The sequence below is a fragment of the Ischnura elegans genome, chromosome 11 (genome assembly GCF_921293095.1).
Source record: "Ischnura elegans chromosome 11, ioIscEleg1.1, whole genome shotgun sequence".
Taxonomy (NCBI): Eukaryota; Metazoa; Arthropoda; class Insecta; order Odonata; family Coenagrionidae; genus Ischnura; species Ischnura elegans.
The window spans coordinates 95,074,910-95,146,998 of NC_060256.1; the positions used below are offsets into that span (position 1 = coordinate 95,074,910).

Below are 72,089 nucleotides of genomic sequence, written 5' to 3' on the forward strand. Positions count from 1 at the left end.
AGAACATCTATATATATAAAAGAAAGTCGAAAATCGTGTTAGTTAGAACACTTATAACTCGAGAACGGCTGCACCGATTTCAATGAGATTTGGTTCTTTGGATTCGTCTCAGGCGGGGTTAACATATAGGCCATTAAAAAAGATAATTTCACAAAAAAAATTCATCTCATTCCTATGGACATGCTTTTAGGAGTTATAGTAACACAACAATTGATAAGTCGGTCAAAACTACAAATTAAATACTTTGTTTTGTTTTTACCACTTTAATAACTGAATTTAGTAATAATATAACATTTTAATTACTAAATATATTCAAAATATTAATTAAATTGAAATTACATTTTTTAAATTTAATTCGAGCTGATTGTAAGCCCAGCCGTGGCCCAGCTCGAGTTGACACTTCACTACCGTGTTTGTAAACAAATCTCCAAGCAATTGTTGACAAACGGTAATGTCCGTGTTCCGAATCAAAGATGGTTGATTTAGCGAGCAAGAACGAAGATGTGGATGACTAAAACGAGGTAAATTCAAATAGTTCGTACTCTGCATGGATTCGAATCTTTTAAATGTGTAACAAACGAAGACGAAATCACCAACTATCTATCTGAATATTTTAAGTCCTTGGACGTACCTGGCTTACCAAGGCACGATTTACAGAAAAATGTAGGGTAAATTTTTACAAGAGGTACAATCCGGATTTCGCCTTCAAACCTTCGGCCATATTGGAATGGCGGTAAATGAGTTTCACGGAACATGTTTGAAATTGTAAACAAGAGAAAAATATCCCTAGTGATGGTCCAATACATAACAAAGTGGGAGGTAGAAGTGGATAAATCACTTTCTGGGCACATGTACGGGCTGGTCAACTAGAAAAAAATATCCTTCGAGCTGGTCCAGTTGGTAAAGTGGGTAAATCACTTTCTGGGCATATGTACGGGCTGGTCAACTAGAAAAAAATATCCTTCGAGCTGGTCCAGTTGGTAAAGTGGGTAAATCACTTTCCGGGCACATGTACAAGTTGGTCAACTAGAAAAAAATATCCTTCGAGCTGGTCCAGTTGGTAAAGTGGGTAAATCAATTTCCCACGACTCTTCTTTTATTATGATGGTAATGTTTGCGCATGCGCAGAAGGTGAAGTGCGTAAAGTAAAGGGTGAGTAAGTGAAGATCGTAAATGGCGGCGCATGCGCAGAACCCGAAAATCGCTATCCATATAAGTTAAAATATCTCGAAAACTATTAATTTCCGCCAGGAATGAATGTCACCACGTTAATCAGGAGGCAAAAATACTACAGTAAAGTGAAGGTTTGAAGGCGAAATCCGGATTGTACCTCTTGTAAAATAATACCAAATGTAGTTTCTGTGCTCATGATCTTTCGAAGCCTAAACCAACCATAACTATACAACGGAACGCGTGTGATCATTAAAAAATTGGTGATGAATGTGATTCACGCAACTTTACTCAAAGGAAAATTCAAAGGTTAGGAAGTCCTCATTCCGTAGATTCCATGATCTCAACTCATCTACATCTACATAATACCCTGCGAGCCACCTCTAGGGTGTTTGGCAGGGGGTGATCAATCACCAGCATGCAGCATGCATTTGGACTCCCACATGCACACCACACCGTCCAAAAAACGTCCCGTATAATAACAAACTATACTACTATATGCTGTTAGAAATAGAATATAGAATAGAAATTCAGAAACCTCATATTTTCGGGGGGGTTTCCTCATATGCCCTTTTGAGCTTAAACGTATCCAATTTCAAATTCGTTATGCATTCGTGATAACGATTAAAAAATCGCATGGTCATTCTTTCAGTTTTTGTGTTGTTTGTGATCATGTGCTAATGAAAACCCATGATTTTCTCATGGTCAATTTAGCGTGCTATGTTCACGAGTCGATAAACCATCCACTGTATTTCATCCTTCGCTTCAAGTGCGTAGCTAGGATAGGGGGTTTTGGGCGCAGCTAATACCACGGGTCTGTAGGGTATAGAAAACTCGCTAAGGTAAGCGGGAAGTGTGGAGGCACTTCCCCCAGACATTTTTTAAGATAAATGGTTCAAAATAGTGGGTTTTATGGCTGTGTGAATAGTTAAATATGTTTTGTTTGTTAGTCATCCGTCCCCCTAATATTAATAACAAAATCTTTCATTAAAAAATTCTCTAAGCTCTTGGGGGGAGGGTTTATCCCCCAAAGCCTCCCCTCGCTGTGTCACTGCTTTGCTTCGCTATATTTATTTAGCTTCATCCGCTTCATCTAGCGCCTGATACAAAACAAAAACTGTTGTTTATCAGAAGGTGGTTGACGCAAGACATTAAACCCGAATGTGTAGGGCTCACCGTGGTGCGTTTACGCATGCAGTACGTTTACGCAGTGCATTTTTTCCAAATAGAGATACTAAAACTGGCGCGCCTTAAGTCATTTAATGCGAATGCTGCTTCATAGGGGCTTTTCTTGCACGATTTTGAGCAACAGTCAAGCGTCGGTCTGGGGTTGTGTCAACCTGCCCTCTGAAAGGGCCAAGTGTATGCAACAGACTTGGACCTAAAAACATTTTTTTACAGCTAATAACGCAAATAGCCAACAACTGAATGCGTATAATTTTTATTTCATAAACTGCTTTATTAAACCACAATGCCCAAAATTTCTTAAGCCAAAACGTAAGAAAATTTGTTGAAAAAAATCCGCGTAAACGTGCTCCGATTCACCCTATGTAGATTCAATAAAGAAAATGTCTTTCTGACAAGCAATTTTGGTACTCATTTACGTAGTTTTATTGAATTTGTATCCTTATTTTATTATAATAAATTAAACATGATTAAAAACGATACAGCCGCTCTTGATTTATAAATGGTGTAAGTAAACTGTAAGTTCATTGATTGTTAGGCGGTACGAAGTTCGCCGGGTCAGCTAGTAATAGCATAAAAGAAAAGCATACCAAAAAAGGGATTCAAAAAGCGCAGTACTTCAAATTTTTATTAATTCAAGCTAATTCTACATACTTACAAAAAAACAATATGCACAAGGGTAATTGAAAAATTATTGCCAAATTTAGAATGTAGAGAAAGTTGAATCATGCATTTTACAAAAAATCCCCAATACCAACGAAAAAGGAGGAACAAAAATGTATTTTACAAAAAATATGCTTAAATGGGAATATAAGTTAATATTTAATTTTATAGAATAAACCATTACACAACACAACATTATCAAGAGCAGTGACAATGAATAAACACAGTAAATGCATTTTAAATTACTTTAATTCCTTAAAAAAAACAGAGTAATATTTATACAGCAAATAATAGTAATGAGAAAATATAAAAAAAAATCACCAAAAATTGGTGGATAAAATCAGCTAAGATAATAATAAAGTGAATGAAATATAAATCAGTAATGTCACCATGAAGCATATTTCAAACAAAAGAATAAAAATAACAAAAAATGAAAACATTATAAATAGAACAAAATTATACGAGCCAAAACTTTGATAACATTCTATCACTTCAAACCTCCTAAGCACAAAGAACAAATACAGAATTTGAAATTGCCCTAGGATACCATACTGCTTTAGCCAGAGGAAAGTCCAACGCTATAATTCAAGCAGGAGATAACAGAAATGATTCATTAAAATCAACAATTGATTGGTATAGACTTTCCTCTGTTTATCCCCCTCCCCACGTAGAGGGAGCAGTTTGGATTTTGAGGGGGAGGGAGGGTGGGGAGGGATTTTTAGTGAAAGGAAGGGACAGTTAGTGTCAGTATTGCTACTAATACTACTATTAGTACTACTACTACTACAAGCACACACTCATTCATAAAATCACATTCCATTCACTCATTCATCAAATCACATTCCACTCTTTCATTCATAAAATCACATTCCATTCACTCATTCATAAAATCACATTCATCCATTCATACAGCCCTGCCTACCTAAATACTGCTTTATACGCCTGAATTAATTAAACGCCTAAATACGGAATCGTGGCCACGATATACGAAGACCTGCCTAATCTGAGTTATTTCTACTCGACGGTATGATGCAATATAAAATCCCTACTCTCCTGCCACAAATCCTAACTATAGCTGGAAAAAATACATGCAATAATAAAAAATATACAAACACCCTGTACAATAATTGCAATAAAAAATGCAAAAAAAAAACAACTATCTTCAGGCTCGGTGTCTTCTTTCTTTCGATCTTCATTCTTCCTTTCTTCATGATAAAATCCTCAAGTCTCTAGTTGTCGGCGCAGTAACCCTCAGGTGTCCATTTCATGGACCTGAACAGTTGTCTCCAGAAGCAATCGCTGTCGTTGTCCACAAGCTTGACCTTTGGTAATATAGGTAACAAAAAAATTCTCATAATCCAGCAAAGGGGAGACCTAAAAAGTTAACATTCAGCTCAGAAATATCATTTCGAGGAAGACGTTTAGAAAATATTAACTTTTTAAGTGTCCAGAGATTTTTTAAATTGAAAAATGCAAGAGTGGGTAATTCCAAATTATTTGACGCTTATCTCATCGTCGATATTTCAATGTATTTTCATTATTATTTAAACATTTTAAAGATATGAATGGGCAATATTAAAAAGTTTCCCGGAAATCATAACAGTGAGCTGAGTGTGTTATTTATATAACTTTTTTTACGACTTACTTGGACTTCAAGGATTATACTAAAAATTAATAGCAAAAATATACCAATCTATCTACCAATAAACCAATATATTTAATGTGTGTACTATTTTATGAAATGGAAAACAATAATGAAATTATAAAAATCAATACGATGGAAATATTTAAAAAGACGAAAACAGAAGTTACAAATATGGAATCAATCCATGAAATATGGAGCCAGAGGTCTAAGTAATCACTTCAGAAACAAAGCAACCGAAAATAATGAAAAATATATACTGATTTTTCCGACACCATTGGCGTAATAAATATTTAATAGCAAGGAAAAAAGGGTCAACGGAAATAATTACCAAAAATTAAACAAAAAAAAGTATCGATCCTTGTGACATTATTGTGGCGACTTTTTTTAAAATATGTCAATTATACTCGGAATATACAATTCACGGAAAAATTCAGAAAGGTAGAAAATATGACCGGAATCTCACGTTTCCCTCAGGTAGGGTTTCCGAGGAAGTTATTACTTGAGCGCGCATGAGGGATGCTGAGTTACCTACCAAATGCAAGGCCAATATGGAAACCTCGACCACCACATTACATTGAGAAAATTAAACAGCAAAGTAAATACTTATGATGCATTCACGAAAATCCCCATAACTGTCCTTCATTCGAATTATCAAATTCAATGGAAATGAAGATTCAGCGCGGGATCCACACGATGTAAGTTTTGTGAGTGTTACAAAAAAAAACAAGAGATCTTAATTTTGGGTGCGGTTTAATTAAATATTTTTGCGTTGGAAAAGTGAAAATATTAATTTATTTTCTCACGCAATCATTACCTTTATCATCGAGGTTCCTGAATGTAAAAATTATGGTGTACCTATGTGATCACTAAATAATGGCTCTGAACTGAACTCAAAACCTGGAAGAAGAATGAATGAAAACTTACCGTCTGCCTGCGCCAACGAGCTGTATTCGTTCGATCTCTTTGCACGTGCTTTCATCGAGGCCTCCAGCAGTCAACTCACACAATACTATCCAACGAACTCTGCAATTGAAAAAAAACGAACACTCATAAAGAGACAAAGCAATGTCCTCGAAAATCGGAATCAATCAATTAATTTTCTTGTGGCGCGTGGACGTTACACAGTGAATAGGCTCACCTTTTAATTAGATTTAAAAAACTTCGAGTGAAAAATAAACTTTCCCGTAATGCAGAGGGAATTAAAATAATATTCAATTAATTAACAATACTTGTGATAATAAAATATTTCCAATTTAATGGAATTATATCTTTGTTTAATTAGGAAAATTAAGGATTGATTTTGAAAAGGGTAAACTTTCACAGGACAAAAAATAGTTAAATAATTCTGTTTCAGAATACAAAAACATGATGAAGAATAAAATTTGTAATGATTAAAGAGATAATTAGAAACTAATTATAAATAAAAGTAATTCGGACTGCTTAACAGTGTGAACATATTTTGCGGACACTGTTAAGGGAGGTGATATTTTGACTCAAAAACATTAGTAAAGAAAATACGTTGATGCGTGATTATGAGTCATCCAGAAAAATGTTGGCACAAAAAAATTTTTGCAATATTTTTTCACAACTTTTCAATTCAATTCAAAGTTAATAGATTAATGTAATATCGCTTCTAGTTACTTTGTACCAAGTACAATTTTCAAACTAAGTAGTCAATGACTAAATTCAGGAGGATATTAAGTTTATTTGTTAATTTTGATGGCATTATGGGAAAATTAGAAGTTCAGTATAAGCATGAGCACAATTGAGTTCCGTTAAGGAATGCAAAATTGAGCATTCTCAAGCAGCTCGTTAACTTAAAAATTTATATGGGAAAAATGTACCAAATTTGAATGAATATTATGAGATCATACCGCTCCTAATCTGCTGCAACTCATGTAGAGCCGCAAGAACTGGCTCGGTTAGGTGCACCATCCCATCTCCTTCCAAGTGTCTTCTTTCTCCTTATCATCATGACCAGCGATGGCTTGCGGACCTAGGGAGAGAGCGGGTTAGTGCATACACAAATAAGGAACACTTCCGAGGATTTGCACCACTCCAAAGTAGCACACAAGAACGTGACAATGGCATCAATAGGAAATCAAAAATTACCTACCTAGCCACAGCCACATTCCTGCATGACGCAATGGAATACGTAATGCAAAACCACGGCACAAAAAACTAAAACTAACGCAGGGAAAAACGCCTAGCCTTACGCAAATTTATGTTTTTTGGCCAGAAGGGCCCAAAGCTAAGATGTCGTCTTCTTCTGGTCCCGCGATGCCATCCATCTTCTGTCTCCTCTTCTTCCGATGAATCTTCATTCTTCTCTTCGCATCCAGCGATGGATTGCGGACCTAGGGAGAGAGCGGGTTAGTGCATACACAAATAAATAACCCTTCCGAGGATTTGCACCACTCCAAAGCAGCACACAAGAACGTGACAATGGCATCAATAGGAAATCAAAAATTTCCTACCTAGCCACAGCCACATTCCTGTACGACGCAATGGAATATATAATGCAAAACCACGGCACAAAAAAAAACTAAAACTAACGCACGTAAAAAACGCCTAGCCTTACGCAAATTTTTATTTATTTGCCAGAAGGGCCCAAAACTAAGCCGCAAATATCGCACGCGTCTTCTAACGATGCTCCTCCTCTGTCTTCAGTGAACACTTGCGTCTTCAATCTCCTCTTCTTTGTGCAGTCTTCACTCTTCCTTCCTTGAAGTCCAGCGATGGCTTGAATCTGTGAAGAGGTAAGATTAGTGCATGCACAAACAAATAAATGAATAACACTGACATGCAAGCCCTAACGCGACGCAACGCACAAATACTCGCAGCACACGCAAATATAAATAATCACACGCAGAAAAATATCACACGAAATCACACGATAGATAAAAAAAACACACGCAATCGGATTCTTGCCGTTCTTCGAGCTCAATTTGATGTCTTCAATCTTCATGGCTGTAAGGGAAAGAGTTACAGACATGTTACAATTAAGTACAAAAAAAAACACTCTCACGGTAAGATGAGGGATTATCAATATCCACTCATTCCCAATACGCACACGCATTATCTTCTCTTCATTCTTCGAGGCCCCCTGCGATGTCTTCGATCTTCGGGGCCTCAGCTAAGTCTTCTTTCTTCATTCTTCACTCCTGTAATAAATGGTGTTAGTACAAAACCCACCCAAATACCTTAAAAAACTACAAACACAAAAATACCCACATGGATTTCCTGCCTAAGAATGCATTCTTTGTCTCCTAGGACCGGTCTCATTCGTAGTAAATAACTTTAAAGTGCACTTTCTGGTATCTTTGTTTCAGCGCTGTTTCCAAACCTTTCTAAACTTGCTCCTTCGAGCCGTTACCTTTCGTGTACCATTGTTACCTAGTGCTCGTGTTTTGATAACCGAGGGTGAATTCACTTTCCACCAGGAGTCTCTCATAACTCCAGTTGTGTGGTTCAGGTCGGCCCTAATTTACCATTACACGTTGAAGATAACCTGATGTAAACCTGATGAAAATATACGGCAATGCACAGCGTCCGAGGAAAACTGCTCTCTTCCCAGCTTTAAAGTCAAGTTGATGAATGGTGTTCTAATTCTTCAATATTCATTCTGAAAATGAAAAGGCAAAAATTTGGATTAAAATTCGAGTCAAATCTCATCGAATATCATAAAAGGAGTAAGCATTTGATGTCCCGCGAGGCCATCGTCTTCTTCTCTTCTTCATTCTTCCTGCTCCACCCTTCATCCTTCCCCTCACGTCCGGGGATGGCTTGCACCTAAGGAGAGAGCAAAAAATTAAATTAAATTCGGGGGTCAGATTATTAAATATGGGTCACTCCACCTTAATTCAACAAGCGTTTGTCCCCGAGAGACTCAGATAATGATATATGTATGGGTCTACATCAACCTCAAACTAAATACCCTGAGATATTTTTTAAATGTGGTTTTAATATGTTATCGAATTCCTCCAAAAAATTGCCTTAAATCATATAAATCCCACAATTTACATATCAAATAGTCTTAGAGCCGTTATTTATTGCTTATTCAAGAGCTTAGTCCTTTCGGAAGACACTCTTAGTAAGATATTTATAAAGTGCACTTCCCTATTATTGTTATATTTAAATGTTTAAAACATTGTTATACAACTTTTCTCGAATAATCCATCTCAGAATTGGCCAAAGCTTTTATTCTTTAGAGTGTAGGCTCATTCATTACCTTAGAATTACAAAAATTAAATATAAATCAACTCCTGAATATATTTTTTTGAAAATATTTAAACATTTACTTTTTCTCCCGTGCGGCTCTCTGATTATTTCTAATACCTGTCTATGGACGTTTACTCATTGACTGGTAGTCTATATCATAGTAGTATGACCTACAGCGTCAACTATAAACTATCAACCATGAATTCATCAAAATCTGAGACACAACGGGACAAGCTTTTTTGGAATTGAGGTGGAATGACTCAAACTGTTATACCCGTCAGTCTTTAAAAATCGAGGAAATGGATACTAAAACAAAGGCTGTTTATTTAAAAAGAAGGACAACCAAAAACTTCTCTAGAAATTCACATATTTGTTCAATGACCTTTAAACAACAGGCTATTTTTAGGAAGCTTGCTAAAGTGATATTGAATAGGGTAGGTATATTAAAATCTCTCGTAAACAAATTAAATTATTATACTTTAATGTGGATTTCTTTGTATCCACTTGATTTTTGCAGTGAAAAGTGTGTATAAAGATGTAAACTAACTTAGAAATATATAACTTTTATTATAATATTAGCAATACTAGTGAATTCGTAGAATAAGCAGTAACAAAGATATACATAGCAAACAAACATTTTCGGCAGTATAATACAACGTATCAACTATTTCTTATAAATAGGGAGACAAAAAATTTAAATACATAAATAAAAAATTGGAGTTATTGACCACACGATGTTAGTATATTACAAGTTGAGCAAGATTATTCAACTATTTAGGATTTGCACAAATTGGAATTCAAAGTTGCTTTGTTCTACCGAGATCACGATTTGACTTTATCTAGTTTATTTTGGATAAATTAGTAAGGAAGCATCAATAATCAGAGTCAATATTTATGTAAAAAAAATTTTCGCTTTTTACATAAATCGTTGAAATTGATACTGGAAACAAAAGAGACAGTAAAGTGAACCTTATTTCTATGCTTTACGGGTTATCTTAGTGGTAAAATGAAAACTCAATAACTTATAACCATGACCCATAACCATGCGTTATTATCGCGACATAATTGAATGCGTATTTTTAGTGTAAATACGTTTTTTAACCTTCATTCGTTAGATTTATTTTTAAAAAGTGTTTAATCATTTTTAATGAAAAAATACGTGATACTTGCAATGTTCCCCCCCTGAGATTGGGTGACAATCGGCTTGACCCCCTCGCCCCTCCTATGCGCCACATCTAATTAACCCTTTCGCTACTAACAAAGTAAATATTCTCCCGGAAGGTTTTTGACACGGAAGACGAAAGCAGCAAATTTTCGTCTCATATTTTCCTACGCAAATAAACGAATGACGCAAATATCCGTTTCGTTGCCCTTTTATGCCGGTCGCAGCTACGCGAAGTCTTATCGGGACCCAACAAAGCGGGGACATAGGCCGTACCCTCGAAATCCGGGAGCAGGTACCTGGACACATCGTCCGCGCTTCATCCGCGTCCGACCTCGTCGGCGACGTAAAGGCATAGGAAGCAGCTTTCATTGAGTGCCAACCCTGTAAGTGGTCACCGACACGGCCCCATCAATAAAATGGGACTGGTGGGTGTCTGCATATTATTAAAAAGGATAATAATTGTTCATTAATAAGACCCTTTGTGCTGGTAGAAAGGTGGGGTGGCGCAGAATGATAAGCACTGTAAGTATCTTTGGATTCGTGGAGGTAAAATGTATATGCGAAATATAGAAAAGGAGCCAACAATTGTAGTTACCATCGTGGATGATGTAAAACATCTTTTATCATTGCTGTTATGATTCATACTTCAATGGTATAGAAGGTATACCTAGACTATCAGCCAGACTTATGGATTTAAATATTTCTGTATATGCCTTTAATGGAATGAATTCCATATTGATCTTCCATCAAAATATCCGAAGTGCTAGACGCAATTTTAATTTACTATTTTCACCTTTAAATAGCATGTCACAATTACCCGATATTATAGCTTTGAATGAAATATAATCTGATTAAATTATACACAGTGAGTGGGTAGGTACTATTCTTATGGAAATTATAAAACCTTTGAAAGAGCAAGAGGTGTTTTACCGTTTATAAGACATGACATAACAACCGTACTGAGGCCTTGTCACATAAGCCCTACTGTTGATCAATGTTTCATGCAAGTTTTGTATATTTGATCTCTTTGTCGTCTACAGGGATAAAAAATTTCTATTGATCAATTTGTTTTACATTTTGAACCCTAATCAGGGGTCATATCTCAAAAATTAGTAATGGTCGGTGATATGAATGTTCAGTTACTAATGCCCAGCTGCGATTCCAAGCAGTTTACAAACATCATGAGTTCATGTGGCTTGACTACCTTAATCAATGAAGCAACCAGAATTACTAGACAATGAGCTACTTGTTCAGATCATCTAATCACTTGGTTCTTCAACACATTTAATGAGACCTCCAAGCCAAGGTTATACATTTAGGAACAACGCATCACTCTCCAGTCCAACCCAATCTCCAATCTTTCTGCTCGCGAAGAAAACGAAAGTATACCATCTTATGTCACTATGCTAGAGTATTGCTGCCGTAAATAATTAAATGAAAATGTTCGACAGTATTCTTGGGAAGTAATGTATGAAGAACATGAAATTTCCTAAACTTTTACTACTTTTTCAAACATACTGTTAACATGGGTAAATGAGTCTTAAGTATTGTCAGGAATGAACGTGCCGTAAAAAAAAGCCCTGGATCACTGACTCCTCGATGAGCAAAGTTGCGAGTAAAAAAATCTTTTTCCAAAACTACGTCATCACCCGCACAATAAATCATCTAAGCTTGAACTCATTTTTGGAACCAGTCACCACGACTGATGTATTAAAAATTGCCAATAGCCAATCTTTAAAAAAGCTGCCCGTCCAGATCAAATAATGCTGGTATGACAAAATTATCATATAAGACATTGCAGATGTAACCTGCCATTTCTTCAATCAAAGCTTGCCAAATGTAAGGTTCCCTGCATCCTTAAAGCAAGAAATTATTGTTTCCGTTCACAAAAAAATCGATCGAAAACGTGTATTCACATTTACCGTCCGATTTCTTTGGTCTAAATTTATTTTAGCGTACTTGAAAAACTTGTAAAAAGAATACTGATAAATTTTACGGAAAATGAAGTAGTTCTGTGACACTCAATATTGTACGAGGGTCGTTCAATAAGTCTTTAGAAAAAGATATAAAAACAAATTGCATATGCACCAATACGTTCGATTTTAGTATCCTCTTAGCTCTATAATTTTTTGTAAGCAAAAGTTGTTCCCTACAATCGGTAACAAAAAAGAAACTATGAGATGGATACAGCTCAAACTTCAACTGCCCACGAGCCACAAGTGCTAATTTATGACTAACATTAATCTTGGAAACTGGAAACTAGGAGAGCGATTTTTCGAAAATTTTAAGGACTTACAGAATGAACTTCGTATTAGGATAGGTACAAGTACACATAACGCTTGCAACACTTTATCACCCCGATATCCCTGTCTATTAAATGTAATAAATAAACCGCTGCTGTATGCATAGTTATAAAAAAGCCTTTGATACAATAAAAATACAAGATGTTTTTGGATATACCACATCTGGCAGAAATTCGTAGCATTTCTATAAACTCACTTCGAAAGTTTCCTGACTTCGCGCTTAAAGTTTTAAAGGTACTACAATAGCCATAGAATTTCCGATAATACTGTTCTGGAGTGGCTCAAGGATCAGCGTTAGGTCCAGCATGATTTTTATTATAAATCAATCATCTGTGTAATCTAAATTTTCAGTGGGAAACTAACCGCCTTTGCGGATAACCTAGTCCTGTCATACGGAAGTGTGAACTGGATTGATGCACAGCAATGCATAAAATGTAATATAAACGATATCAACCAATGGTTTTCATCGAACAAACTTAAATTAAGCGAGAAAACACTAATTATGTTTAATTTATACAACAGCTTCCCCGTTGACTAATGTCGTGTACCGTTCTTCCAAGCGAACTAAAATAACATCCTTACAGTTTCACACTGCTTCGAGTTGAGGAGTACAAATACCATGGTTTAGCAATTGATGAGCATCTAAAATGGAAGCATTATACAAATAATATTGCAAATAGTTGGAAAAATTATGGAATGAAACACTACTTGATTCGTAATAAGTGTTCTTTAACTGTAATTTACAATATTTATTATGCTTTCGTGTATTCTAGGGTAAATTGTGGTATCTTGAGCTGGGCTAGTGCATTTAAAAATTCGCTCAAACGTACATATACGGCTCTAAGCGCAATCGCACTTGCTCCTGCAGCCGGAGCAGATGGCCTTTCACTCTCTTTTCCTATAATTGTTAAACTGCAGGTACCCAAATGTAATTTTTTTAAAGGCAGCTTTCTTTTCTTGGGACCAAAAATTTACACTAGTTTGTGAAAAACAATCAAAGAGAGTGACAACATGTATACGACTGCGAGAGTAACAACATATATACCATCCTTAAACAAAATGAACCTGGCTGTATACTAAAAAATATATAATTCCTGACAGTCCCGCTAGGGGTAGTACCGATCGTTGAAGTTTCCTGATGATTCCAGTGATTTCCCTATGAGCCGCTTAGGAGAACCCCCAGAAGCTGTGTGACTTGTGAAACCACGTGCAATTTTATTCTCCCTAACTTCGTTGTGCAACAGCCGCTTATCTTCCTGAAGGAGCAATATAATTAAACATTTTTGAACACCTTTTAATGCTTTCTGCCGTTCTGTAGTTAAATTCTTAGAGACATAATGTGCCTCATCATTTTCATATATATTTAAATAAGTTCCGGTAAACTATAAAACACGACTTTCCTTGGCCCAGATATTTTGTGACAAAATAGGTCGTACTTTAGCGAGCCCATTCCCCTAAGGCCATAGGTTTCTAATTATAGCTTGCAAAATGTGTAATGGGGAAATTTCTATAGTATGTGTTTGTTTTTAGCTTAGTCAAGATGCCCTTAATCTACTAAAGTCTTCCTGGGAGCCGAAAAGATGCAGACTACAGTAGCAAACACCTTCAAAGGTGTTTAGAAACCATCATATTTGGTGAAATGACACATAGGTATGCTGCCGATTACTTCAAAATACCCCGAAGCACTATTAAATACAAGTTGAAGATTGCATTTTCAACTTCCCCAAGCCACCCTAAAGCTTTTTCGCAGGAAGGAGAATTAGCTTTTACTTATCATATCGAAAAAATTGCTATTATGATTTCCAGCTTGATTTGATATTGGCCGTTAATATTGTACCTCACCTGGCAAGAAAAGACTGTGCAATGTTTTTATAACACTGTTCCGTGCTGTGACTGAGTAAAGTCATTCCTAAAGAGGCACCCTCAGCTGACAGCAAAGATGTCGTCAAATTTTAAAGGAAATCGTGCTAAGAATAATGAAAAATTAATCACAGACTACATCGACAATCTTAGAGAGACAGGCAAATATGTATCGCCTGACTAAATTTACAACTTCAACGAACTTGCATGTCGGATGATCCTGGAAGGAAAAAAAAATAATTTGTTGGTGAGGGTGCCAGTTCCCTGAATATATCATGATTTCAACTAAATCTAACCCAGTACCATGTTCTATAGGAGTGCCAATGGAGACTCGCTGCCTCCTTACGATATATGTATAGAGGAGTGCATTTATGGACCACATGGACTGAAAATGGCTCTAAAGGGAAGCGATAATGTTGGACGAAGCAGGGGTGGATTGTTGGCGCAACGGTTGAAAAGCAAGTACAAGCTTCCCCACTGAAAATACTCAAGATGCAACAGATGGCATGGAGGAATTGAACAAATCTATAGAAAAGGGTGAATATGTGAGTGTTCATTGGAACGGACTCCGACATCTAGGTTTGGTGCTCTCTGGGACAGAGGAGAGAGCAATTATGGATTTCATGTCGCCGACCAAAAAATGTCGGAAGTGACCGAAAGATAAGGACTTGCTATTTCATAAGAGGAATGAGATTGTCAAATATATTCAGCCTCAAATCTTTAAAAAAGAGGGATTTTAAGGTTCATTCATAAGGCTCATTCATAATAATTCATTCTTGAAAGAACTTGAAGATATTATAAATATTTTTTTGCCTAATGTATATATGTTTATCTCAACCAAAAGTATAATATTTTCATTCAATAGCATGTGTTTTTAAATATCCAAGTACTCCCTTGCCCCAAGTCTTTTAACATGCCTTTCGTAGTGAAAAAATAGATCTTGGGCCAAAGTTACCACATCCAGAGTGTAACATTGGCACACAATAGAGAACTACGAAAATATTTAAGAAACAGAATTGAGCCAAATATAGCCGCCAGCTAAAGTGTATGATTTTATCGAAGTTTTAAAATGTTGCCATAGCTGAAATTTAGTAAAAACTATTTTCTTATAGAGAAACTTGTTTGAAATTGATGACATGTGGGCCACAGTAGCCCAGGTGTACGGTACTAGTACAAACACATGGCATGAACAAGGGAAAACAAAGGCACTGTGGTATTGTAGAATGGGATAACTCTACAGGCAAGATACAACTAAATGAAAGACATTGGCTTGCGGTGTCAATTTTACATGTGCTATCGAGATACCCGCCATGACGGCATGATGACGAGAGCTCCATTTGAAGACATTTTATCGAGGGCCAAGAAGAAATTGGAAATTGTTCACGCTTATAATGGAGGAAAAGTCATTCTGAGGAGCATGGTATTTAATTGCGACGAAGAATGACTATTCCAGAAAGGTATTTGAACATTTCCTTAAGAGTAAACAGGATGCATTGGATTCGTTCAAAGAAGACGTTTTATTTGTTGTGAATCGGATAATAGGAGAAACTATAAAATATCTCTTCGAGTTTTAATCCGTAGATATTTTTTCATTGAATAAAAGAGACATTTTTAACATCAACAAATTGGATACAGTTGACTCAAGAAAAAGTCATTAAAGGAATTTTTTCTGGCTTAATAAAAAAATAATGAATCTATGTACTTAAACACATGCACTTCTGTCTGAGCAGATGAATTTAGTGAGAGGAAATCAACAGGGGAAGTGGTAATGGTTGTCTTATCGTGTCCTTGCGGGTAATTACTGTCAAAATCTCTGCTGATTAAAATTCCTTTCGACAATACCCAAAAAATAACCGCACACATTCTAGGTCTTCATTTTAATTACCCTAGAGTATGAGAAGAGATTGTAATTCCGTCTATAATCATAGTAATCAAAAGCAGTTTGTCACGAAAAATTTTGGAAGTTGCGTGATTGAAAGTACCAATGCTTTCCTTCCAGTAGGTGTGCTAACCTCACTAAGCTCTGAGGACCAAGTAAATATAAAGTGGTAGATGTACTCTTTCACCCTTCATAATCAGATGGACATTAACTATTATAAATTTATGATCGAAAGGATATAATCCATTTCTTCATTACTTCAATAAATTAGTAGTAGTCATACTGAAATATTACTATTTGGAAAATTACGGTCTCACTCTCTGATTTTATCATCAACATGTTTCAAACGAAACTTAATAGAGAAGTTATTGGGAACTATGACAAAGGCATGACTACCAATGGACTCCAAATCAGTGCACGTGCTAGATGAACATGTCCAGAACTTATGGAAAGCATTTCGGCCTTACATATGTGAGCATTAGTTGCATCAATGCCAAAAAGTCTGCAAAAAGTAGCTGAGACTGCGAGTGATGAGACACAATATTAATTAACCGAAAAATACACAGTTTTACTCAATAAGCACTTTTTCCACCCCGAAAAATCTTAATGAGAGAAAGATCACATGTGAGCCTGATTAAAAGTTGGAAGACAATTGGCAAATGCATTTTGGTCACTTCGATTATAAATCATTGTGTTAACTTTGATGAAGTCAATATTTTAATAAACGTAGTCGTTTATAATTCAGCATTAACTTTTCTTTGATCCCACTGTATCTACTATATTGATGCTAAACCATCCTCTTAAAAAAAAGTAACAAAGTATGATTACTTCGAACTCAAACCTTCCCAGAAATTCTCCACAACTACAGCGCATAATAAGACACGTACTCTGCTGCAGGGCTAACCTATTGGTAATACACAAACGTTGAGTCCAAATATGAAAATAAATAGATAAAAAAGTTCGCCATTGGGCACGATAGAAAACGTTCCGAAGGCCCAACGTCTACGGGGACGTGAGTTTCCTCAGTGCATTCCATTCGCTAATATTAATTACGATAAGGCCTTCGGTCGTGGAGTTTGACTTCTTCTTTGGAAAATCTGTCCCGTCCGCGTTCGTCCCCGACGTCTCTAGGTGCAGTGCCGGCAAAGGATGCAGGTTGCTTCGTGTGCCAACCTTCCGAGTTTTCACCGACGATCAGTTAAATAGGGCTCTTGGGTATAAACACATAATTGAAAACCATAGTGCAAGCGTGGATCCTGAGTCGTTGTCTCAAGCTTTGTCTTCTAAGGTGCAAAAGAGGCATGAAGAGTAATTTCCTGAAGGCAAATGATACTTAGGTTATCGTATCAGTAAAGATACATTTAAAATATTAGGAATAATTTATGCTAAAATTTCATTTGGAATCCTAGGCATTGCAATATTAGTCCATCATATATTGAAAGTAAGAATATATGTAGATACAGGAGCGTACTAAGGAATAATAGTAATTGCTGTACCTACAGGAATTAAATTATTATTTATTATATACCCCTACGTAAGAATGCAGTGCAAAATAAATATGTACTTAGGATAAGGTGAAGTGATAGTGATGAAATGCGATTTGGAAAAAGGTTAGATAAGGGGCCAAAGGATTTACTTAAAAGCTACTAAACGTCCACAGTTTTCAGCCCTCTGTGAATAGGATATTGAGCATTGGGACATGAAGACGGTACTCCTAGGTGGAGGAAAACGAAAAAATCTGGTAAGGTACGCAATTAAAAATACCAACGCTTTCCTTCCAGTGGGCGTGCGAACCACAAACACCGCTAAATATCAGGATGAGATAAATTAGGGTATGAATTATTTCACCTTAAATAATACGACGACTATCGATTCATATAAATTTATGACTTCAATATTTCACTAACTATTGAGTAATCATAGCGAAATATTTCTATTTGGAAATATCATGGCCTCACCTCCTGATATCGTCACTAGCAAAGTAAGACGGACATCATGCCGGCTCATTCACCAAACCTAAACCCCATGCAAAAAAATTATTGGGAATTATGACAAATGGCAACCGGGGGTGCTAGCAATCAAACGCATATCTACGACTTGTATAATACATGTCGGCCTCATGCACAAGAGAAATTAGTTGGATCAATGGCTAGACGTCAACATAAAGTTGTAGAGACATCGAATGACTCTACTCAATATTATGTAATAGAATAAATTTTATGGCTTAACTAATTAAGCACCTATTCTACAGCAGAAAAATCCTCAAAGAAAAATCATTTTTGTATTCTAATGAAAAGTATGAAGAATGGGGTCATCCATTTTGGTTAACTTAGTTTAAAATCATTGTGAAAACGTTTGAAACCAATATTATAACAAATTTAACCTTAAAAAATCAGTATCAACCTTTTCTTGAGCTAGCATTATGTACTCATTGACGTCATGATTTCTTTTTAAAAGGAATAAAGGATGATTACTTCGATTATTAACTCGATCCCTCTCAGAACTCCATCGCCACTATCAGTATGGAACAACGTATTAGCTATACACAATCGGCGAATATAAATACGAACTTCAAGAGACGAAAAACTTCGACACGTAGCCCGAAAGAAAACACTCCCTTCTTCCTCAGTGCATTCCATCTGCTGGTATTAATTCCGATTTCTCAGCGAACCGGCTCCATCAGTTAAGTGGGGCTCGTGGGTGTCTACATTCAATTGAAAACTCAATAGTACAAGTGTGGAGCCAGAGTTATTGTCTCAGGCTTTGTCTTCTAGGGAAAGAGGAAAGTGGGTGCAAGATAGGCATGAATAGTGAAATTCCCTGAAGGTAAATTATAATTGGGTACTCGCAGGTAAGAAACTAGTGCAATATTAATTGTTACTTCAGATAAAAAGTGATAATGAGGGTAATGTGATTAGGTAATAGGCAAGATTAGTGGCCAAAGATTTTACACAAAAATATGGTCTTGATATATCGTTTTTGCGACTTTTATGCAAAGGTTAAGTACTCTGCGTTGATGGAAGTAATTGATCCATCAGCCCAATTTGGCTGGTACATGGGCCACTGGGACATTAAAACGGCATTCCTTAATGGAGCACTAATATAAGGCATTTATATGATGCAACCAGAGGATACGAAAATAACAGGAAAAGAGAAAGTATGCAAGCTAAAAAAAGGCTTCGTTTGGTCAAAAAAATCGTCTGAGGAATGGAATGAGGAGGTATATTCTGTTTACATCAATGAAATTAAAATCAGTGTGACTCCGAACCATGTGTTTAAGAAAGGGTGAGAGGGTTGCATTCTTGTTGTGCGATATTTGTATTTTTGTTTTTTGCAATGACCGTGTTGAAAATGCTTGTTGTGCACAAAAGTAAATTTATGATTATGTTTGAATTGAAAGACCTCAATGCAGTGATAACTGCTCTTGATAAAAGTGTTACAAATAGAAGTGATGGAATATTGGTAAATTAAAGCAAATTATTTAAAGAAGTGCAGACCGAATATCAAACGGGCGAATAGAGTGTTGCGGTTTTTAAAGGGGACTTATGATTACGGATTATGTTTAAAATAGGTAACTAATCACTGCGTCATGTAGACGCATCTCATGCTAATGAACTGTTAGATTGAAAATAATATACAAGGCTTGATTATGTCATATTAATGTGCTTAATACATGAAACAGCAGAAAGAAATAGAATGCAGCGACTTACAGCGCAGAAGCAAAACACTTGGCCCTCATTGAAGGTACCAAAGGTATATTTTCTATATTTCAGAATCTTAATGTAAATAGAAACTTCTCCATGAATTAACTGGAAAGATGAATTGTATACTCAATTCCTTCATTGGTAACCAGCCTGCTCAGAACTTGCGATGAATAAAGCTAGAACAAATCATATTGATGTAAGTCTTCGTTAACATTATTTGAACGGGATCAACGACCATATGAAGTTCACAATGGAGGAAGACGGAGAACTTCTATTATTGGACTTTCTCGTGGAAAAAGAGGGGATTGGAACATGGGCATATACTCATTACTCAACGCAAATAAATGTAGTGGTGAACACCTTGAGACACCGCTACAACACAATAATCGACCGAAACAACTCAGCCGAAGAAAGGCGGAAACTAGAGGCCTTCCTGCGGCCAAATGAATGCTACGACAGAATTATCTCGCCAGTATTTAATAGAGTCATGAAAAAGAATTACGAGGACAAAGAAAACACCGCAGAAGCAGCGAAGTCCACAACAAATAACCTCAGCGACCGAAAGAAAGCCTACTGCATATAAAGTTGACGACGGAAAAATTTGGAAATATCCAAAGAACATGTCAGATAAAATCTTCTCACCTCACGTGCAGATGAAAAAACCTCTTTAAACCCGTCAAGGACAGAGCTCCACTACAAGTCGAAGGGGTCTAACGGATCCTTTATCAAACCTGGGGGAAGAACTACATCGGCGAAACAGGTGGATGAGCTAGAACACGCCAGGAGGAACACGAGAGGGCGAGTCGACTGGGGTAGTCAACTAAGTCCACGGTAGCCGAACACGCAGAGCTAGGCCACGCAGTCGACATTAAAGGAACAGAAATTGTCGCCTATGCGAAAGGCTTTAAACAGAGAGTCTCAGAGAAGCCATTGAAATAAAAAACAGGGAGAAGAATAATCTTAACTGTGACATCGGAGTTAAAATAATTCGTACTTGGCAACGCGCAATTCGGAATAACATTCAACAACCGACTCCTCCAGCTCCCATCTCCGAATACCTATTTAAATATATGAACAAAAATTCCTACTTCAACTTATTCCCTTGAGAAAGCAACCAGCATTCGTCGTGCAAATGTTGGGGCCCCCGAAAATTGACGCAGCGACATGACATAGCCATAAAAGTTTTTTCACAAAAACAGTGATGATCGCTATCCCTTTGTTAGAGGGATTATAGTATTTTAAGGTTGAACCCCCAACTAAAGAAATGGTAGCCAGCATTTTAAAGAAACATTTGAAAGCATTTACAGTTGCAAAATTTAGATAATGGTTGATATTATCACAAAATGTGATCATATGAATATTGTTTCATTTTGGGTGAAAAGCGTGGTATAGTTATAGGAGATGCTGTGTTGTAAATATGTAACGTGTAACTACGAACCAACTTCGATATATTGGCAGCACTGTTTCGATGTGGTTGTGTGTGTTCTCTTTTGTGGTCACGTCACTGAGTCCGTTCCCACGACAGACAATTGTATCCATTGAATTTTTACGAAGCAATGAAGGTCTTAAAAACATTGAATGCAGGGTAAATTATTGAAGGCTGTAACCCGAGCAGGATGATTAATTTAAGGATGCTTTCTAAGGCAATGAGTAGCCATAGTGATGGAGCTATGAAACTTCCACCGTCAACGAAAGATACTCGCCCTAACCCAATGGATAAAATCCATCAGGAGATTAACCTTTCAAATAGGAGTATCTTTATGTTACCATTATGTAAAATAATGGAACCTGTGGGTGAAGAAAAGTAAAACCTTTGTTTAGGTTTACAGTGATTAAAAAATCGATACATCCCTCATTACAGGAGCAGTAATATCAATTACATGCCTATTGAGTGCGCTTCGAACTTGAAAACGGGCAGAAAACATGAAGGTGGAAATTCGAAGAATGCTCCTCGACGAATTAAGAGTCAGCGAAATAAAATTCCGGAAGTGGAAGACTTATGGAGTGGAAGCTACTGACTAATTCACGAAGGGTAAGTGCATTGAATGCCGGGTAAATTATTTAAGGCTGTGCTGGAATACGGTAACGAATGTTAATGCTGGAATAGGTATAATGCTTAGCAAAAGCGCCGATTAAAAAGCCACCTAATGCATGATGAAAGGTTGGTAATGGTTAAGGTTCAAAACAAAGCCAATAACTATTGCATCTCCGAATTTTTTTAAGCCTGCATACAAGTTGATAAATTGCAGAAGTGTAGCAAGTGTTATCAAGATATCACGGAAATATTCAAACAGGTTAGAGGTGAAGAAAATGTAATTATTCTCAATGAATGTAATGCTTTCACTGGCGAATTTCGAGACGGGAGAAAAACCGAGAAACAGAGATGATGTATCCAAAATGAAAGACTAACAAAGAACATTGCCAGTGGTTGCGAATAAAAAAAACATATCCGAAGACGATATACAAGGAAATTGCTAGTAGAGATGAGAGATTCTAAGTTGATGAAATGCTAGGAACTTGTTTGAGGTTAATTCATGAACTACAAAATAGACGTCAAACATTACCTTGTGATATAAAAGACCGAGGCTATGTCCCATTGCAATATTGTGTTCCCAAAAATAAAAAAAATAAGAAAGCGATGAAAAGCATTTGGCAAGTTGAAAATAAATAAAACTTGGTATCAAGTGTAATTGCAGGAGGCAGAGTAGAACAAAATAGCATCGGATGTGACCGAGAAAGCAGATGAAGAGAGTCGAGAGAAATTGAGGAGTGGCCTAATGGAAGCAGCTGAAGAAGTTCTTGGGAGATGGAAAATCATCAGAATGAATCACGCAAAAAGTCTTTAATCCCACTGAAGGCACCACTAAAGTAAGTAGTGTGCTAAAGCTGACGAATGCTAAATGAGAATAAGGAAAGATATTTGTCATAAATCTAGGGAGACCAGAGAAACGTGGTCGGGAATACAAAAACATCGTGCGCGTGGAAAAGTAGAGGCTCGCTGGGGGAACGACTTCAAACAATGAGCGTAAGATGAATACCATAAGTGACTAAAACGGAGAACTTATGACCGATGACTAATAAAAGTGAAGACATGGATTGAATATCTGAATGAGACGTGTATAGGAGGGTGACTAAGTACGAAATCAATTTAATGGACATCGAATATTAAATATTAGAGATTAGCAAAAGAATAGCGTTAAAATATGGAGACAAACATTGGAAGGAGTCGAGCAGTTTCTCACAAAATGCCTTTATTCTCCTTCTTCCGTGAATAATTTGACGCAGCAGTAGTGTGGATTGGAATTCAGTGCTTAGAATTTTGAATGAAGTTAATTAAACAATGTTGAACACTGATATGTGAATGATCCACAATTCAATTAAAAATACAAGCATGGGTGATACCTAATAGGGCTCAGCTATGAAAAATCAAGAATTACGAACCAAGTCAAGTGATCTGAGGTAGTGTTATTTCATATGAAATTTTCATAGTTTACAACTAAAAAGGCACCGATTACATCAAAGATAGTACTGGGAGTTTACACGGATGAATATCCACGAGGAGAAATCAGCACACGCTTATAATATTTGTAAAGTAGAAAAACATTCTAATAAAGATGGGCAGAACAACGACCAATGCCATCTGAAAATCATGCATCAAATACTAGAGTGTAGCAAACGACAGGAAGTTAAGAATAGAATAAAACTAGGGAAATAAACACGGGAAGAGGTCGGCCAGTTTAAATATTTCGGAAGCAGGATAACCAGGTGTAGAAACAAGAGAGATGTAATCAGTAGAATAGCCGAGGCGAAGAGAAGCTTTCAGAAAAAATATTGCATCAATTTGCTTAAAAAGCGGGAAATTTTTTCACGAAGTTCATAAACCTTCGATCAGAACTTAAAATTCGAGTATGGCAATATGGCAATGAATCATGAGCAACTACAGCAATGGAAAAAGCGATGGTTATTCGGCTGTATAAAAATTAAATGGATCGATCGAGTGAGGACTACGGGATTCCTCAGAAGAATGGGAGAGAATAGAAAGCCTAGTCAATACTTAAGGTAGAATACACACCGTTGTAATCGAACATAACTTGAGAAACTGATCTTTATAGATTGATGAAGGCAATTCTCGACGATGTTAAGAGCGGAAAAAAACACCTCTGATTTCGTATTAAAAAAACAGAAATGAAGGATATGAAAGCATTTGAGATAATCCATCGCTCTCACCGTGACATGATTATATATTAAAATGTAACCTCTCAAAATTCACGTGAAATAAATAAACTTATAGCAGTTTCAATTCCTTCTGGTTGTCTTTGTAGTCACGGAGATTCAAACCAGTTAAAAGCTGAGGATTCCTAGCATAAAACACTGTTATAAAATAGCAAATGATGAAATATCGTTAAAAAAACGATCACCGAATAAGTATATTTTTGCGCACCGCACACGATTTGTTATTTATTTGGCTACTAATACAGAAAAGAGAAGCAGAATATCTGTGTCTGGGAATATTCAAAGACTTATCAACTGAAGTGATAGCTATTGACTCACCATATTCCTTTAGCCTTCCTGTTCCTTGAAACCTTATTGGAATACCCCATTCAACCCCAACCGTTTCACGGCACTGATCCGCTAACCCAATATTAATCGAGGACCTGAAAAGAAAAAGTTCGCATTAATGGCTGGCAATATTCACGCAACAAAAGTTTACACTATACACTCAGCATAACTTAAGGATTATTGTGAAATTATAAGATATAACTAAGTATCTTACTAACGACGAAAAGGTGAAATAAGTGGAAAAAAGAAAGGGCCAAGTGAAGTGCTGTAAATCAAATTATGATCGCCAATGTTCTATTATTTTTCCTCTAAATCAAAATCACATGAACAATAAATGCGGAGCGGTTACAGAGTGGCAGATGCATGTCTTAACGAATTTAGTAGATTGCAAATTCGCAGGCTTAAATATCTAGGACTATTTAAAATGCCTCGTAGAAACTTTAATTGTGCGGAATTACTCGCCATTCAGGCACCAATTAGGGAAAATTTTAAAATGATCAATATGTTTTCCTTGCTTGCAACTGAAGAAATCGCGGATAGGAGCTTCATTTTGAAATTACAGGTTCTCTCACAATCAGCAACGAAGCAGCTTGGCTAGCATAAAATACACATTCCCACGTCTAATTTTAATACTTAATTTTTACAGTCACAGCGATAAAGTTCATCAGTTTGACCTTCGTCAAAAAAGGAACTAATCTGCTGAAGTAATAGAAGTAAGCTACCGGATTGCCGTTGGGATCATAATTCCTACAATCAAGTCGTTATCTTTGATCTTCTTATAAACACGATAAAGGTAAAGCTAAAACTGCTCACAGGTTACTTACTCATTTCAAAAGTTGGCACTTCATAAAGGAATGTAATTTTCACAATTTACACTCATTACATTCGAAAAAAATTCAATTCAGTCAAGGGTCCAACGCGTTCAATGATCGAATATTAGCTCTGGAAACAAATAAAGTACAGAACTAAGTCCATTGCCGACATACTTTTCACAAGATCAGGAAAACTTTCTTAGATCACAAAATTTTAAGAGAAAAACAGGACGGTATTTATCGATGAGGATATTTCCCTATCACTAGCGTACTATAAAAAAACCCTTGTGTCACTAATATTAACTTCGAGGCAATTTCACACGTGGTAATAAAAGTTGAAATGTGAAAGTAATTGGCGTAATACATATCGTCACTCAAAATATATGCCGCTATGATCACGATAAGTGAATGATTTTGAACAAATTGTATTTGCGAAGTATCCTACACTTCAGAGAATAAGTTTAAAATGCATTGTATATAATATGAAAAGGATTCACCAAAGAAGCAGATAAGGTACTCACCTCTTAACCCAAAGACAGCTTGCCGCGAACTGAAGCCCAGAAACAAAGGGAGGGGATGTTCCGAAACTCCGTCAGCCATGTCACGTGTGCCTGTGACGTCACGATAATTTCGAACCCATTTATTTATTTCGGCAACGATAAATCTATTTAAAAAAATCGCTGGATATCGTAAAGGTCATTTGAAAATTTATCCAATAAAATACATCAATAAATACGGTCATGTTCTATATTATAAATAATAAAATATATCCCGCTGTAAGTATCACGAAGATGGGACGTGACCTCCTTTTTCCACCTCTCGCCACCCACCGCCCATGGGCCGCTGCATTGGCGGTTTGCGTCTCGTCTTATCACCCTTCCTGTCACGTACCCCACTCCCCATCTCCTTAGGCGTGAGAACCGTGCAGCGTCAGCAGAAGGCAGCCTCTTGGGTGGCCGCGAATGGGAAATACAGATATCACGCGGAGAGGCGTGCTATGAGAACGGCCGTTGGAGTTGCGTCCACGAAGAGGACGAGAGTGTGTTTGGCGGCTGTAGAGTGCGGATGTGCCCAATAAACCTGCTTGAGTAATGGAGTTTTTCCTTTAAACTAATCCTGCCTTTCCCTGATGCTATCGATATACTGAACCTTACATCTGGTGTCAGAAGTGGGATCGATATGTATCAGGGGGCAGTACACGAGACGACCTAAGGCGAGATGGCGAGTCGGGTTAGTTTCGGCGGGCAAGAGGTGGACCTCCAACGGGTGATCGACGACTTTGCAGACAAACTTGAGCAGCTGGGTGCTGAGAACGAGCGTTTGAGAGCCGTCGTCGCCAGGGGAGAAGGGCAGGAGGTCGCTTCACCCGCGAGGGCAAAATTCACCCTCCTAAATTCCATAGAACCCTTCCATGGTCGCCCCGGCGATGACGTCGATGCCTACCTCGAGCGAGTCCAGCAGGTGGCGTCCCTGAGCGGATGGAGCGATGGGGAAACGCTCGCCGCCGCGCGGCTACGTCTGGGTGGGGAAGCCGCGGTGTACGAGCGCACGAGATCAGAATGTAAGACGGCGGCCACTTACTCGGCGTGGAAGAATATCATTCTCGACCGCTATCGCTCGAAGAAGACCGCTCGTTTCTACCGAGAGCTCCTAGCAGTCATTCACATGGAGCCGAAGGAGGACATCGAAGAGTTCGCGGATCGAGTCAGGCGGATCAACGCGCGGACGGCGGAAATCGGCGGAACTCCGGAGCGGATGGAGGCAATGAGATACGAGGCTGATCAGCGAGCCTTGGATGCCTTCTTGAGAGGCCTTTCGGGCGAATTGGGCAGGCTATGCCGACTCGCTATGCCCGAGAGTTTCGACGCCGCCGTCGCGACGGCAGTGAGAATCCGGGAGGCTGAGAGGACGCCGCGTAATCCATCGCCCAGTCGTCGAGCGTTCCAGGTGACGGCTCGTGAGTGCTACAATTGCGGGCGCACTGGCCATTTCGCCCGTGAGCGTCGCAGCCAACGCCGTGGGAAGTGCTACAGCTGCGGCGTGGAGGGCCATTTTGCTCGTGAGTGCAGGAAGGGGTCATCGAGCCGGGCGGCCAATTTAAACGGCAAAGGGGTCGACCGTCCCGCCGGCGCCGACCCCTGGTAAAGGAAGTGCTGATTCCAGCCGTCCAGGTGAGTGCGGGAGTGAAGGACTTAGTCGTGCGAGCGGTGGTTGAAGGGAAAATGTGCTCGTTTCTGTTAGACACTGGGGCCCAAGTGTCATTATTAGTGCGGGGATCGTGTAGAGGGAGCGGGATGAAGCCGTCACAATATCGCATCCGAGGCGTCGCGGGGCGGGTGCTGAAAAGTTATGGTGAGAAGTCGGTGTCTTTAGAAATAGGCGGTTATGTTTATCCAATCAATGTGCAAGTAGTTGAAACATTGGGCGGTTTTGAAGGGATTTTGGGGTTAGATTTTCTATGTAAATACGGATGTGTAATCAACCTTCCAGAAAGGGCAATGAAACTAGACGGGCGTGTTATTCCGCTGCACGGGGCTGATGGGGTAGAGAATGTTCATTCGGAAAAGACATTTAGTGCGTTCCGGATCACTACGGACCAGGACCATATGGTAATTCTTTCAGATGAGGAGTACATACCGCCGCGGTCTGAAAAAAGGTTTCGAGTGACTGTACCACGCGCGGCGGTAGGGGGCGCAGAAATGGTTGTGATAGAACCCAAATTGATTGAAGTGGAAGGATGTGCCGTTGCCCGGACTCTGAGTAGGGTGGATGAGGAAAACCGGGTAATAGTAATGATGTCTAATTGGAGTGACGAGGGAATTAGAATACGTCGAGGTACGACGATTGCCGCGGCAAACGGTGTGGAAATTAGTGAAGTTCCGGAAAGAGCAATTAGACGCGCGGAGAAGGACAAGTCGGGGTGGGATCTCACGGAAAAACTTGCACACCTTTCAGAGTCGGAAAGGAAACCTCTTCAGGAACTAATAGAAAGTTTTCGGGGACTATTTAGTGAAAAGGAATCCATCCCTGTTACTAATCTCGTCGAACATCATATTCCTACTGGTGACGCTCGTCCAATATACCGACGTCCGTATCGGATTCCTTTTCACCAGAAGCCCTTGGTTGAACAATTCGTCCAAGAGCAGTTAAAAACTGGGGTAATATCCCCTAGTTCCAGTCCTTGGGCGAGCCCAATTGTTATTGTTCCAAAAAAGTCTACCGATGGAAAGCCGGCGTACCGTTTTTGTGTAGACTTTAGGGCACTTAATGCTGTCACAATTCCTGACGTGTACCCGCTACCTAACATAGTAGAAACTTTGGATTATTTAGGGGGGTGTCGCTATTTCACTACTTTGGATATGACGAGTGGTTATCACCAGATACCCATGGCTAAAGACTCGCAGGAGAAAACCGCGTTTATTGTCGATAGTGGCCTGTATGAGTATAAACGCATGCCCTTCGGCCTTAGGAACGCGCCGGGAAGTTTTCAGCGGATGATGGACGGCGTACTTAGAGGCCTTAAGCCGGAACGTTGTCTCGTCTATTTAGATGATATTATCGTATTCAGTGACACGGTGGATGATCATGTTGTCCGGTTACGCTCTGTTTTCCAGCGGCTAAGTGACGCTGGGTTGTCGTTAAAAATGGAGAAATGCAATTTTGCGGAAAGCAGCGTGAAGTATTTGGGTCATGTGATAAGTGGTGAAGGGGTGCGACCGGAATCAGAAAAAATTCAAGCGGTGCGAGATTTTCCAACACCTACGAACGTCCGAGAGCTGCAGTCATTTCTCGGCCTGGCTAACTACTATCGGCGATTTGTAAAGGGATTCGCGTCGATTGCAAAGCCGCTCACAAATCTTCTTAAAAAGGGGAGGGCATTCGAGTGGGACGCTGAATGCGAGGCTGCTTTGAGTCAATTGAAATACTCTCTAACTTCCACCCCTGTGCTGGCATATCCTGATTTTCGGAAACCGTTCACGTTGTCTACCGATGCTAGTAATCACGCCCTCGGCGCCGTGTTATCACAAGAGATTGGTGGAGAAGAACATCCCGTCGCCTTTGCATCTCGTAGGCTTAATCAAGCGGAGCAAAATTATTCTGCCACTGAACGAGAATTACTCGCCGTCGTTTGGGCCGTAGGGTATTTCAGGTGTTACTTATATGGGCGAAATTTTAACATTATCACTGATCATGCGGCTCTTAAATGGTTATTTAGTCTGAAGGATCCTAATAGCCGGTTGATTCGTTGGACATTAAAATTGTCGGAATACGACTACGAGGTGTGTCATAAGCCGGGGAAATTGCATGGGAATGCCGATGGGTTGAGCCGCAAGGTAAGAAAAGTCGCTGCAGAGGAGGAACTGAATCTAAAGGAGGCGCAAGAAGCAGACGCAGAGTGCATCGGATGGATCGGGAAGAATAAGTTTGAATTTGCGGATGGCTTGCTGTGTCGAATTGAGGAAGGGGTGCACAAAGTAGTTGTTCCTGCTGGTTTGAGGAGGCAAATACTAACGCAGTGTCATGACCATAGGCTCGCTGGGCACATGGGTGTAAATTCCACGAAGTATCGCGTGGGCGGTCAGTATTGGTGGCCGGGATGGAAGAAAGACTGTACTGATTACGTCAGGGGGTGCGTGTCATGTCTACGTAGGTCGCCATATGGGAAGACAAAGGCGCCATTGCAGCCGCTGCCGGAGGCGGACCGACCATTCCAATTCATTGCACTAGACATCGTGGGGCCGCTCCCAAAAACGGAACGCGGAAATCGTTACGTATTATCCATCATAGATCATTTTTCACGGTATTTGGTGATGGCGCCCTTGGGGGATCAAACCGCGGAATCTGTGTCCGTTACTCTGGTGCGCGATTGGATACTTAAGTTCGGTGTCCCGGAAAAAATACTTTCCGATCAGGGTAGTAATTTTACCTCGGAACTCTTCCAGAATGTGTGTCGGTTGTTGGGCATAGAGAAGTTACAAACCTCCCCATTCCACCCCCAATGTAACGGCAGGGTCGAGAGAGTACACCGTACAATAGCTCAGATCATATCCCACTATGTTAATTGCAAAAACAATGACTGGGATTTATGGGTAGGTTATGCAGTCTGTGCATACAATTCAAGCTGGCATAGAAGCGTACGTCGTTCCCCTCATGAAGTGATATTCGGGGAAAGGCTAAAGACCCCCTTTGAGTGCGTGAAAAACGCCCCTGTTTCCGTGGACGATTTTGTGTCCCAGCTACAAAATAGACTGCAAGTGATTTGGAAAGATTGTAAACGGAATAATCGCAGAGCCCATGAGGAACAAGCTAAAGGATTAAAAAACACTAAAAGGGGGAGAAATTATGTCGCGGGTGAGTATGTGTACTTGACGGACCCAGTTCTTAAACCGGGCAAAGTGCGAAAGTTTCACAGCCCCTGGAAAGGACCGTATAGGGTGATAGAAGTACTTTCCCCCTCCAATTTAAAATTGCAGCTTCAGCATAGGACTGTGATCGTACATAAGGATCGAGTGAAACCCCACCCTAGTCATCTTTCGATTCCTCCCCCACCCCACGGAGAAAGACGGCGTGGCAGACCGAGAAAGGCCGTATCCGATAGTGAATGGGAGGAATGCATTGGCGAAATTCCGTTTGCGTGTGCTGATCGAGCGTGCAAAAAACAAAAGCGAGAAGCTGACTGTATTTTCCGCCCTGAGGTGTTTAGAAGGGGGAGGGGAAGACCAAGGAAAAATTTACCTTATATGACTAATTCCACATGTCCTCCTCAAGAATCGCCGAATACGCGAATTGAAGCCCCCCCTTCCCAAAGTGAGCCCTCCCCCACCCCTAGTGTTGGTGAAATCCCTCAAGTTTCCCCCCCTGAGTCCACTGTCTCTCGAGAGGAAGCATCAAGCCCAGACTTGAATACGGAGTGTAACGAAGAATCGAGTGTTAACTCGGCGGCCGGCGAAGAAGAGTGTCAACAAACAGTGCGGCATCATCTGGGCGGTGAGCGTGAGATAGGCTGCATTCCTGCGAAGGTCGACACGCCGGCACTTCCGCGGAGACCCCCATATCATCTCCGCCCTCGACCGCGACGGCAGGACGTCTCGCCGCCAGCTAGGGAAGACGTCATTGACGAGAAGATGCCCTTAACCTCCCCTGCCCCCCCCGACGAGGTCCCAGTGGGTGTGAGTGGTACCCGTGTCTACGACTTACGGCCGAGACGAGAAAAGTAATTCAAGGGCCAGTGTTTGTCCCGTAGCGTGAAATGTTCAGAGTGTGTGAATGATTTAAAATAAAACCGTTTGCCCTTCCCAACCCCCTTGCCCCGAAGAGCTTTTTCATGGCTGTCAGAGATCCTGAGAAAAGTGACGAAATTTTTATTGTGTATCGCGTAGAGTAAATGAAAGTGAGGAGAAGTGAAGTGAGAAGGAGAAAGACGCGTGAAAGCTTTGAATAATTTGTTCTCTTTCCTATTCTTTCTTTCACGGGGGCGTTTGAATTGTACTTTCATAGTTTGGTTTGTGATTTTATTGTTGATGTACTGAGTTTGTTGATTTGTGTAATGGTAGAAGTGTAATTATTATTCCACGATGGTTTTGATAATGTTTATTTTTTATTATCTCTCAGAATTAATTTTTGTGTGAACATTATTCCTTGAATGCTATGTTTTTTTTCTTTTATTTTGGGGACATGATTTACCATTACTGTGTGTTAATTTTTTTCTTTTGTATCGTGTGGATAATCCCAATTGCTTGGATGTTTTTGGTTCTTTGGTATATATTGTCACTTATTAAGCATTTTTTCAGTTTCCGGCCATCCCCATTTAATCGGGGGATTAAATGTTGTTTGGAGGGAGGGTGATGTAAGTATCACGAAGATGGGACGTGACCTCCTTTTTCCACCTCTCGCCACCCACCGCCCATGGGCCGCTGCATTGGCGGTTTGCGTCTCGTCTTATCACCCTTCCTGTCACGTACCCCACTCCCCATCTCCTTAGGCGTGAGAACCGTGCAGCGTCAGCAGAAGGCAGCCTCTTGGGTGGCCGCGAATGGGAAATACAGATATCACGCGGAGAGGCGTGCTATGAGAACGGCCGTTGGAGTTGCGTCCACGAAGAGGACGAGAGTGTGTTTGGCGGCTGTAGAGTGCGGATGTGCCCAATAAACCTGCTTGAGTAATGGAGTTTTTCCTTTAAACTAATCCTGCCTTTCCCTGATGCTATCGATATACTGAACCTTACACCGCGGAAAATCAATAATAGGATTAACCAATGAGTTTCGTTCATTTGGTGCCGCTGTTATACAAAAATAGCGCGGAAATTCTTAAGCGGCCAACGATCGAACCACACGTCACCAATGTTCTAGAATTTTCTAGTCTTCTGCGAAGGTCATTAGGTACGTTTGCAAAATACGTGATCGCATTACGAAAAACAGTACATCAACGGTCCGCATTCAACTGTGGTCCCCAAATCAGCACCACCCCCTCTCACTACTTACGAAGAAAGCGCACCCCATACCCTCACCAACCGTCCTTTCGGTAAAGTCACACTTCTGAATGTTTTTAAATTGTTAAATTAATTTCCTGGATTGTTTCATCCGGTTCTTCCGTTCGTTGAAGTCATTATGCGGAAACGAGGATGGAGAGCGATTACTACAAGCTGCATATCAACGGAAATACTACGAAGAAGTGCAGCGGTATTGACTGAGGTAAGTGAGCACAAGTAATTTTTATGAAATAGTGGACCGAGAAAGTAATTTTAATCATTATTACCCACAAGCATTGACATGTCACTAATTAAGATACTCTTCTTTCACTATGCTACAGATGCTAACTTGCATGCTCCTTTATACAATTTTTCATTTATAATGGCGTTAGTAGCTATCAAACCTTTCTTGGCCTCAAAATAGTGTTGTTAAGCCTGAATAATTATGTCATTATACTTTCATGTGCACGCCGATGAAATTAATTGCTGCGTATTGAATTATAATAACAAAGCAGTATCTCTTTTTTCTGTTAATTCGCAGATTCGTTTCCTTGATAGCCAAGCTCAACTTGAGCCATGTCCGGGTGGAGTAACCACATGCCGTTTTCTTTATACAAAGAGATTGCTAAATGGTTCATTACGAACCAACGGAAGATATAAGTCACCTGCGAAAGTTACTACTTCAACGAAAGCATAAGGACCGACAGATGAAAATGATTTCTTTCCGTGAAGAAAGACAACATTCTTGGTCTTAAACGTCGAATCTTAATCAAGGTAAGTCACGTCGTTATGATATCATCATTAGACTTAATCAGTTTGTAACGACTCAAATTCATTATCTTTGATATGGATTTTTTATTCTTCATTGAAAGCATAAAAAATGGCATCTTGAGTAGGTTTAAACATATTTTAAATTAATACAAATTTTGGTTTAATTTTCCCCGAAATAAAACCATTGTCAATTATAATTATTGCGGATTTTAGGCGCTACTTTTTTGCGCCACCAGGCATGCCTATTAGAAGTTCTGTGTTTAGAGAGGTTGCGTGAAGGAGATTTCGCAACAGATCATCGAAGCCACAATGATTCGACACTTACATCCTTTAAAATTTCAAGAAAAGGCTCTACGGAAATAATCAATGAAATTCAGCTTCAGCACAAGCCAAGATCATTGGTATTTAAATGGTCACCTTTGCTAGAGGGAAATTTCAATTGACAAATTGATACTAAATGAGTTTGTGGATTGTAATCAACGCGTTTCTGCATGGGAATATCTTTGAATGTGTAACTTATCAGTATAGTGTAATTTAATGATAATGGCCGTAGTCAACAAAACCTAAAGAGATAAGTATCGTCAGCCCCGTAACTTTTAAACACAAGGTAAGCCGACAAAATATACGGTCAATTCCCTTGAATATTCTTTCGCAACTCACCAGTTATGGCAGTACAACAAGAAGGGTCTCGTGGTTTACTTCAGCTCTCAAGCTGTTTCGATTTCTCCGTAAACTATTCAAGTAAATTATTCACTTAATTAATTCATTATTAGTTGACCCGAGGTATCACTTACATTTGCACGCTCATGTGTTAACAGCGCAGTGGGAAGTGGAAAAGAAGCATATCTACTTCTCCCAACCAAACTCGTTCCTCACGTTTACACACTTTTCCAAAGAGGCGATTAAGTTGTTCTTTTTATCTGACCCTGTTTTCACTGAACAAATACTATTATTAGTACTTTGTCTACACGACACTGCTTGCACTTTCAAACACTTTACAGATTAAAAACTGTCAGGAATGGCGCATCAGTACAGTATCATTATGGGGTGCAAAATTGAAGTATTAGAGCATTGCGAAGTTTTATACGAGCATTACGAATACTCATCCCAAGACATCTTCAATCAACTTAGTCGAACCTTTGAAAATATGTGCCCAGATCACGCGATAGCAACAGAGCAATACTAGGGCATTTATACCTACCTATTGAACTAATCTGAAAATCCTTTTTTATTTATCCCGCTATTCTACAAAATCCGATTGCGCCAACATCCAAGGAGTATTTTTCATTTTCAAAGAGACCCCACGAATTTGGACAAGAATCTTCCTTCCCATTAAAAAATGGAAATTAATCAATTTAAAAAATTACTTTCCGGAAAAACTGTGTAACCTCTACGTTGAATAAAACTGCAAGAGGAGAAGACTCCCTACCTTTTACTTGCTACCGGGTCCATCGGCGACAGAGCTCAGCTTTACAACAGCGACTCTCCAAAACACTTATATTCACCTGCACTTCACATTGAACACAACACTGACAATGAATTATTTGGTGAACCCTAGACACTTTCAATTCACTCTTTAGCCGATGAGTAACACATTCTGGTAACTTCACATACTTCCAAGAGACATAAACGCTGCTTCTTTCGTGATGAAGAACCAATTATAATTATCCTAGCGTTGAGGAAAAGGCTTTAAGAGATCGTTGACTGCTTCATTATAGGATTGCAGTGTCATTCACTGGATTAATTGAATTGTTCACTCCACCCTTCGTAAACTGTAAAAAGAACAAGAAGCAGCTTTAAGCTGTAGCACTAAAAATTTGGTACTGATGAAAGGAACAGTTCTTAATCATTATACTCGAAAGGAATATGTAGTCAAAACCAAGGATGTGGGTACAAAAACGGCAATAATTGTGACCAAATGATTTGCCAAAGAATGTTTCCTTCATGATCAAAAATTATGAACAATTATGATTAAATATGTAGATTATCATGGATTAAAAGGTTATTTACGAGAATAGAACTTACCCTTACACTTCAGCGACGGAGGATACACCTTCTTACCCTAACCGAACTGTTGTGAGAATAAAACTTCACTAGGTATGTTAGAATGAGGAGGAAAACCCAAAGTGACGCACAGCTTAATACTACCCGTCCTGAGAGGTAATGGAGGGCGGGGAATCACTAAGGATATCAGGGGAGGTTGCCGTGAACAGATAGCACAAGGCAGAGTCAAAATTGTCGGCCTGATTTTGAGTCGAAATGCATCGCGAAGGCCTTCGGGAGGGGTTCGGTTGGCGCGTCGTAGGGTGGAGAGCTGGTTGTTAAGGGGAAGTATGGAAGGAGAAGAAGAGGGGATGGGGGAAGGGGAGTCAGGGTGCCACAAAAGAGACCCTCTACATTCCTCTCGTGACGTCACATACTTTGGTCACAGGGTTCGCTAAATGGCGAATAGTCGCAGAGTGAGGTCTTATGTTAATTTAGCTGTGATAAAGCAATGAATTTACAAGTACGAGTTAAAGCGTGAATATTTGAACCATTTCACATGAATATGGACGTATATTTTGCTATTATGCGTAATATTACAATGAGCGTGCGGTGTGCATGCGGTTGTCCTTTTTCATGCTGCAAGTTGGTTATGGTTGGTTGGTTGGTTACAAACACCCGAAAAGTGGCTCGCAGAGTATTATGCTGATGTATAAGAATTAGAACATGAAGAATTTTCTGTTCAATCGCCTGCATGATTGGATTTGGTAAAACGGTACCTTCTTAAGTTTTTATGTCTACACATTTTGTTTCACGTTTTTATGTATCCTATTACCAAATATAAACACCAAGGAGAAGTTCTTAATTATTATACACAAAATAAACATTTGATGAATGTTTTTCATGACAAGTCCTCATTCGATTATTACAGTAATCTTTAAAGTTTCAACTCAACTATTAAGTATCACGGGATTAACTTCCATCCGAATCTTACTTCATTTTCGTAGCATGAACTGTGCTATCCAGAACTGCAATACATTACTTATCTTATGCTATCACCGCTTTCATGTATTGCATAATTTTTATACCTGGGTGGAGGTTGGTGCGATGGCGGTGGGTGACGAGGTTTTTAGTTTTCTGATCCCCCGACCAACCAACCACCTCAACTATAGATAGTTAAGATGTAATGGCTAATATATTTGACCTGAATATTTTTCATTTCTATTCAGTATTTTCTGTTTTCTTTTTATCCTCTTGGTTTAATTTTCCGTGTCTGAGTATTGTTTATTTTTTAATTTATTTTTTGTATGTTCTTTTTTATTTCCGAGGGCTGTTTTTTATCTCCAATGGGTCAAGAATAAAATACGGGGTGATCGAATAACAATCATTTCATCGCTAAGCATAATATTAAGTACACTTTCGCTTGATTTTCGTCGGAATCGCCTCGGCAATGGTTGTTCTTCATAGATCGTTGCTGCGAATGTCTTTCAATGAATTTCACCGGTATCCAGAATCCAATCGTCCGCTTTAAAGCGTTTCCCTCCCAGCCAAATTCTCTCTCCGGCGAAATATACGAGTCAAAAATCGCAAGTTCATTACTGCACAGAAGGTGATCGTAGACGCCCCATTGAAATTGCTCAAAGAACAGTTGGCTTGCACCAGCGCTTTGACGGGCGTTGTCATGTATCACATAATTTCCAGAATTCAGCAAGTCTCTTATTTTATTTTGAATGGCTCCGCGCAATCGACCAAGCATTTGCATTTATCGTTAAACCCGGCAGAATGAAATCTAAAAGTAACACGTCTTTTTTGTTTCTAAACAGAGTAGCATAATATTTCGATTGTTTAAGGATCGCATGAATTTTCTTGGTTTCCTTGGTGACTAACTTTAATGCCTCAATTGCTTTGGATGTAACTTTGTCTAAGGTCTGTCATATGGTATCCGTATCATCCTTAGTCACAGTTGATTTTGAAATATTTCTCTTTTATCAGCATAAAGGACAAGAAATTTCAATTCCCATTCATCAAATTTCGTTCTTGTCAATCCACAGTTCTTACTAAGGGAGAGAATCAATGGCTGTGATCTTGCTAATGAGGATTGCTACTCGTCTTAAACTGACTACTTGTGTTCGCAGATGACTGAGCTTGTGGTAAGGAGGGCGTGGAGTTGCCCGCTGCGTGCAATATCCTTCCGGATTACTCATACGATCCATGCACTAGATTGGAACTGCACTCAGCGTCCAAAAGAACGGATGGGCTGTCGGGCGCAGAGCCACCGGTCGCTTTCTCCCTTCTCCAGATCCTGCATCCGAGTAAGTGGTCGCCAAAGTGGACCTGCTATCTCCACATGCCCAACCGAGAGAACATCTGTGGCCCATGTCCAGGAGAGCGCGCCTTGCGATGGTCTAGGGGGACAGAGATAAGTTCTGGAATGAGCGGGTGAATGCCATTGGGAAGGCGGACGGATGATGAGAAATCTTTGTTTTCATCAAATTATAATCTCAGATGGTCTTCTATGATACTAATACCATCTGAGATCTACTTAATCTTAAAATTTAAAGAGGCTTCCTGTCACATGGTTCAATTAATATTTAAGTAGTAATTCTTCAATTGACATCAATCCATCTTAGAATCACATCACAATCTTACTCGAGACAAAAAGTAATCCAACATTCGCAACATCGTCGAAGTTAATATCTGCCAAATATTTTTGAAAGAAAATTTCTTCGCGACCTAGGCAAAACACTCTAACATATAATACTTAAAAATTCCTGTTTGAAATAGCATAAAACCTACCTCATTTAATCATACTAAATTTCTTCTTACGCCCATTAGGCACTATGTTTTTCTTTCCTTAATACCTTCCTTCAGCAGCATCTTGTCTATATATTCTTCTAAAATTTTCATATCTATTAATTAGGAGCATACATGATTCCATCGCCTAATAAATGTTCAATCACTTTCTGAAAATGGGTGTGTACCATAAAACAGTTGATTTCGCAATGAGAACCTGTGGGAACTCTTCTCCTCCATTGAATTCAAATATGTATTGCAAATTATTGTAAATTGAATTCAAATATATAATGTATTAGTAAATTAATTCCGCTTCATGAAAATACAGCACCTCACAAGAAGGATCACAATGAAATTGGCTGTACCAAAAATGCAAACGACAACGAGACAGCATCGCAAGACAACACAGCTGGTGAATAGATACTCTTCGTCATCTATTCTCCAGCCCTGATGAGGACACGGTGGTCTTTTTTGGGGGTTATATCGGCTTCCCTAAAGTTTCGGACGAATACCAGATCACAATGCATCACGGAAGAAGATAGTTCCAGATGACTTTGATTTAACTGAGTCTGCCACATGGTCACTAATAAATGCATTAAATAATAATTTATTGACAAGACTTTACGACGAATAGATACTATAGCAAGGATCTATTGTATTTATCTTTTGTAAGTTATTAAATGAGGTTCATGGCTCAATTTTGGGGCAATGCCCAAGTCTGTTGTAAAATATTGTAATGCAATAATTTATGTTGATGCCATAATTTGAACCATTAGCATTTGTAACCACCCATCAGAATCACTTGCTTGATTTTAGAAAATGAAATGTATAACGATAAATAATAATAAATAACGAAAAAACATCAGCGCCGATGGAGCAGCAGCAACAGAGAGAATTAAGAGGTAAAGAGAAAGTTGTTCTATCACGTTAGCATTTGTGATAAGTACTTATACCATACTTGTCATACCATCCGAAGAACAGAGTGATATGTTCCAAACGCCCTCCTTAAAGTGCTATGGCAAGCAAGGTGCAATCTTTGAAAAATCTTTTCCACTAGTATTTATATCCGGACACACAGGGAGCAGTTAGTTAAAACTGATGAAAATATCTAACTATAATTATCACAGCAACTAGACCGCAGAGTTCAACCTTAAGAATACATTATCTATAAACATTTTCTTTTCCCTTTTTTTATAATTATTAAATCAATTCATGTAGAATAATTGTTAAAGGAATCCACTGTTAGTGCAGGTTTCTTATTGTGAAGTTTGTTTAAAAACGTAGCTCAAGAAAAAAGGGTTTGCGTCTAAGTATAGATTCTATTTCAATCACTTGCTTTAAAATATTCACTTTCCAACATCCGTTTATTACAGTGATCCCCGTAGCCATCTCGGGACAGCCGATAAATGGATAAATTGACTTTGGGCGTATTCAATTTTCTCCCCCTTTTAATCTCTCCATTGCGGGCGTTCGCTATTCATCTTTTTTCGCGTCACGATCAACAGACTTCTTTGTATATCTGGTGTAAATATTTCGAGGTAACTCAGTGATCATTTTGTATATTTCTACTTAAACGCGAAAAGTTGACGAAAAACAGGGTCTGCGATTTTTCCACCGCATTGGCCACAAATAATACCACTAAATTGTGAGTTTTGACGAGAATTATTAAAAAAAACAACAAAATAATATTGTAACTATTGAATATCTACAAAAGGTGAGTGACTAGTTTTAACGTGCTGAATTTCGAAAAAAAACAATGCCGACAATTTTTGCGAAATTTGTTCAACTTTGAGGCTCTGTATTTTGTTTAAAAATTTAACTTAGGAAAAACTCTTTGCGTCACTAAATTATTGAATACAACTGCGCAAAGTTGCCACTTCCTGACAAAAAAAATATTTTTAGGTTTGGTCCAGCTTTTTCCATTTCGGCCCACTGTTTCCCCCGAATTCCGAGGAAATTATCAAGGAAATCCCGGGTAAGAAAATTCTAGAAGTGATAGGGATGTAAACACCTCAGCGATTTATTGTGAGGAATTCCTGAACCAAAGTGCAAAAATTTTCGGTCGTTTCATTTTTTCCTCTATTCAGCCATTTTCGACGTTCGTAGGGTGGACGAATAGGGAGAATGGTGACCCATTGGGTAGGTACTTGGAACAGGATCACCCAATTACTGCCGCAAATGAAACATCACACTAGGCTTACAATATCCTTTAATGTCACTCGATGATTTTGTGTCAGCAACGAAGGCTTACGTGCTGTGATAATGACAACTAGGTGAGACGATTAAATGATCGTCAATTATAGTGACGAATCAGCAAAGCTGTCACATTTTATACGAGAATTGAGAAAGAAAACTACCTTCAAGGAGAAGCATGGAAAAGATGGAATAATACACGAACAACATTTCAATCTCTTGCTGAAATGCTGTTCGAAGAGCCTGGGTTCCGGTAAATAGTGAAACATACGGACACCCCCCACAATAATGCTCGAAGCAGAAGGTGGCCTAGGGATAGCAATTTCCACCCCATTCCCTGAATGGGTGAATGTCAAAGCCCTGAGATGAACCTCGATTGGATTATCGATACCGAGGACACTGCGTAGAGGAGGCATACCCAATTCCATCACATAGGAGGCTGATTCCTGTTGACACCTCGCTCGCATTTTAATCAGCATTCAAAAATGTCCGTAGCACGGCGAAGAGTCCAATGCGATCCATATTTTTTTCAATAATTTCCAGTTTAATGTCTGCAAATGCGAGTAATATTTTTAAAAAGTTACGAATTTGACAAATCGTATCATCATGAATGTAAATAATATGAAAATACAGCACCTCACAAGCAGCATTACCATGAAATTGGCTGTACCAAAATTACAAAGGACAACGAGACAGCATACACAGCTGGTGAATAGATACTCTTCGTCATCTATTCTTCAGCCCTGATGAGGACGCGTTGGTCTATTTTGGGGGTTATATCGGCTTCCCTAAAGATTCGGACGAATATCAGATCACAAGGCATCACGGAAGAAGATAGTTTCAGATGATTTTGTCTGCCACAATATCACAAATATATTAATTGATTGATAATAAATTATATAGAAGGCTTGGCGACGAATAGATACGGCAGCGAGGATCTATTGTATTTATCTACTATAGATATCTATTAAATGAGGTCCATGGCTCGATTTTGGGGCAATACCCAATTTTGCTGTAAAGAATAGCAATTCAATAATTATACCTTCCCCCCCCCCCTGAAAATCGAATCATAATTTCTGTTAGCTACTCGAGTGACGACTTCTGTAAACACATTCAAATGCGCGGCGGGTGACAACACATCCAAAGGCCGACTTCAGAATCCTTTTTTTAGTATTCATGATCGAGAAAATGAAAACGTATGGCAAGTATCCATTGTATGCTGCATAAAATGTATATGATATTAGAGTTGATATTATAACTGACTGTTTGCCATTAAATATCACTTAAGGGGCCGCCCTCCAAGGTCGCGGAAGGCGATGCAGACCAGTTTGCGATTCGCTCGTAATAGGTAAATGGCGGTTTCTTGTCTCAGAATAGTAATAAAAGTTACATCTCTGTCTTGAGACAAATATGGGTCTTTTTACCAGGTTTCCTACAGGAGATATTTGTCGCGCTGTCGCACGAATTTCGATTTTTTTCAATGTCCATCACCACGGCGCAATATCACGTAAAGAAATTAAAATCATAATATAACCCTTCAACTACAAACAAAGGCTACTAATACGCCACACGTCGTAAATCAAAGCTACAATTTTGGAAATTGTGAGACCTTGCAGCCAGTTTTTCGATAACGCGAAATCTTTTCGAGTAATCCTAAAACACCTTTCCTTCTTCGGCGAGTCATCCTTCACTCCTTTGCCTCCCCTCCTGGCCCTCCCTTCCACAGCGCGCAGGCCCTCCCCTCAACAGCAACACCGCCAGCCAAGGCCGTTTTACACGGTACACGGAATTGCGCAGTCTGACGTACGTACGTGTGAAGGCGCAATCAAAATTGCGTCGTGTAAAGCGGTGAATTGCTAGAACACATGCGAGAATGCGTGGATGCGAGACGGCAAAATAGCCCCTGTTCTAATTTCGTTCATGCATTCGCGCAATTCCACGCCATTTTAGAAATTAATGCAGCTCTAACCTGCGCAATGCCGTGTACCGTGTAAAACGGCCTTTAGCTGCTTGATTTGAGGTCGCATGGTCGCATCGCCGTTTTTTCTTTTTGCGTTTTTTGTTGGTGGTGCGATGGAAGAGTCCAGCAAGCCCCAAGGGAAACGGCGCCGTCGAAAAGAATAGAAGCCTTTAAAAAGGAAGACGTGCAACAAACAGAGACTTCTGTCAAATTAACATGAAATAATCTCAAAAATTATTTCCTATCTTTTGAGAAAATTGTCAGAAGTGTATGTGTACAGTTGCGTTTTGTTTTAAAATGAGTAATTTTTAACGATGCCATAACAATAATGAATATGTTTAAATTCCGTAGTAGAGAAAATTTCTTTTCTGTAGATAGTTTGCATTTTCTTATTAGATGATTAAAATGTTTTATTTTTAACGAATTAATAACATGGTTAGAGGAAAACTTCATGGGTTTACATGGGCATAAGGGTTTACATTGCACTACAAAAAAATTATCAACTTTAATTCTGAAAAGAGAAATCTTGCACTAACCTACAACCCCCACCTCTCCAAGTTTTGTGCGTGTATCCAACCACTCGACGCGGTGATTAGATGCGGAAATTTGTTCAGCCTTAGTTATAGTTGAAGATATTTCGCTAAAGATGAGACGACATTACTGTTTTATACACAGGCATACATAATTAATTCCACATAAGTGTTATTTTTTATTTTTTAATGTGCAAATAACGATTTTATTCATGGGATAGATGTTACGGAATCAACTATTGCGCCGGCAAGTCAGAAGCTTGTCTCAGAAAGCGCGCGGCTGCAAGGAAATAGTTTCTTATTCTTGGAGAACCCATATCTTACCGCACTGCACGATTTTTACCTAGCGTTTAAAAAGTTTGCTACTCAAAGCAGCTGTCCGTTTGTAGAAATGCCGCTTATTGCTTTATTTCCTCGTTATACGAAGGGATTTTGCGATGTTGAGGATCTCTTCTCTTCGAGACGAGTGATTTCTACAAGGTAGCTCGCACGTGGATTTACATAAATGCTTCTTCCCAATCGATTGAAAAACATTCTTTTCACGATTTTACCGAGCAAATTAGTCGGCTTTTACTAGTGAGTGCCAAAGGATCTCTGAGTTTGTGCTACGAAAGCGACGAACCAAGGATTATTTTCCCTAAAGCGTGAGATTTCAGCGTTGAGGACGAACTACCACTATTGGAGGATATCTCGCAATGATAAAAAGGTTCCTATGTTTTCCAAGATAAACATATCAATAATTTTGTGTTTTGTATTATGCAGGGAATGTTATTCTAATTTCGATTTTCTTCTTCGGTGATTCAGATTGTTGATATTTCGGATAAGAAAAAAATTGAGCGCATGAAAGTAACACGAAATGTAATACATAACGTTATTGCAAATGGTAGTGGAAATTCGTCGCCCTCAAATACTAAATTTGCCGTTAAATGTCTTCTCAATAAGTTTAACTTGGAGTAAGAAGTGAAGACGAAAGAAATAATGCAGAATGTCATGAAAAAATACTTTTTCAATACGAATTTCCAGATATGGGACGAATGCAATAGAACCAGCAACTTTGAAAAAATCGTCGATGTTGGTTGAAGAAGGATATACCCACCTGACATGCATAATAATCTCCTTGAGTCCCCTTGCTCAGGTAGTAACCTATTATTGTTTAACGTATTCGTATTGGCTTTACTTTCCTCCTAGGCGATTTTATTATTGCTATCTACTTCCTGTTTTTTCTGGGTAAAGCAGCAAAGAAAGGCCTTAGAAAGACTTTAAGAGGTCTTGTGTTAGGTCTAACAATAAGAGAAGAAAAGTATCAGCAGCTGAGTTGTCGCTAGCCACATCTATGACACTGCGCTCGCAAAGGAATGAAGCAGCAAACGAAGATAATCACGGAAAAGACCACGACCACCCCCATCCGAGGGAAACGGTTATTACTGAAATGGAGGAAAATACCTACAACTCAAAATGAACTGACGCCAAAAGAAGCACTTTCGCCGATTTTTGATTGCAATTTAACAAATTTTCTATACAAAATTATTCGTAAGACTCCCAAGATCTGTAGCCACCAGATTTATCCTAGTTATGAAAGGGCTAGACGCAAAAAAAAATCTTCATACCCAGATGAAAAAATTGGCTTCTGAACCACACAGCCTCGCGCATAATAGCATCAACGCCAAGATACAGTGATGATCACGGGGTCAACTTTTCCTTGAATGCAAATTAAAACTAGCAGTAGAACTGGCGAGTTGATTCTTTATGTTTTATTATGATTTATATATTTATGTTAATTTACAATAGTTCATATATAATTTCATTTTTTTCAGAAGCGTTTTTTAAGTATATAATGCTTGCGAGGTTATTTATGAGGAGTGTTATATAAGAAAAATGATGACCCAAAGTTCAACTATTAATTAACTGCTTAAGTACTACTTATATCTTGAGACGCAGGCTTCGGCTCTCCCACAGAATTATTTTCATCGTGTTCTGTTTCATTGCTTCATCGGTGTTAGTAAAAAAATATTTCTAGCTGTAACTTAAGTAACCATTGTTTTTCGCATCCAAGTGTTACTTTTAAGCAAGCTAGCTGACATGTATTGCTAGATTTTATTAATAATTTCTTATGTTATTTGAATATGTTTCGCGTAAGTAGGTAGGTATATGTCAAATGGGAAATCTATCCATTTTTCGTTTGACACTCATTTTCCCTTCCGTTTTGAAAACTGCGCGCGATAATATCTTCATTACGTAAAAAAAACCAACATTCCGTCAAAATAACATCATAAACCACAATTCAATGCTGATACTTTATGTTTTTGTTAAATTTTGTTTTATTCCCAAACCACCGAGTACAGATCATATTGAGCCATTTTATATTGGGTACTCAAAAATTTTCAGAATTAATTACACGAATAACCAAGCCCTGGATAGGGGAAACTTATCCAGGCGGGACACGAACCCGCGATTTCTTGTTTGGCAGGCGAGGACTGGACCCAGCGGCCACCGAAGTCGGCGACGCAGTTTTGACGAAATGCCTGCTCACATAATGAAGATAACATAGTCAGCAATTTCGGAAAAGGTGTAAACTCAAAAGGACCTGTGCATTCACGTGCCTCTTTTTTCAGCGCATAAGAGAGGAACACGGCCCCCATAAATTGGCTTCTACTATTTTTAATTGGCTCGCCACCATTTAGGTTTCACATATCAACTCCGACTGCCAGCCCTGATCCAGCGACCCATATCATATTTTTCATGTGTATCAAATTTCTCCTCGGAGTCGTCGCGGGCGAAGTCGGGAGGGGAGTTGCCTTTCCCCCACTTTCTCTCCTTCGAGGCCCTCCGGCTTCGGTCTCCAAGTTCCGGCGCTGCGGCGGGATTGCAAAACATTTTTTATGATAATGATTACTCAAACGTACCAAATATACACGAATTGCCATGACAAAAACATCCCCTGAACCGGGAGTCGAACTGCGGACATACCACCATGCGCGTCTTTAGCGCAGGTTTGAGGCTCCTTACTGTTCGTGAAATGAGAATAGGGTGGTTTCCTTTTATTTTTTTATTGCCTAAATCGAAAGATTATTACTCCTGGAGAACGCATTTCACGCTTTTAGATTTTTAATTGACGATATCTATTTTTAGCGTTTAAATGAAAAGTGAAATTTTCAAGCGCGAAAACGCGACGGCTAAGTAGGAATGATGTGAAAACGCCGGGTGACGTCATTCTAGTTCCCGCTGTCGGCGTTTGAGATGATCTGGGGCGAGGCTTTGAGCGCTGATACGATGCAGGCTGCTATCAGGTAGCAGAGTACCTTGCTAGCAGGTATCGCTTGGCTTAAATAATGATTATTGCTACCTTATCAAACGAAGGAAACTTTTTGACCTTAAGCAGTTTTAATACGTGATTATTAAGACATATTTCCCTGAGGTCTGTGCCTCATGTATGCATTGGTAATCTCAGACGATGTAAAACTCCTATCTACTCGTAAAGGTATAAGGGGCCCCCAATATGTGCGTTGATCTTAAGGGACTCCCACCCTCTACAGCGTATACCGAGTTGGGGAAAGAAGCCATGGCTTATGGACTAGATTACACGTGTGCAAATAACATCATCTTTTACTTAATTTATTTGTCGGTTACGCTGATGACAAGACTTTCTATCAACTTTTCTACCTTCAACTACCTAATAGTAATTCTCACTCTTCGGTTATCGGTTTTGCGTTCGTTTGCGGATTTATATTTACACATAAAATTAATAGAGTCACATAAACAGTGATGATCCTTGTTAATATTACGACATAATTCGTTAAAATTAAGTCACTAATGGTAAGAAACAGTACCCATACTATTAATTAAGTTTGGGTATTCTAAATGCTTGTAATTTAATGCCAAACACAATGATGCAAACATTTTAAAAATAGGTTATGAAATAAGACCATAATTACGTATCACAAGTCGGGACTACTTTATGGAAATGCACCGCGCGCAGGGATTCCTCGCTTAATGGATAGTCATTACATGACACTAGTACCTTGGAGCCTATTACGTAACTTTGACCCGGAGCTAGAGCTATCTTAAACTCCGCCCGGATTTGTTTTGATTTGTAGCTCCAACCCTATTACGTACCGGCAGGAGTTACGAGAAGTCTCCGAAGGAATGCGGAGCTACAGTGGCTATGGAAAATTCGGAAAGCAAATCTCCAGAAATTAGTCAACCAATAGGAGCTTAGGTATCCGATAGAAAATGTTTCTGAGCATACGGGTTTAACGTGAATTTCGGAATGGAGTACCAAACTTGTATTTCGTAAGTTAACGTGAAATAATTAATATAAACTACATTGTTGGAATGTTTATACTTTAAAGCTTATTCATTTACAGTTATATGTCATCCATTGTATACAGTCATTCATTTATCGTCGAATGCAAACCTATTCTCTGCCCATGTTTATATTATGGCAATGAATACAATTTTAGATACCGGCAAAGGTCGGAGAAAATGAGTAGGAAGCAGTGCGTGGTGCTCACTAATTTTATGAGTGACCACAGAAGCTTTGCCCTTGGCGTATTCCAAGGAATAAACGGGGAGGCAACAATTAATAAAATGTGGGGTGATAAACCTGAATATTTCATTGACAATTTACAAAAATGTGCTAGTGAGTTTGACAGATGCCTACACAGAACGAAGATATAATTGCACACACACCGTCACATTTTTTTAAATACCAATAATGAAAATAAAAATGCCTTATGATAACTCCAGCCCGATTTCCTTCGCTTCTCTACTGTCATTTGTTGATGTCTGCCGTCGGAATCTGAAGGATTGGCAATGGATCGACCAATAAACATATATTGGGGAAGGATAATGAGGGTGTTTGCGGAGTATGTAAGAAGAAGGAGGCATCTGACATTAGAAAGGCGACGAATAAGAGGTTCCCACCTTCCGATCGAATTAGATGAAGACCATTTTCGAATGTTTTTCAGAGTGTCGAAAAACATTTTTCAATATCTCTGCCGGTCTCTGGGACCCACACTACATGCAGTAAGGAAGGAAACGCAGAATATCTCAGACGCAGAATAAGAAGATTCAACATTACACACATCCATAGTGGTATAATGAAAATTCTTTAATAATATTTATCTGTTTTTCCATGCTTAGTCCAGATATTCTGCGTTTCCTTAGTGTGGGTCCCAGAGACCGGCAGAGATATTGAAAAATGTCTTTCGACACTCTGAAAAGCATTCGAAAATGGTCTTCATATAATTCGATCAGATAGTGGGAACCCCTTATTCGTCTCATTTCTAATGTCAGATGCCTCCTTCTTCTTACATACTCCGCAAACACCCTCATCATCCTTCCCCAAATATGTTTATTGGTCCATCCATTGGCAAATCCTTCAGATTCCGACCTTCCGACGGCAGAAATCAACAATGACAGTTGAGAAGCGAAGGAAATCGGGCTGGAGTTATCATAAGGACGGGTCAGAAGCCTGCGTTATTCCAGCCCCGAGATAGCTCCAGTTCGCAACTCCTATCGGAATTATTTTGACTACTGTAATCGCAAATTGAGCTATGGCAGCCATCATAACTCTTATAGCTCCATAGCTCCGGAGTTATAACTTACGTAATAAGCCCCCTTGAAAACCTATAAACTTATACTGTGAAGAAATTTAAAATGAACCAACTTTAAAACTGTGCTAACAAATGCTAACAGAAGAAACCGAATGAATGAAAGGCAATCGTCTGATCTTTCAATCAAACATTTGATTTCCAGCCCGAGAGATTTCCATTAGAAGATCATGCAGCCGGACTAAGTTTTCAATAGCATTATTTTAAGATATACTTCAAAAATGCTATTCATAAACCTCAACCAAGCAAATGTATTGCTGACTGACCCATCTCTATTAGCGAAATGATAATAACTGGTAGAAACGTTGAGATGATCAAAACTGTGCTTTTGAATACATTAATTCTACGATAGAACGAATACTTCGATAAAAAGTGCGTTTAGTTAAAGAAATTAAGGTGAGATTACTGCTTTGATTGGTCCAAAATGTAACTCTAGTTATTTTTACTTACGTTTCAACCCTTAAATAGCCCAGAAGTTGCGGAAATTAAATAATGAACCATGGATATTCATTCAGTCACTATGGGCCAAAATTCAATATGAAAATTATATTTCGCGAGTCAGTAGGTTAAATAATAAAAGATGAGAAAACATTCAAATAGATAAATTGGTTAATGTCGCTCTCGTGGGGACTACCGATGGTCAGGCGCCCTAATGAGGGTTCACCCTCGACTCCGAGCCTAATCCGACCCTTTCCCGGGGTCCGAGCTCGCGACGGATGGACCCAAAACACCGGGAGGGCCCCCACCCATGTGGGCTACGTGTAGTATAATTTTGATTTTATAGTTCCTCTCGTGCTATCAACAATTTATTGCCTTTATCGTCTTCTTGATGACACCAGAAATACGGTCCTTTTTTGATCGTCTTTCTACGATGATTTTCAAGAATTTTGTCCAATGTGCGCTAAAAGTCCCCTTTTGACTTGGCAACGCTGCAGCCATCAACTTTGGGGTGGGATAGGAGAGCCCTCTCGCTCGACGCTCAACAATGGCAAACCCTGTTCTGACCTGGGAATTGGGAAGTTGCAAAGAATTGAAAATTGCATGCTAACAAATACGTCCACATTCATGCAAAGGAAAAACTTGCCAACTGCTCATACAGACAAGATGACAAGGCATAAAGGCCGCTTTACACGGTGAATTTTCATTCGAAAGATCATTCGAATTAAATTCATTCGTCTTTCGGTGGGTTATGACGTACTAAGTAGAGATTAGAACGGTACGAATTGATAGCGGAAAACCACTTTCATAAATCGTGCGTTTTGTGAACTCGTAACGAAGTACATAAGTTAAAATAAGTTGTTTTCGCTGAAGGGCAACGATCATTCTGCTTCAAGATAGTGCGCTCTAGAACATGATCACAAGGAAACTTACTCTTCAAATGACCATATCATTTATATTATTCACGGAATCATTCAAGCAAATTGGGAAATGCTTGAAATTTAATTCTTATGTTTACCTTCAATGATGAGAGATAGGCAATATTGTGATTTCATAGGGGAGCCAAGATAACGTAACGGCTCATTTTCGTTCTACTGTGTTCACCGAATAAACAGAGATTTTGTCATTAATTGGGGCTCTCAACCCAAACTTCAGCGCTCATCTCATGTAATATATTTTAATAATTGTAAATTACACAAAATATTGAAGCAATCGAGGAGAAAAACGACGTTTTTATTCATTGAATATCCCGAATGTCATTTCCGAATTACCCATTTTAGACAATTGATGTTTGTGAATTTATGTTCTCTCAAAGTACATATTATTATTTGAGCTTTGCATATGGTTACTTTGCTTCCAAAATTTTAAATATGATCTTAAAATTCCGAGGTGTATGCCAACGGCAAGATGGACGCCGTGCGCTCCTATCATTCACGGAAATCATTCAAGCAACCGTAAACTTGGATTTGTAAAAAGAATTCTCGGTAAATGCCCAAAAAAGGTGAAAGAAATAAGCTACCTGACTCTAGTGAGGCCTCACTTGGAATATGCTGCTAGCGTGTGGGACCCTTACGAGGTAGGACTAACAGGTGAAATTAATCGAGTACAGCGCAGGGCGGCCAGATTTGTGATGAGTTGTTACGACAAAAAGTGCAGCGTTTCAAGTATGTTAAACGAGTTAGGATGGGAATCTTTACAGGAGCGTAGATCGAAGTATAGGCTTAACTTACTTAGGAAACTCGAAGATAATATTTTCTCAGACGACGTGAATCATATCCTTCGTTTACCATCGTACTATAGTAGACGCGATCATGAGAAAAAAATAAAAGAAATAGACTGCAAAACAAAGAGATTTAAAATGTCATTCTTCCCTCGTACTCTTAAGGATAGCAATGTTGTCTCAATTGAAAGGATTAATGGCAACGCTCGCTAGGATCACCCATTGCATGTTTTTCGTAGTTCTAACCTTGCATGTATTTGCTCTAGGAATTACTAACCATTAGCAATTTTTTAATGAATAAGCATGTATATTTTTCTAGTGTGCGTAATATTTCTTTGACTGTGTGGTGTGCATGTGGCGGTCCTCTTGCATGCTGCATGTTGGTGATTGATCACCCCCTGCCAAACACCCTATAGGTGGCTCGCAGGGTATAATGTAGATGTAGAAGCAAATTAGAACAGGCCTAAAATTTTCCTCAAATGATCATTCGATCGCAGGAAATTTCCGTTACACACGGTTAATGATGGTCATTCGAAAGATCATTAGAATGATCTTGCGAAATAAAATTCACCGTGTTAAGCGGCCTTAAAAAAAGGAAAATTTCTGAAACATGAATTAAGGAATACATAAGTCAGTAGGATACACAACAAGTCAACCTATTAGTAAATTCTAGATCTACACCTAACACCATTGTGTTTGGCAGGGGGCGACTAATCTTCAACATGCAGCAGTGAAGACGAAACTCCATGCAAGTGTAAACCTAAAAAGAAAAACAAAACATGCAGAGAGTCGTCCGAGGGAGTGACGCGAATAATTCTAGTAATTGAGACACCATTGCTATTGTTGATAGTACGAGGGAAGAATAACGATTTCAATATCTCTGATTTGCAGTCTATTACTACCGAGTCGTCCGAAAATAATCGTAGCCTACTGTGTACTACTTCGCCAGTGTCGTTCATGTAAAGAAGGAATATGAGTGGGCCAATGATACCACCCTGGGGGACGCCAGAAATGACCTCAACCTTATTGGAGACTACACCATCTAATACTACTCTTTGGACGCGGTCGTTCAAAAGCTCTCTTATCTAGGAAATGACATCATCATCAGATCATCTAGGCCATAAGATTTCAGTTTTATTATTAACTTCCCGTGGTGTACTTTATCAAATGCTATTTTGAAATCAAGAAAAATCGAGTCTACTATTTTGACTGTGAATTACCACTGTAATAGGGGATATAGCTGAAACGAGCAGAGAACTACCACTGTGAAGAACACGAACTCTCAATCACAGATATATATTTTACATATTTCACCAATTTTGCGTAGTCCGATACGACGAAACAGTATTTCACCGGGAAAATGTACGGATTTTACGAACGGACGACATGTACTAAAGATCACCAGTGAAGGAACGTAAAACAGGACAGAGGACCCTGCGATAATTGTAATATTACTCTAAGAACATTCACACAGTGTGAGACGACTGACAGTCGGATAAGTAAACACAACCCCATGATAAAAATTTTCTTGATCACATGTTACACACACATAACGTCAATGTTGGATTTTCAAAATCAAATAAACAGCATAGCATCCAAGTATCCTATAAGAAACTTGATTGTGGGTGGAGATTTCAACGTACCTTCTATAGATTGGGAGACTTATAGCTTCATTCCTGGTGGGAGGGATAAATAGATCTGAGAGGCTTTAATACAAACTTTTACATCTATATCATTGTTTCAAATAGTATCCGCACCAAACAGAGGAGAAAATATTCTTGATTTATTAGCGACAAATATACCACATCAGGTAATAAATGTTGGCACTGTCGAAGGAATAAGTGACCATTGGGTAGTAACTGCAAAATTTCTCTAAATACCGCTGTAAACTTTAAAAAAGAGCGTAAAGTTTTCATTTTTAAAAGAGCTGATTTTGATGGGTTTAAGAGTCATCTGAAAAATGCTTTCCCCGAGTTTCAAGAATCAGTATTAAAGTTAAATGTAGAGAATACTTGGAAAGCTTTTCTTTCGCTCGTAACTTCGGGAATAAATACCTACATCCCTAGTAAAATAGTAAAAGAAGGCAGCGAACCGAGATGGTACGACGCGGAAGTGAGAAAATCATTGAGGCGACAGAGAGCGTGTCATGCTAAAATGAAAAAAGTCAGCACGGATTTATCCGCTAATGAACGCGAGCTAATAATTAAAAAATATAGGTTGACTAAAGCCGCCACGAAGGAAGCGTTCAGGAATGCGTTCACGAATTTTAAAAGAAAAACACTAGTAGAGCAGTTACAGGATAACCCAAAAGCATTTTGATCATATGCTAGGGAAGTTCAAGGTAAACGATCTACCGTATGTTCGCTGAGAAACGACAATGGAGATGTGTTGACAAGCAGTTACGATAAAGCCAATTTATTAAATTCCTACTTCAAGAGCGTGTTCACGGAGCCTTCCGAAAACTCACCCGAGACCGATGACAATCCCAGTATACATAAGATGCCAGCTTTTGACATTAGTACGCTCGGAATAGAAAATATATTGAAATCGCTTAGTCCAAAAAAATCACCTGGTCCAGACGAAATCCCTTCTCGCGTATATAAAGAACTAACCTCAGAAATTGCCCCCTACTTGCAGTTAATATTCAGTAAATCCATCAAGCAACACGAAGTACCTAATGACTGGAAAATCGCTAATGTAACGCCAATGTTTAAAAGTGGAGACAAGGAACAGCCATCTAATTACAGGCCGATATCTTTAACGTCCATCTCTTGGAAAGTCCTTGAACACATCGTAGTCAGCTCGGTAATGAAACACCTAGACGCGCAAAACTTATTAATGGGAACTCAACATGGATTCAGGAAAAGCAGATCGTGCGAAACTCAGTTAGCGCTTTTCGCCCACGGTATTTTAGTCTCCGGGGAAGACAACATTCCAGTAGACGCGATTTTTCTTGATTTAAAAAACGCATTTGATAAAGTACCCCACGGAAAGTTAATAATAAAACTGAAATCTTATGGTCTAGACGAAGATGTCATTTCCTGGTTTAGAGAATTTTTGAGCGACCGCGTCCAAAGAGTAGTATTAGACGGTGCAGTCTCCAATGAGGTTAGAGTCACTTCTGGCGTTCCTCAGGGTAGTGTCATTGGCCCACTCCTATTCCTTCTTTATATAAACGACATTGGCGAAGTAGTGCAGAGTAAGTTGCGATTATTTGCAGACGACGCTGTAGTTTACAGAGAAATCCGTTCCAGCAAAGATATAGATGAACTAACGAATGACCTTGCTGCTATCCAAGCTTGGTGCGATGCTTGGCAGTTAGAATTAAATTTGGAAAAATGCGTCGTAATGAATTTCTGGAAGAAGAATAACTCCCTAGAGCGTAACTACTGTATATCATTTGGGGCACCCAGTTAAAGGCAGTTGAATCCATGAAATTCTGGGGTTAGACTCAAAAATGATCTATCGTGGAATAAACATATTCGAGAAATAACCGGTCAAGCTAATCGTAAAATGGGGTTTGTTAAAAGAATATTAGGAAAGTGCGACGACAAAGTGAGAGCAATTAGCTACTTTTCCCTCGTTAGACCACATTTGGAATACGCTTCCAGTGTTTGGGACCCTCATGAAAAAGGCTTAATAACAGAGTTAGAACGCGTGCAAAGAAGAGCTGCCAGGTATGTGAAAGGTCGTTACGATAGTCTTTTTAGTGTAACTGACCTCTTAGATAAACTCGGATGGCAATCTCTTTCGGACCGTAGATTGAAAAATAGACTAAACCTTTTAGATAAATTCAAGAGCAGTGTCTTTTCTGACGAAGTTAACCATATCTTGCGGACGCCAACGTACTACGGAAGATCAGATCATATAAATAAAATAAGAGAGATAGATTGCAGAACAGACAGATTCCGAATATCATTTTTTCCACGATCAATAAGAGATTATAATGGCAGCAATAGAACTCGTAAATAGATTGCATGACTTGTAGAGTAGCCTACTAACCTATGTAAAACTTAATGCATGTTTCTGAATTTCTATTCTATATTCTATTTCTAACAGCATATAGTAGTACTTATAGTTTGTTATTATACGGGACGTTTTTTGGACGGTGTGGTGTGCATGTAGGAGTCCAAATGCGTGCTGCATGCTGGTGATTGATCACCCCCTGCCAAACACCCTAGAGGTGGCTCGCAGAGTATTATGTAGATGTAGATTTAGATGTTACTCATGAAAATCGCCAAAATCCCAATCTTGATGACAGGACACAAAAATAATAATGCCTAATAGCATCAATTGTTTATAATTAAATTAGTTATGTAAAAGAATTAATACATATATTAATAATTAATTAATAAAGATTCAGTTACACATTCAAACATTTTCAAAACAGTCAAACATTCTGTCTAGAACGTTGGTTACCAAATGGGGTCCATCTGGGACCCCAGCGGAGTAACTAGAGATATATATTTTGCAGGAGGATGAGGAAGATTAGTGGGGGTAACCCCCCCCCTCCCATGAAATGGGGAGTTCAGGAAAATATTTGAAAAATTACATGCCTGAAAAAGCATTTTCATCATTTTGGAGCTTATAATTTATTTTTAAACAGAGGCAGTTATTATGTATCCAATCCAAACAAAATTTTTAATAATTTTTTGATTTCTCTGAAGCTTTGAGGGGATACATCCGCTCATCTCCCCATAGTTACGCCTCTGTGGTACCCCATTCGTATTTTAATTGATACAGCTTCCAAATAAACGTAATTTTGATCCTACTTTGGCCAATAATACGGATTTTAAAAGTTGTTCACAAACCTGGAGATACATGAGCGTGAAAATTTATTATGGTATAAACGATCACAAGGATAAGGTTTGAGAAATTAACTGCAAAACCGAAATATTTTAGATGTTTTTCCCGCGTGCAATAAGGAATCATATACTACTTAACTTAGGCAATTTTCCAGTTATTAGGTACTTCGTGTTCCTTGTTGGATTTACTGAATATTGACTGCAAGTAGAGGGAAATTTCTGTGGCTAGTTCTTTATACAAGCGAGAAGGGATTTCGTCTGGACCCGAGGATTTACTAGGGCCCGTATGTTTTCAACCTCCAATGGTTCATGAACAGAAGACGAAGTGATTGATTAAAAATTATTTCATAGCTAAATGTTGAGTAAAATTGTGGTATCCTGTCGACAGAATCGTCTCGGCTATTAAGGATATATCGAGCCTGTGGACGAGCTTTACTATACTTTTTCATAGGTTGTTGCCGCCAATGACTTGCTGCGAATTTTGCCTTTCCCTTGAAGCTCATCGCCCGTTTGAAAACGCTTCCCTCCTAGCCAATTCTTCATTTCAGCGTAAATATGAAGTCACACGGCGCTATGTCGACATTGAACGGGTGCTCGAAAACGTCCCATTGAAATTGCTGAAGGAGCTATTGGGCTGCATCAGCTCTGAGGTGACGGGCATTGTCAAGGATCAGAACAAATAGATTACATGACTTTGTAGTGTATTCTAAATTTTGGGGCCCTACGTAACAATTACTTTTCACCACTAAAACCCGTTATCCATTTTCGTCATTCATTCCGAGAAAGCCCAGTAAGTACATTCAAAAAGCGTGGGTAGCTGTGGATACGGATAAAAATTACTTCATGAATGCTTTTTCCTTATCTTGGAAAATATCATCTCTGGCCAAATGATATGCGTCCCGGATGCCATGTGGTAATATAGTTGATTTCCACCTATTTATGAAAAAGAAGCATTATAACTTGTTCATTTACTTCTCTTTACCTTGCAGAGACTGAAGAGTAACCTTACTAGTTTATTTGGAACTATCAACAGATCGAGAGGGAAGATCCCGACTGAAATCAAAACCTGTCGGTTGCAGCTACACAAAGCAAAAATTCAGAAATAGGATCATATCACATTCGTAATACTGCAAGCAGTTGTGCCGACTCCATGGGGCTTGAGGGGGCCCGAGACCCCTAAAAAATTCGGTATGGGTGTGAGAAAAAAATGTGTCAGCCTTTTGATTTTCCCCGGAGTGTCCAGATATCGAGATTAAAGTTATCACTGTTCTAATGTTGATCATATGAGTCTTCTATAATGCTTAAAAAATATAAAACTCAATACTTATAAAATTTCCTGGGGCAATATCCCTGGTTTGGGCCCCCCCAATATTTTTCCTAAGTCGGCATCCCTGATTGCAAGGCAAGGAAACTAAAAAATCTCCTTATACGACCAAGTGTGACCGTTAATTTAGGTACTAAACGTAAACCAGAGACTATTAATTCATAATGAAAATGAAATGGAAGAATGTAAAGTAGACCAAATGTCGAGGCTTCTGCTCATTATATCCAAACACGCCAGGACACGAATAAAGCTGAAAGTCTCCCATTCCATATAAATTATGTTAAAATCTCCACCTACATTCAAGTTAGTAAGCATAAAATTTTCCAAATCCAAGGTCAGGGCACAGTTGGGCATTCTTGGCTGTCGGACGCTTTGGGCTCGATAGGGCTTTCTCACCTCACCCCACAGATGATGGCTGCGCCGTTGCCAAGTCAAAAGGGGACTTTTAGCGCACATTGGACAAAATTCTTGAAAGTCATCGTAGAAAGACGATCAAAAAAGGACCGTATTTCTGGTGTCATCAAGAAGACGATAAAGGCAATAAATTGTTGATAGCACGAGAGGAACTATAAAATCAAAATTGTACTACACGTGGCCCACATGGGTGGGGGCCCTCCCGGTGTTTTGGGTCCATCCGTCGCGAGCTCGGACCCCGGGAAAGGGTCGGATTAGGCTCGGAGTCGAGGGTGAACCCTCATTAGGGCGACTGACCATCGGTAGTCCCCACGAGAGCGACATTAACCGATAAATTAAATTAAAATGAGTATTTGAAATAATGATACAATTATCTATAGGTATCTACGCACCGGCACTTTGCGTAACCTTCCGTAATCCTTCGAATCGCTTTTACAATCTTTTGGCCAATTACCTACTGTTACAAACACTCTTACCTAATTCACCTTACAGTTTTACCTAATTTCTGATGAGGGGCCGTATTCTGCATTTCGTCGGTACCGCACCGATCGGTTTCCCTTTCAAGCCCACCGACTGGACATCATTCCGTACCAACAACAGTTTCCATACCGACGACGGCACTTTCAGAGGTTCTATAAGGTCGTCGGTTTCAAACCAGTCGGTACGGTTCCCCCTCCTTCCCAAACAGGTGAAAATCGAATACAGTGAGTCCTCGTTTAACGTTGTTGATTCGTTCCTGAAAAAGTCGACGTTAAGCGAAACAACGTTAAACGATGCAGTGTTTCCCATAAGAAACAATGTAAAAAATTTAAATTGGTTCCTAGCCATGTTCCTAACAATCCATTTCTTCGTGAAGAATCCAGAATTTCCCGGGCGAGAATCCAAGGAGGCCAATTATCGGAGCCGTAACTTTAAGCAGACTTCGTGACCAATCGGGAGACACCAGAATCGGGCCAAAATGAAAAAAATCTGAATCTGACACTCGGAAGCACGAGGATGAATGGCGAGTCAATTTTCGTGATGATATGAATTCTTTCACCCGGCGGAAATCGCGAGAAACATTCATTACCGATTATTCACTTCAGCATGATAACGATTCATTCGAAACGAAACGAATTTTCATAACGAAAAGGTTGGGAAGAAGGCATTATTAAATGAAATATAAAAACTAAAAAGAAAGTAATTTAATGGCGAAACATCGATATTTTCAGTAACAGAAGAAATTTTAATTGTAAAAACTCGACCGATCTCTCCAGCAGTTGCACCTTCTTCAATTCTTTTAATAATACCAAGTTTTTGTTCTAATATCGCCGTTTTTTCTTCACGTCTGAAGAACCACCAGGATAGCCACTCACTCTTCTTCGTGGACATTTTTTTCGGTTGGCATCAGAAAAATATACGGATAATGGGTAAATGAGGCGATAATTATTCGCTCAGATGCATATTTAACATACGCTACCCACGCCAACCTTTTCTGTCGAACGAAAATTACCAATCGCATTAATATAGTAATATTTACTATACATCAGATGCGCTTGCGCCCTATTTGCCATTCATTTTTTTTCGCCGCGCATAATTTGAACAACGTTATCGCGAAGCAATAACGACGTTAAATGATCAAGGGTTTCAATTTTTGGACAACGTTATCGTGAAACAACGTTAAACGGGACGACGTTAAACGAGGACACACTGTATATCCGAAGTTATGAGAAACGTGTCACTACCAATGAAAGAAGGATAAAAACAAGTGAAGACTCACTGGCATGCATTTTGTTGTCGTCATTTTAATCTTTTTATTTGCGGAAATTACGACTTATTGTTAGATTAAGATAATCGATATTGGATAACTTGTTGACAATGTTTATGTAATGTGTGGTAGTAATGCTGTGTCTACAGAATCGAAGGAAACAATATTACAAACATCACAATATAGTTTGCATGTGATGGAGAATGTTGTTTCTGGAATGAATTATTGAAACTATCCTTGAGATCGCATTTTCAATTTTTATAAATTGGTTCCGTATATTGCTATTTATTCACGATTTGGTAATATAGTTGTCATTAAGTAAGTACCGCCTTAATGCTATCAACGGAAGGTTATGCCATTCGCACCGTAGCAGACGAATATCACATACCATGGAACGTGAACGTAGGATTCAAAAGCAAATGTAAATGTTATATTAGAGGAACAAGTAAGGATATTGTCATAAAAACATGGAACTGGGTGTAATTAAAAGAAGTGTAATGACGAGGAAGTAAAGAAATTGTGATTGGGTGAAATACATATGAATAAGTAGCGCATACATTTAGTATTTATTAATCAAGCTTTATTAGGAAAACTAGGTTTTTTTGTTGCAAAAAAAGCGGAACATATGGTACCACAAAATTTAATACCTATATTGCCTTAAAAAAACCCACTAAATTACACAAAACATTAAAAATGTACGACCTCCCGGTGGAGTAAGCCCCCCCAGCATTTGACTCACGAGACGCCACTCTACGTTTATCTTATATTCCACGTCCTTCTTAATCTGTTCCACGTCCTCTATTCGTGGTCTTCCTTTTCCATTCCTGCCATCCAGTTGTACCTCGACTCCATCAGGCATCGATGTCTCATGACAGTGGCGTAACTATGGGGGGGGGGGGGGAGTGAGGGGATAGATCCTCCTCCAAAGCCTCAGAGAAATATAAAAAACATTTAAAACTCATGGACATCCAATGACTCTCGTCGGGATTGAAGGACGAAGGATTAATAAAGGCAAGACAAAGACGAAAATATATATTTTATTTGGGTAATTAATTAACATGGATTGATTTCAATTGTATTTGGGTCGAACAAGCTTGTGTTCCACCGTTTCTTCAGCGCATTCCATACCGAGCCCAGGAGGCCGCGCTTTCGGCTCGTTATCCTGTTTAATTCTATTCTGAATAGTCAGATCTTACTTAATTAAATTAACATGCATGAAGTAATCACCACAAGGAATTTTGGTGGCAGGAAAGAAAAAATAAAAAAATAAAATACAAATATTTTGTATTTTCATTAGTCAATCACAATCATACCTGCAATTTTCTCTTATTAACATGAACTAATATGGTGAAACAAACACTGGTAATCTCTTTTGAACAAAAATTATTTACCACCCCACCACTACCACTCTCCATATGTCTGCATTGAGATGAATTGGGACGTTCTGGCCAGCGCCCCACGGCTACAAATACGAACCTTTCGCGCTATTTTTTTTCGTGAGTTTCGTACACTCTCGATGCATGCGATTGAAAATAAAACTTAGATTATTTAGATGTACAATTATAAATTAATGGATATTTATTTTTTTCCTTTTCCAAATCTTTGGGAGGGGCGGCGTCCGAGATTCCTTATGGGCAAGACGCCACTGAGCTTGACCCATATTGAAAAATGAATTTACAAAGTATTTCTTCGTTAAATGAAATTTTTTCGATTGTGAAAAGTGTTAAAATTAGTTTAAAACCCTCTACTTACAACTTGTTAGCATGGTGTCAGTACCCTTTTTTTCCAAACATTTTCCCCCCTAGTTTTTGACCCCCAAAAAAGAAATTCCTGGCTACGCCGCTGCAACCTGATTTACCCTTATCGAGGAAATATACGTGAAGAGCAGTGGCGCAGTGAGAAGAGATGACTTCATTGATCATCTCACGTCGAGATTTCAATATCACAAAGACACATTACCATCTCTTAATATTTTGATACCATCTATGTGTTGCAAAGAACAAAATAACCGCCGCAACTTTGACCTCTATAAAAAATACTTGGAATGGGTCTTCGTATACGCTGAATCAGACATGTGGCGGATGAAATGGCAGAAAGAGTCTGAAATAGCGCGCCCACCCCCTACATGGGTTATTGAAGCTCTTGGAGGATGCAATGAGGGGTTATTCACAATTATTCACGAACTTCTAAAGATCTTTGCAACACTGCCTGTTTCCACATGTACTCCTGAGAGGACTTTCTCTTCTCTAAAACGCCGCAAAACTTATTCAAGAAACTCTTCGGGCCAAGAAAGACTAAATGGTTTGCTTTGTTGCCAATCCACCGCAGAATTGACATCGACACCGAGGAGTTAATTAATTTGTTCGCTGCAAAGAAAGCTAGAAGGCTACATTTAATTTTATAATAATATGTTTATATTTTCCTTTAATGGTTTATAAATAAGTGTGTGTAAATAACTGCATAGGCTATTTTATTTATCTGATAATAATAATTTTACGTTTGTGTACTATTCGATTAAACCCCCCCCGCCCCCCCGAAAATATTTTCTGGCTACAGCCTTGCTTGGTACTACCCCTCCCCTATCGGCGAAGCCATCCGAGAGTGTCCGGGCTCTCACGAAAGCTCAGCCGCAGGCATAAAGTGAATAGTCTATAGTGAGTTAACATCGCCGCGTAGCGCGACAGCCGTGTGATCTTGGTGTTGCAGTGTTGCAGAATACCTTCTTTTGGTGACCAGTTTAAAATATGCTATTCAGATTGAGATATTATGAAAAAGTAATAATGTTTTTATTCTATATTAGAGGTGCTAGTTGCCTTCGTCGGGGGAAGGAAGACCAGATGAGGATATATTATATAAAGATGGACATTGCGAGTGCTCCTTCTGTTTGCCTTGATGATGACGCTAGAGCCATCGAAATTAGTCGACAGCAAATAAAAGTTTGTGGAAGAGTGCTACTTGGTTTTCCCTTAACCATGAATATCTCATCGTTCCACGCCAAAATCAGTTGATTTCATTCGTTACTTTTTTTCGGTAGCTTTGCAGATTTGTAATGGCATTGTAGCCGAAAACAGGATAGATGTAGCAAAGAAAAACCAAAATGTAAACCAACTGCGAACGTTGACTTAGAAAAAAACATGCATTTTAAGGTTTTATAATGGGGAAAAACAAGGTTTGCTAAAGCACAACCAGATTAGGCCCAGAAGAATAAGAGAAAAACCAGAGAAAAAGCTGGTTAAAAATAGGTTCTTAATTTTTCTCCCCATCTCCACTGTCGACCTCAAATTCTCGGTACCGTGAGTGTGCAGTGTGCATCCGCTTTTCCCCTGGCTTCACGAAGTTGACGGACAGTTTGACGACGTCGTATCCCTATGCGGCCAACCCAATATAGCTCTCCACATCTACGAGGCACTCAGCATGCCACCACAAGGGTGTGAGGCCTGGGGGGTGATTCAACACTAAGTAGACATACCTACAGCACTCACATCCTAACAAGATAGCCGCAATCAAGAACACGCTCGCTCGTCTGACACGGGCCAAGCCATAGCCACCTAGAGAGAAGGCCCGATCACAAGTGACGGCTGAGGCTCTGACGTCACCACGAGAAGTGCTCTGTTGTTCCGGCTGCCGTTGGAGACCACTTTGTTTACGAGTGTATTTACGTTACGTTTTACCACATTTTGTGGATTTTTGTGGTGTTAGTTGGTGAAAATTGAAGTTTCTGAGGATAGTGAAGCTTCCTTTATTCTTGAATTTCATTTGCTGGGCTTCAGAAACGTGTATTTATTAGGCATATTTGTTAAAAGTTCCTTTCACGTGTGTAGTGCCGGGATGCGAAGAAAACTTCAGGAGTGGACCCGAAGTTCAAGTTTTTAGCTTTCCAAAAGATCCTGAGTTGATGGAGTGTATTTGGGGGACATGAAGAGACAATTTCACCTCCACGAAAAACAGTAAGGTATGTACCCTTTCTCGCTGTAATTATTTGGATGTAATTTCTAGGTAGATGTGGCTTGGGGATGTTGACAGTACCGAAATTGGTGATTTACAGCACTCACATCGACAAGCGACAATTCAATTGGAAGATCTTGTATTTTAGCTGTATTTTTTGTATTATTTCGTTCATTTAACGTGAGGTTGAAGGAGTTTCGGGTGAACCGGAGTTTCTGGGAATTAAAATATAGCAGCCAACTTTATAGTATCGAATATTCTTTCTTATCTTGCCCTCTGCTGTGTTATGCGTCTGAAACTCAGTAAGGCATTTCTTATTTAACTATACTTTTGTAACTTAGAGTTGAAAAGCTATTTGAAATACTTACGCGAAAAGTTATGTACTAGGGTATTTTCGATGAAACCTCTAGAGTCTTTTATTTATGGCGTAGTACCTTACATTAGGGCGAAAGCACATAAATTTCTAGGGTTCTTGACTTCAAATTAATTTCAGTTTATGTATCATTTCGTAAGACCAACGATATTTACTTGATAAACTGCACGGAAAGCATCTAATCATGAGAAATTGATGAGTCTCGTCAGAAACGTATAGTGTAGGTATGTTATTTGTGTGTATGAACCACCGTGAAAGGAAAGATGCGTCTTTCTCTTACAATTGGTGCAATGAACCGTAATTTATCTGTGCCCGGCTTTCATCATCTGAAATTATCTTATGGTCTCGCTTTAAATAAAAAATCGTTAGGTAAGGTATATAATGATCTCCTATATTCACTGGCCTAGTCATTAGATATCTCTCATGCAGAAATGCCTAAAATTGGAAATGAAATAACTACGTAGTAATTTACATGGTAATTTCTTATTTATTAATTTTAGTGGTGTGAGCTTCACTTCACAGCGAGTGACATCAGAAAAGAATCTGTAGCCTTGCCGGAGAAGATGGGGAAGATAATTCGTGTTGAATTAAAGGTGCCCAGATTAGAGGAGGGTGCCATTTCTTCATTTCAATCTATCATCTAGAAGAAAAAATGACATAGTGGTTGAAGTGACATATAGGACTATGGTGGATTTGTTTTTTATAAGTGGATGATGTGACAGTGGAAATTCGTCGGAAAAACTATTTAAGATAGTTATTGTGACTTCAGCCAGTGCTCTTTTAAATAATTTTTGTTCAAAAGAGATTACCAGTGTTGGTTTCACCAAATTAGTTTATGGTAATAAGAGAAAATTGCAGGTATGATTGTGATTGACTAATGAAAATACAAAATATTTGTATTTTATTTTTTTGTTTTTTTCTTTCCTGCCACCAAAATTCCTTGTGGTATTACTTCATGCATGTTAATTTAATTAAGAAAGATCTGAGGTATGATTTAAGAGATGTCGCGTTCTTCATATATAAGATTATGCTGGTGATTAGGCAGGATATCAGGTTTTTTATTAGATTGATATATCTACTGCAGTGACATTGAAACTTTTGCTCATCCCAAATTTATTTCAAATACTTAAGCGCCTGGGACGGGTACGTTTTATTAGCCGAGGCTGGACTATACGTAAAATTTGGCTAGAACATTGATGTATTCGAGCGTAATAATAGCAGATGTGTCAACGATCTTGTTATTCACAAGTAACTATGATTGAAAATCTTATTTCGTCAGGCTCTAGGGTAAGATTTTCATAGCCCATGGGCAATGCAATATCTAATACAGTGTCAAAATAAAGAAAAATTCACTCTTAATTAATAGATCCATTTGGGACTTTGTGTGAACGCCTTTTACTCTGCCAGAAATAAATCATTTATCCAAGGAAAGTATATAGAATGCAACCAGGTTTAACCAAATACTTGACATCACCACTTAATGCTATCGAATTTCGAGACGTTTTTGTGTTGAAGATTAAATTCTCTTTGGATGCAAAGAGCCTTTTCTAGATAGTTATTTCAGATTTTAATCTTGTTGTGTAGTACTTCTAGTTCACAATGACAATTTATGAATCAGTTACAAATAGTTTTTTTCCTGGCGAACGGCGACGTCATATGGTACGTGGATTAGACGCAGTATTAACGAATAACTTCAGTTTCAAAAATATTTATGTTTAAGCGTGTCAGTATTTTCTCGGAACCCGCTGACTATTTTCTTATTGACTGAGTAAATTAGGTATCAATTATTTTTCGCTACGGTGGATAAACCACCGTCGCAGATAGCACCAACACTACTCCTGTTCTGCCATGCTCTGGCGGTAGCACTACAATGAGAGACGTCACACCCCTGTGAACGGGCCTTCTCTCTAGGTGGCTGTGGCCAAGCGCACAGGAAAGGAAGATGCAGTCAGACCAGAGAATGCTTAGGACACGAACATGCGAATAAAACCACTATGTAGAGATATGAAAACGGAAACTAGCGCAGCAAGTGATTCATGCAAGAACTATAACATGCCAAAAAACTCATACAGGTAGTTAGTGTTTAGAAATATAATGAGCTATTTACCTTTGCATTATATTCAGGTTCTCATCGCGTCCGTTGACAACAGTAATAAGTTATTACCTAAACATACAGAGCCTATATCACCTATTCCGAGTTAAGCTACCCGAGAGCTAAATTATCGCAGGGAAAGTGAATGGTCTCTGAATTTTTGCGGAATAAGCGACGTCTTAACTCTATCGGTTCTGCAGTCTATTTCCCTAATCTTATCCTTGAGATCGTTTACACCATATTAATGAGGCCCTCTTAAAATATCTTGTACATCAGGCAAATAAATTACTTGAAATTTCCAAAAAAAAATTAATCTAATTTTAACCTCTCAATCTTGCCATTCTGAAATCAAAATTACATACACACTACTACTTCAACACATCTTACTGCTCGCCTCTGTATTCCATTTATACCCAAAACCATTCCTTTTTCATTAGAGTCCCATGCACTAGCGGTGTACACCAAATGGGGTCAAACCTAATATTGTACTTCAACTTCCTCTGATATCGATGATTAAAAGTTCGCCTTCAACTAAATTTATTAGATTAAAAGAAAATTATCATTTATTATTATGAATCTGGACGATGCACTTTGTTTTTAGTTGTCATTTAAAAATATGAGAGTAGTAAAACAACTTTTTCGAAGGTTCATTACAATCCGATGACTACAATTGATATTAAACCACTCCATTAAAAGCATAAATCAACCAGCTCCTGACCTCTCATTTCATGCAGTAAATTTATTTTTAAGGTATTAACCCGCGGTAGCACGCGCTTTTCACGCAACGCGATAGCTCGAGGGGCGGGATAAAGACGGTCGGGTGTTAGGCAGCTAAACAAACATTAATAAATAACGCAACGGTCATATATTTGATACTTTTGGAAAGATAAATATTTTGTAAACATAAAAACTTATTTTCGATGTAATGAGGAACAATAAGTGACCGAGGCAATGAAAATTTTACAATTTTCAGCTTTGAAAATAAGCAAAAAAATAGGCTTATTAGACGGCTAAAAGTTTTACCTGCTTATACTACTCCGCAGATAAATTGGATTAAACCGCTGACAAAGAGGATACAAACATTCGTTTAAAAGAGACATTGCAATGTTTCCAATGAATTTATTTTCACTCGACGCGTTTCGTTGTTACAGCAACATTTACAAGTTTTTCTTCCATCATATCGTGCCACATATCATACAAGATATAGGATACCAATAGTTTGGGAAAATAAAAGACTCTTCACCTTTGGCCCATGGCTGGCTAATGGCAAGCCTGGCCATTTGACTAATGGCCCATGGCTGGCCCATTAGCTTGCAAATGTAGAAGGAAACAATTTATATCAGGTGCGAATAGATAGGTAAGCAAATCGGAATCATCGTGCTAACAAAATGGGCTTCGGACGGGATAAATATTAATGTTTCCCTCAGGTTGATGTTTGCAATGGTGAACGGTGAGGTTTTTTCGGTAGTCATTGGAATTCCGTTCTAAAGATGGTGCATGTGAGGAGCAACTACCGTTGACATAGAATGGCTTGGGCGGGAGCGGAGTCGCGAGACGCGTGTTGTCACAAAGTAGCTAAAACCAGCAAAATGTTATTTGGCAGTGAAACTAGTTAGGTATTGAAGGATAAATAGCAAAAAAAAAGTTTCCCTTCCCTTGTTTAACTTGGGAACGACGTTCTATTGTTCTAATGTTCCTCCCTCACGCAAGACTCCATTTCAGCGGCCAAACAAATAATGTTATAAATAAAGTAAATCATTAATGTAATTATGTGACAATTGGGACATGGAAAAGCGTAGAAATATGTAATAAATTTAGCGTGAAATAAATAAAAAGGAATACAAATATCCACACGAATAAAAAATGTTCTTTATAAATACCTTCCTAAAATTATATAACGATATATATATATTACTTCTTAAAGTTACGATTTACGGTCATTCACGATAACTATCCCCCATCAATCCTCCCCAAAGTTACGCCGCTGACCAGGACCATACTTAAACGCAAAACTAAACTGAAAAACAAAATTTATCCTGACGCTGAACTTAATATATTTAGAACAGTGATCTCATAAATTTCCATAGGTGTTTCTATATTTTGAGGATTAGGAATGTTGAGATCCTAAGCATAGAAATCACCAGGGCCGCACACTGGGTGGTAGAAGGACCAGATGGGGCAGACCAAGGCAGACTGCCCCGGGCCAGGGGCTTTAGATTAGTGAAATTTCAAACGCTATTTCTCTTCGGGGGAGGGGGCCTCACAGCCAAGCTCTACCCCCGGCCACAAGAAGTCTGGGGGCGGCCCTAGAAAACACAAATGCATATAAATATTTGAGTTGAATTTGCAGTGCTAATGTTAATAATGATTAGACTACGCGATTTGGTGGGGCAAACATCGAATTGGTGGCAAGTAGCGAGACTGGTAGGCAGGCTGTTCAATGAATGCGCAAAGCATACATAGGAATTGACCACGATCTGAAAACCTGAGTGCAAGAACCAGACGATGACCAATTTTTGCAAAAATGAGAATTCCAAAAACACATGAAGCTCTTCCTCCTTGACTAGAGGACATATTTTTTGCAACCGTAAGCTCCAAATAAGTTCAGCAGAAATTGTCGAAACCTACCTTCTACCGATTCTACCCTCCGAGTGACCATTATTATTTTCTATTTTTCTCAAAAAATTAACCTTTAATTACTATCTGGTCCTTGAACTGTCTTTAATTACCTATAAATTAAATGCTCTAAATTCAAATATAATGATAATAGAACTTGTAGCACAGCGGAACTTCCCCAGGTCACACTCCAGTTTATGCTTCCAAAATATTTTTTCCAGTTTTCTTTGTGTTCAAAAAGTGAATGGGATAAATTTCAGATAGTGGTTATAGGGCCTATATTGAGCAGTGTCCCAAGCCTACAATGATGTCGGTGGGTCACTGGGGGAAATCCAATATCTATGCGGAAGCAGCTCTACTCGTTCCAATATGAAATAATCAGGTTGGGGAAGGACGTATGGAGTACTGCACTTCAATGTCGTAGTAGGTATTACAAGTTTTTGTTTTGCGAGGTAATGGCAATTTCCACCTCGCTATATTTAAAAATATAATATGTGAGTAATCAAACCACTTTTTATGGTTAATTTCCTCCGCTAGCTATAATAATTGATGTAGCTTTATTCAAAGTGAAATTGAACCAGCTTCTGATTTCTCACATGAGAATAAATTTAAAACATCAATAAAAACGAGGGATTTCAATTTGAAATCGAAATAATTTTTGATTCAAAGGATTAATTAAATTTTTTATACCATGTCTCTTTTAAACTTTATTAATCTTATGATTACGCTAAATTCTCAATCACGTCGGATGCAACAATTGATTTCAAGTACCCTTCATTCGTTACCATGGATGAGATGTTCAAGGCTCTGGCGCTGAGCAACAATGGGAGTTCCATGGAGACCGCTTCTCGGGTTCCTCATTTGGCCTTAATAGCTGCTTAGTTGTGGACTTGTTGTCTTTAAGCCATAACTAAGAGATATAATGGGCTGCGTTCTTTGCTGCTGCGGACGCCAGGAGGAGGAGGAGACGGAGGAGGAGGTGACGGTCCTGGCTGAAGCAGTGACGGAGGGAGTTGTGGAGGGAGATGATCACTCCGAGATTTCGCTGGATGCGTCCAGCGAAATCTCGGAGGAAGGCTACCTGGGGGACATAGAAGACGAAGGAGAGGAGGAGCTTCTACCTGCCCCCCACGATGGTAGCGGTGAGGGCTCGGGGTCCTATCACCACTTTCAGCCGCTGGTTGAGAGGGGCCATGGGTCTTTCGAGCGCAGCCTGATGGCTGGAGGTGACTTCTCGATGGATGACATCTTCCACGAGTGGTTCCTGCATGACCTTCTTTAATACTAGTATTAAAGGAGGTCATGGGTACCCCAGTCAGAAGCTGTGGAGTGAGTGAGAATGAACGGGGCCAGCGGAGGGTCGCGGCCCTACTCTGACCTCGGGGGTGCGTGGTATAGGCCTGACCGGAACCGAAGGGGACCGGGAGGGGAATCCCCACGTTAAACAGGATAACGAGCCGAAAGCGCGGCCTCCTGGGCTCGGCATGGAATGCGCTGAAGAAACGGTGGAACACAACAATTGTTCAACCCAAATACAATTGAAATCAATCCATGTTAATTAATTACTCAAATAAAATATATATTTTCGTCTTTGTCTGGCCTTTATTAATCCTTCGTCCTTCAATCCCGACGAGAGTCATTGGATGTCCATGAGTTTTAAATATTTTTTATATTTCTCTGAGGCTTTGGAGGAGGATCTATCCCCTCACTCCCACCTCCATAGTTACGCCACTGTCATGAGACATCGATGCCTGATGGAGTCAAATCGCGTTGTCGAGCAATACTTTCAAAGGCAGTCAAGGCTCAAGTCATTTTAATAGTGAGACAATAACACATGCATTTTCATTTACCAGCGGTATACAGCCTGTGAATAGTCTATTCGACAAAAGCAAATCAGAATTCATGCCGAATAGCAATAAAACTAGTTCCGAAGTTTTTATCTTGGCTGTGGTTAATTGCCGTAGTTTAAGAAATAAGATTCCCGAATTCCACCATTTAATTCATAGTACGAAGTGTAACGTCATTTTTGGAACAGAAAGTTGGATAACAGATGATGATTCAGACAATGAGATCTCCCCAAAATCGACCACTGTTTATCGGAAAGATAGAATTAATCGAGTTGGGGGCGGAGTTTTTATAGCTGTAAAGAATTCAATCGTCATCCAAGCGATAACCGTAACTGAGACCAGCGTTGAATCTGTGTGATGTTTAATTAAATGTCCAAAATTCAAAACTATTTTATTATGCTCGTATTACAGACCACCTACCTCAGATATAACGTCAATGTTGGATTTCCAAAATCAAATAAACAGCGTAGCATCCAAGTATCATGAAAGATATCCAGCGTATCATCCAAGTATCATGGATATTTCAACGTACCTTCTATATATTGGGAGACTTATAGCTTCATTCCTGGTGGGAGGGATAAAGTGATCTGCGAGGCTTTATTACACACTTTCACATCTAATTCATTGTTTCAAATAGCATCCGCACCAAACAGAGGAGAAAGTATTCTTGATTTATAAGCGACAAATATACCACATCAGGTAATAAACGTTGGCACTGTCGAAGGAATAAGTGACCATAGGGTTGTAATTGCAAAGTTTTCTATAAATACCCCTGTAAACTTTAAAAAAGAGCGTTAAGTTTTCATTTTTAAAAGAGCTAATTTTGATGGATTTAAGAGTCATCTGAAAAATGCTTTCCCCGAGTTTCAAGAATCAGTATTAATGTTAAATGTAGAGTATACTTGGAAACCTTGTCTTTCGCTCGTAACTTCAGGAATAAATTGCTACATTCCCAGTAAAACAATAAAAGAAGGCAGCGAGCCGAGATGTTACGACGCGGAAGTGAGAAAATCATTGAGGCGACAGAGAGCGTGTCATGCTAAAATGAAATAAGTCAGCACGGATTTATCTGCTAAAGAACGCGAGCTAATAATTAAAAAATATAAGATGACTAAAGCCGCCACGAAGGAAGCGTTCAGGAATGCGTTCACGAATTTTAAAAGAAAAACACTAGTAGAGCAGTTACGGGATAACCCAAAAGCATTTTGGTCATATGTCAGGGAAGTTCAAGGTAAACGATCTACCGTATGTATTCTGAGAAACTACAATGGAGATGTGTTGACGAGCAGTTACGATAAAGCCAATTTATTAAATTCCTACTTCAAGAGCGTGTTCACCGAGCCTTCCGAGAACTCACCCGAGACCGATAAAAATCCCTGTATACACAAGATGCCAGCTATTGACATTAGTACGCTCGGAATAGAAAATATATTGAAATCGCTAAGTCCAAATAAATCACCTGGTCCAGACGAAATCCCTTCTCGCGTATATAAATAACTAGCCTCAGAAATTGCCCCTTACTTGCAGTTAATATTCAGTAAATCCATCAAGCAACGCGAAGTACCTAATGACCGGAAAATCGCTAATGTAACGCCAATATTTAAAAGTGGAGACAAGGAACAGCCATCTAATTACAGGCCGATATCTTTAACGTCCATCTCTTGCAAAGTCCTTGAACACATCGTAGTCAGCTCGGTAATGAAACACCTAGACGCGCAAAACTTATTAATGGGAACTCAACATGAATTCAGGAAAAGCAGATCGTGCGAAACTCAGTTAGCGCTTTTCGCCCACGATATTTTAGTCTCCGGGGAAGACAACATTCCAGTAGGCGCGATTTTTCTTGATTTCAAAAAGGCATTTGATAAAGTACCCCACGGAAAGTTAATAATAAAACTGAAATCTTTTGGTCTAGACGAAGATGTCATTTCCTGGATTAGAGAATTTTTGAGCGACCGCGTCCAAAGAGTAGTATTAGACGGTGCAGTCTCCAATGAAGTTAGAGTCACTTCTGGCGTCCCTCACGGTAGTGTCATAGGCCCAATCCTATTCCTTATTTATATAAACGACATTGGCGAAGTAGTACGCAGTAAGTTACGATTATTTGCAGACGATGCTGTAGTTTACAGAGAAATCCGTTCCAGCAAAGATATAGATGAACTAACGAATGACCTTGCTGCTATCCAAGCGTGGTGCGATGCTCTGCAGTTAGAATTAAATTTGAAAAAATGCGTCGTAAAGAATTTCTGGAAGAAGAACAACTCCCTACAACGTAGCTATATAATTCGGCA

The 72,089-nt window shown here is 39.0% G+C and overlaps 1 protein-coding gene and 1 long non-coding RNA gene across 2 annotated transcripts; both read left to right on the plus strand.

The window, feature by feature from the left end:
* Positions 1 to 26,271: 26,271 nt before the first annotated feature.
* Positions 26,272 to 32,218, plus strand: LOC124167995. The gene is made up of 2 exons (XM_046546076.1): positions 26,272 to 27,338; positions 31,959 to 32,218. Exon 1 carries the CDS (start codon positions 26,386 to 26,388, stop codon positions 27,310 to 27,312), a length of 927 nt encoding a protein of 308 aa, XP_046402032.1. The 5' UTR covers positions 26,272 to 26,385; the 3' UTR covers positions 27,313 to 27,338; positions 31,959 to 32,218.
* A 573-nt stretch (positions 32,219 to 32,791) lies between these two features.
* LOC124167997 lies at positions 32,792 to 37,748 on the plus strand. Its single transcript, XR_006866811.1, has 3 exons — positions 32,792 to 32,858; positions 33,177 to 33,409; positions 37,525 to 37,748. It is a non-coding gene; the product is annotated as an uncharacterized LOC124167997 (long non-coding RNA).
* The last annotated feature ends 34,341 nt before the right edge of the window (positions 37,749 to 72,089 follow it).

What these genes read in the sequence shown, in the direction of transcription:
- LOC124167995 (XM_046546076.1), top strand. Translation starts at nt 26,386, where the DNA reads ATGGCGAGTCGGGTTAGTTTCGGCGGGCAAGAGGTGGACCTCCAACGG.